The 72,089-nt window shown below is 33.3% G+C and overlaps 1 protein-coding gene across 2 annotated transcripts; it reads right to left on the bottom strand.

Moving 5' to 3' along the window:
- Positions 1 to 19,681: 19,681 nt before the first annotated feature.
- ATSPO22 (Tetratricopeptide repeat (TPR)-like superfamily protein) lies at positions 19,682 to 24,771 on the bottom strand. 2 transcript variants are annotated; one of them, XM_089820542.1, is made up of 5 exons: positions 23,114 to 24,771; positions 22,268 to 22,457; positions 22,122 to 22,154; positions 21,430 to 22,032; positions 19,682 to 20,672 (listed from the first exon to the last, which is right to left on the bottom strand). In XM_089820542.1, exons 1-5 carry the CDS (start codon positions 24,421 to 24,423, stop codon positions 20,046 to 20,048), a joined length of 2,763 nt encoding a protein of 920 aa, XP_089676668.1. In that variant the 5' UTR covers positions 24,424 to 24,771; the 3' UTR covers positions 19,682 to 20,045. The 2 variants fall into 2 exon arrangements, with proteins under 2 accessions (XP_089676668.1, XP_089676669.1); XM_089820543.1 differs by having other exon boundaries at positions 19,682 to 20,663.
- Positions 24,772 to 72,089: the final 47,318 nt, after the last annotated feature.

Here is a 72,089-nt window from a genome sequence, read left to right as displayed (position 1 = left end):
ATATGTTCTAGCTCTTGGATTAGTAGAAAATATCTCTCTTTGACAACAATGTGAAAGCCATATGTCAAAAACTTGCCATCTTAAACATGTATATATAGGTTTTTGCAATTTCTTTAATTTCTCCCTCTATCACCTTGCTTGTGATTGATTTGAAGTTTCAATTATGTGATTACTTCAGGCAACTCCTAAAGTAAGATCCTCTGCATCAATGTGTAACATATGAACATCAACCTGTTTGATGTAGGGCACTCCTCTTGTTACTTAGATAGCCTTTGATAGGGGTATCATCCCTAATTTACCTCTTAGATACTCATGAGCATCCTTAGGTAATGGTTTGTGAAGATATCAACAATTTTCTCCTTTGTGTTAACATATTCCATCTTCATCTCTTTATCTTGAACTAACTCTCTCAAGTACAATACTTAATTACAATGTGCTCTTTCTTTATGTGTATCACTAGATTCTTTGATATATTGATAGCACTTGTATTATCACAATAAAGTATCACTGGTTCTGTGATTTCTTCCTTCACTCTTTTGAGTAGTTGTTTGATCCATACAATGTTTGTGCAATTTACAATAGCAACAACATATTTAGCTTCAACAGTATATTGTGAAGTACAACTTTGTTTCTTGCTAGTCCATGTAACTAGTCTCTTGTTTAAGAAAAATGCTCCTCCACTAGTGATCTTTCTGTCATCTATGTTTCCAACCCAATCAACATCAGTGTAGGCTCCCAATTCAAACCTTTCATTCTTCTTGTAGTATAGATCAAACTCTTTTGTTCCTTCCAAATATCTTATTATTCTCTTCACAACCATTAAATGATTCTCCCTAGGATTAGCAGAGAATGTTTCAACTGTCCCTACAAATAATGCAATGTCAGGTCTGCTATGTACTACATATTTCAATTTTCCAATCATAGACCTATATAATGTTTGATTCACCTTAGCAAAATCATCATTCTTTGACAACTTGTGTCCTGTCACCATAGGTGTACTTACTAGTTTGGAATCCTCTAATCTAAAAGTCTTCAATATTTCTTTAATATATGTTGATTGAGTGATGTATATACCATACTTCATCTAATAGACTTGCAAACCCACAAAAAAATTGATCTCTCCAAACATAGACATTTCAAATTCTTGCTTCATCTGATTTGCAAAATCCTTAATTAAAGCATCTTGTCCTCCAAATATGATATCATCAACAAATATTTCAAACAAAAAAATACCTTTTCCTTTCTCTATATCTTTATGTACAGATTGTTATTATCATCAGTCCTTTCAAATCCAATCTTCACAAGATAAGTATGAAGTCTCACATACCATGCTCTTGGTGCTTGTTTCAAGCCATATAGAGCTTTGTGTAGCCTACACACCATGTTCTTATTGTTAACATCAACAAAACCTTCTAGTTGTTCTATGTAAACTTCTTCCTCTAATATGTCTTTCAAAAATGTAGATTTAACATCCATCTAATAAACTTTGAAACCTTTGTATGTAGCATAAGAAAGTAGAGTTCTAACTCCTTCCATTCTAGCAACAGGAGCAAATGTCTCCCCATAGTTATTTCCTCCTTCTTGTGCATATCCCTTGCAAACTAATCTTGCTTTGTTTCTTATGACTTCACCATTCTCATCTAGCTTGTTTTTTAATACCCACTTAGTGCCAATCACATACCTATCTTTTGGTCTAGGAACTAGACTCCATGTTTTTTTCTTCTCTATTTGTTCAATCTCTTCTTCCATGGCTTTATACCAGTCAACATCTTCTAATGCATCTTTCACTATTTTGGGTTCCTTATTCGCAGCAAACATGATACACTTCTCAATCTATTTCTTGTCATTTTCCTAGCATCTTTATCTCTGATGATTTGATCAATAGGATGATGTCTTTTGACATATTTGAATAATCTTCACTCAGCTCTTATTTCTTCATTTTGTCTTCCAGCTTCAAAATCACTATGTACATCTCTGTCAGGTATCTTAGCATCTCATTCATGTGTACTAATTTTAGAATCAGAATGTGCACCCACTTTATTCTGTAACTCAACATTTGAATGTAGCTTGGTTCTTGAATGCAACTCAACATTCACAGAATGTGACTTGGCAATCACTGAAACTTGCTATTGGTTTGTAACTTGATTTGCAACATCTTCTTTAGTAGGCATACCTTCATAAAAGTATACAAATTATTTGTATTCTTCTAGATTTTTTATAGGTTTAGCCTCATGTACTTTTGTATATTCATCAAAGTTCACATTTGCACTTTCCACAATTTTGTTAGTGTTAGTATTCAAACACTTATAGACTTTACTTCTTGTGGAGTATCCAAGGAATATACCTTATTCACTTTTTACATCAAGCTTTCCATTCCTAACATCTTTAAGAATGTAATATTTACTTCCAAATACCTTAAAGTATTTTACATTGGGTGGATATCCATACCATAGTTCAAAAGGTGTTGAATGAGAACCTTTCTTGATTTTCACATGATTCAAGGTATATATAGTAGTACTTATAACTTCTCTCCAATATTTCAGAGCAACACTTTTCTCCATCATGAGTGTTCTACCACAATGCATTATAGATTTGTTTTTCCTTTCAGATATTCCATTTTGTAGAGGGGTCCTAGGGGTAGATGTCTATCTCTTTATTCCTCTTTCATTGCAAAACATCTCGAATTCATTTGATGTGAATTCTCCTTCTCTATCTGATCTCAAAAATTTTAGACTCTTACCTATTTCTTTCTCAACTCTTGCCAAATACCACTGAAACATTTGAAGAGCATCAAATTTCCATTTCAAAAATATAACTGTCATCATCCTAGAATAATCATCAACAAATAACATTATGTACTTATCTCCCTTGTAGCTTTGCACCTCAATTGGTCCACACAAGTCAGTATGAACAATCTCTAGTATTTTTTTAGAGGTTTAAGCTTTACTCTTAAAGCTTGACTTTGTCATTTTGCCTAACTGACATTTTTTGCACATTGTATTGTCAGGGTTCTTTAACTTAAGCAAACCTCTAACTTTCTTCATGTTACTAATGCTAACCAAGTTATCAAAATTAACATGACATAATCTTTTGTGCCAAAGCCATGCATTATCACATTTTGCAACAAGACAAGTAGTATCCTCTATATCAAATAGAATATATTACTTTTAGTTTGATCACCTTTTCCAATCACTTTTCTATTTGTGTCATATATCTTAGCAGTCTTGTTTCCAAATTCAACCTTGCATCCCAAATTATTCAATTGTGACACACTCAACAAGTTATAGTTTAGTCCTTCAACATAGTAAGCATTGTCACATGAAATCTTATCTGTGAGTTTGATAGAACCTTTTCCTTTTATCAAACATGGTGCATCATTACCAAATCTTACACTATTTTCTTCATAAAAATTTAAGGTAATGAACTTACTTTTGTCTCCAATCATGTGATGTGAGCATCCACTATCAAAGATCAATCTATCATTTTTGTTCACACAAGTAACAAGTGCAATTGCCTTATCTTCATCAAATTCACCCTTCATTGCAACATACACCACTTCATCATCATGTTCATCAGAATCATCCCTTGTTTCCTCTTCATCAATATAACATTACTTCTTGCCTTTATCTTTGTACTCTTTGTTGTCATCTTCTCTTCTGATCTTGTACTTGTCACCACCTCTATATTTTTTCTTCTGTGCACATCTTGCATCAATAGGACCAACCTCATTGCAATTAAAACAAATAATCGGTGACTTACCTTTGACCTTGTCTTTACCTCTGTGAAATCTTTTTGCTAGTAGTGCTTCCAATTGTTCAACATCTTCGTCATGTATATCACTATCACTAGATACATATTTTATCTTTCTCTTCTTCTTCTTCTTCTTCTTCTTCTTCTTCTTCTACTTCACCTCATAAGAGTCCTTCAATAATAGCTTAGATTTGAAAGTAGATTCAAGACTCTCAGGTTTGTAATTATCAAAGTTAGATAGTTCAAAAGCAATGAGTCTACCTACCAGACCTTCAAGAGTTAGAACATTTCCTAGAATACATGTTAGTTCTTGAATTGTAGAAACTCTAATGGCATAAATAGGAAATAGTGTTCTCAAGACTTTACTTAGTACAATATCATCATCTATATGACTAGTAGCTCCTTTTATTGTACTAACAACTTCTTTTATCCTAGCAACATATTGAGCAATGTTTTCACCTTCTTCCATTCTCATATCATCAAACTTACCTCTGAGACTCTCATATTTAACTCTTTGAATATTTTTGTCTCCTCCATAAATGGTGGCTAGGGCATCCCATATTTTCTTTGCACTATCAAGACCTTTGATATCATCAAATTTGGCATAGCTTAGTGTAGAGGCAATCTCCAACATTGCCTAATTGTGTTCCTTCTTCTCCTTCATATCTTCAATAGTTACGGCTCCAACTGGATCAACATGTTCCACTGAAATGGTAGATTGTGCATGATCTCCAAGTCCTCCAAGGTGTAGCTTCATCTAACTTTTCCATGCAGGAAAGTTATCTCTATTGAGCTTGGGTACTTTTGTTTTAGACATCTCAATCTTTATGCTTCTAGTACCTTAAAACTAATCCTCTTAAGTAGATGGCTTTGATACCAATTGTCCGAATACTCTTAGAATAACTGAGAGGGGGGGTGAATACGTTATCTAAGGTCCAGATGTATAAATAAAAGTTTTCACAGCTTAGTGAACCCATAAAAAATTCATACCCATGCATGCATCCTACTGGATTATGCAACCACTAACTTGTATGTTACTATCAAATCAACTTGCAGAAATGTAAAACATGAAACACAATAGATTCATCAATACACTTGACACAATGATTTATGTGGAAACCCAATTTGGAAAAAACCACTAGTAAAATGCTACTCCTTTTCACTCTTCTAAAGTGATGCCCTGTGAAAGGCCAACCTTGTTAAAGGTTACAATACTCATTGTTATATGTGACCTAGTTAAGGGATTTCAATCACCTTGTTAGAAGTGAGCCTTGTTAGAGGAATTTAGGCCAATCACTTGGAATGCCACTCAGTTAAAGGATTTACAAATGATTGTTAGGTCAACCTTAATCCAAAGCATTTACACTAGACTGATACAATTGTTAGAGAGTAATAGTAGAGCTTTGATCTAATACAACTTACAACTTCTCTTGCAGATTACAGATCTCTATTTAGTCCTCAATTTTTCTTAGCCTTCATACTTCACAGCTCTAATAGCTTGTTCATTCTTCAAGCTCTCCTTAAGCCTTCTTATTCAACATGCCATTGTAGACTTCTCCTCTTAGGTCACTTGATGAAGAAAAACCCTTAACTCCTTCTATTCCTTAAGTTCTCACACATGACATCTTTGCTTCATGACCAGACATTCCTATAAATAGGAAATTAGGATATTTTTGTTGCTCATTTTCCATTGTCCAATTTAGGGTTCAAATGAATTAGGTAGGATACAATGTATCTAATATTTCTTCTAGAAATTTCTCCTAGAATCCACTTTGAATTCACCTAAAAATGGTTTACCTCAAATTTTGTGCCACCAACTCATCATCCTTATCTTCCTTCTGGTTCACAAGTTTGAAGAAAATAAACTTGTTGGCTCAGATTCAATGAATCTTTGATCTTTAAAATAATGTAGCAGCCTGGCATTATCAACCTTTTGATGCTTGGCACATACTACGTTGTTTGGCATCCATTGTGAAATTACTCGGCATCAACTAAAATTTACTGATGCTTGACATCAACTAAACTTTACTCAGCATCAACTATCTTGCTCGACATCCACTAGAATTTGCTTTTGCTTGGCTCCAACTAACTTTCTACTTGGTTTGCACTGACTTTGCTCGGCACCTACTATCCACTCAATCAAGCTTGGCAAACAAACTTTGTGTAACTTGTTCTTCTAAACTTTCTTGGTGTAGCCAACATTTGTAACCTTAAGTAGATTATCAATACATCATATCATCACTACCTTAACTAATCCTTGTACTTCATTACATAATCATAACTCAACCTTTCCTCTAGGTGCTTTTGCTACATTTTATTGATCAAATCCTCTTCATAAATCAACTAAGTGATAGTACTTGAATCTTATAAGTAGTTGTCTTACCAACAAATAATAGGTTTGACATCAGTAAAAAAATAATGATTAAAACACATAGTCTTATTCAACAATCTTCCTCTTTCAATAATCTCTCTTCAACAATGATCTTTTCAATCATATCTCAATAGAAAGGCTCTATGAAAAGTGCAGGTTGTGCATGTGTTTTACATGTTGATTTTTTGATGTGTATGTTCCTTCCATATTCAGTTTTGCATTTTTTAATCATTAGATAGCTACTACAGAGCATTGCCCATCCATTATAGTTCAAAAAAGGTTATGTTAGCAGGTAGGGCCATATTTTCAAATAATTGTGATAATATCTTCCAACTAAGATCTTGTTATCACCCTAACTATTACTATGAAATTTACATTAAACATAATTGTGGTCTAGTAATCAAACATGAAGTTTCCTGTATGAAAACACCACTTTTTGATACACATTTTTGGTTACACAAATCTTCACTGAACATCTAAGGTCACAATCTACATGAGTCTCCAACTTAGCCTCTTTACTAAAAGGGCACTAAATCTTACACCATGGACACCTCTATTCAATTCTTGAAACATCACCTAGTTGAGAAGGGAAAAAAATTTCACCTCCTTTTTTTTTCTATATATCACTTGATAGTTCTTTAACATCTAAACCTCTTGAGAAACCCTTTTGAATAGTTTAATTCATAGAGCACATGCCATTTCCTTTGGTTTACTAAGATCCAATAGGACTACAAAAATTGTGGCAATGATAGTGTTCACTTGCATTGTATGTATTACTAGGTCATGTCCAAAAATCAACCTTTCTAATACAATTCTCCAAAATTACCCCTAAGAAAAGCATTTTTTTGGTCTTATATGAGTAATCCTAATCAACATATCCATATGATGGCACCTTAAGTGTAGAGTGTCACTACTGGAATGGAAAGGAAAATTAATATTTCTACCTCACCCATGATATGTATAACCTTCACTATATTACAATAATGATTAAATTGCTTTCTATAGTCCCATTATTAATTTGCAAGGTACTGATCAACTTGGTGAGCCACTTGGGATTATTAAAATTTAGCCTTACAAAAATGATAATTCACTTCTCATGGGGTAAATTTTTTAATTTATTTTATAAAGCCATGTTTTCCATAACAATAAACAAAATGAAATTGTCATTTCCATCTTTACATTACCAATGCATACTACCCTTCCACTTTTGGATATGGCCACTAAGGGAAATAAAATGTCATAATACTTCCCTCTTCCATTTAGTGGTATCACCATATTAACTCCACTTTTGAGTAATGATATTGATCACCATCTAGATTTCTAAGATGGTATGTTGTGCTTTCTTAGTCCATGGTATCTACATGATTGGTCTTAACCATTTTCTAGAACAATAATTATGTGTGATATTATATTACATAGAATTAGCAATGATAAGGGAATCTCATTTAAGATGCACAGACTTAGCATTAAGGAAAATGTTGCATTTTAACCCCAAAAGAGTAGCCCCAATCATAATGCTAATCCTAAATCTTATATTTTGTGCCTCAATCATAATGGTAATTACTCTACCCTAATTGTAAATGGATAACCCTAAATGCTAACCCAAACCAAAATCTTATGTATATGTTCAATCCTAATTGTTTTGATACTGAACCTTAATGGTACAAATTTTCTAAGGCATAATCATAAACATATTTATATAAGATATTTTAAGACATTTAAGTTGATTTATTAATATGGTTTTTTGGAGTATTATTTTATGATTAGGCTTACATTTGGTAGAATGTTCACTTAGCCTTAACATTAAAGTTTACTTAATTGTTTAACTTTATTTATTTAATTGATATGGTTTTAAAGATCTGTGCATTTAGATAATTGATATTGTAGATTTATTTTATTAAATAGTAATTTTGTGATTTTTTATGTTGTTTAAACATTTATGCAAATTATATTTGAAGGACCCACCCCCACCCCCTCCTTTTCCCCCTCCATCTCCACCTCCACCGCCATGACCACCTAGTCCTCCTCCAACACCTACCGTAGAGGATCTAGGGAAGAGCATAAGGTGTAACCTTCGTAACCTGATGTGCCATGTTGAGACCATTAAGCGTGAGGCCCACTCCCCCTCACCTACTTTTCCTTGCAGATAGTATGCAAGGCATTGTTCACTCTATCAAGCATTTGGATTGTGATATCAATAGCTTTAGATTATGGAGGCAAAACATATGTGCCTTTTATTCTAATGGCCTATCCTATAGGGATGTCTATAAGCTCAAAATAAATAAACAACATTTTACAAGATATTTTATGAACCCTAAGATGGGTCTTGGGATTAGTGAGTGGAAGCCTTGCATTTCTATTAGATGGTGCATGCATCCACGTATGTCAACACACTTTTGGGAGTGGTGGTGGATGGTATTTGACCATCCACCACACGTAAATCAAGAGTTGCTTGTGTACTTCCTTAGGAAACTATGGGCTGAATTTGAATTGGGTTTGAAACTAAATTATTTTGATATTAGATCATTTTAGGGGGTGGTGGAGGCATGCCTCAAGATAGGCCTGGGGCAAAGCTAAGTGATAATACGAGAAATTGTATATGGCCTCAGCCTCTTGTACCTCTTCCTACACCAATTCTCTCAGTGCCACACTATTATCGAGTAGTGTCATTTGCTCTTAACTAATTGAGTGCCCTTTTAGTCAATTTAGTAGAGCAGTGGATGTAGGTGAGAGATATTCATCCACTTGGACACATTTGTACTAGTTGTGGAGATATATGCAGAGGCCCCCGAAGCAATTTTGATGCAGCACATGATGACCATTATGCTGAGTGCACTAATTTTGATGATGACACATATGCTACCCATGGTGATGGTAGTGATGATATTGATGTGACATCATTTGTTGACCTTCTATAGGGATAGCCCAAAGATAGTCAAGAGTAGCAGGTAAATTTTTTATTAAAATTTAAATAAAGTACATAATTATTTACTTTCTACATACATTTGTAATTGTATTAACCATACTAATATATGTTGATTTTGAAATAATAGAGGATGGATGATACTGTTCCTCCTAGGAGGCAGTATAGTCTTTTTTGGAGACCTACAAATGTTGGCATCCCTCATACAGTATGCACTTTGAATTGAACTATAAATAATGTACATTCAAACTTGAATTTAATAACATGTGCTCATATGTTCTTTTCATCTAATTTTGTAGGGATTGTTATTTGCTACACAGTTTGATGTTTGTATGGGTCCTGATCCATTGACCACTGAGGCATAGCCTCAAATACCTATGGTATGAACTTTTGACTCAAGACACATAATTTGTACTATTTTTATGTACACATTGTTATTAACTTATAATCTTCAACTTTGATTCATGTATAATTTTATATGTTTTGGTTTTACGAACAGGAAATGGATTGTACTTGTCCATATAGGCCTCAGTATAGTTTATTTTTGACTCCATCTTTTGACCATTTGAGACATGCTGATGATCATTGTGGTAGCATATCTTTAGACACATCTGTGACATTGGCTACTACTTTGGTATAATACACACACACACACACACATGTTTTTATAGTTTATAAAAAATATAGTGTAAATTATGTACTTTTTAGTTTACATACTTTGTAAGTCATGTATATATAATTTTGACTCAACATTTATGTATCCATAATTTTAGGACTATGTCGCCATGAGTGTTGCTAAGAGTATGAGACTAATCTAGATGGAGGTACCTACATCATCCTTTGGGGTTAGTATTGTGATTTATGTACATATATAGTTCATTATGCTCTTTATCAAAATTTAAAAATATATGTATTGTAAATTATAGGACCTCACCACTACCACATTTGGTAGCTTTCATAGTGCACCTCCTCCCATTATAGAGGGACACCCATCTCATGTGGTATCATTTTTATTATGTAGTGAATATTTAATTTATTTTCAAGCTAGATTTTGAAACCCATTTCAATCAATCATGCACTTGACAAGACACCTCATGTTACACAGGATGATCTATTCGCCTCATGGGGTGTCCCACATGATGAGATAACTCATGTTACATAGGATGATCTATCTGCCTCACAGGGTGTCCCACATGATGAGAAACCTCATATTACACAGGATGATCCATCTGAGTCATCTTCACGTGGACTAAAGAGGACTACAAATTAGGTAGATTAGGTCTTTTTGGCACCTTTAGATTGTGTTTTTATGATACATATTATTTATTTTGATACAACTTGTATTAGGAAAATTAACTGTATTATGTATATTTTTTGACTTCATAGATCATGTTATGACATGTTAGACCATGTACTATTTTTTTATGACTTCTTATCATGCTAGTGTATGTAGTATAGATTATTATGTTGTCATGTTGTAAGTATGAACCATTTTCTTTATTGTAACATATTTTATTCATGTTATGACACATTTTGTAAGTATATAGTACATGAACAATAATTTTGGTAATTTTAATTATTTATATAGAAACATTAATTTAAACATGTTTGAATTTAAAAGTAATGGAAAAAATAGGTCATTACTTGAATTGACAATTAATTTATAATATCAAGTGTACACCTTTAGCTTTCAAATAGAAGTAAACTCCTTTATTTAAAAGTTTACAACATGTTTCGCAATATATATGTAAGACAATGTCAATGACATAAATAGACGTGAACTCAAAATATAAAATTGGTTCAACACATTTCTTCAAATGAGGTCCTGCAAAATAAAATTGTAAAACAAAAACATTTGTAAATAAAAGTATAAATTAATATGAGCTACCTGAACTATGTAAATATGTGTAATTTGTATGTACTCACTATGTGTAATTGCACAAGATGTTGATGTTTGATCCACCTTAACATTTAAACTTGCATAAATTGTAATTGAGGCCTGAATAAGAGATGTATGTATATATGTGTGTGTGTGTGTGTGTGTGTGTGTTTGATTTAAATGTAGTCATCCCACTGTACCATCTACATCCTCTCTCTTTTGCAATGCATGATCTATGATTGTCTCATGCTTGTCCATTGAATTTTTTCATAATACCTTATTGGCAGGTCTCCCTTTGTATCTTTCTAATTTTATATTCATTGCCACAACCAAATGAGAATAGTGTAAAATCTTTTGTTCAGGTTGGTATTCTTCAAATGCTAGTAAACTATTCCTTCTTGTTAGGTATGTACATAGCCAAGTGTCAACTACAACGACAAACCCAACTAGATACTCAAAACCATCATCATCTACTTGATGACATATCAATTTTTTCTTAGGTTCCACACATCTAGCTAGCCAATACCCAGTTTGTTCATCATTACCATTAGGTGCAATAATAGCATAACCATGTCCTACAAGATAAGATAAATTACATAAACACTTTAATCACATGTGTACATATATAAATAATATATTAAAGACATGTACTTGAATTATATTAATGACATGTACATAAATAAATAATATATTTTGAAGCATGATCACAACAAAATTTGATTGTGCATACCAAGTTGTATGATGTCTAAAATATGACCATAGTCTTCTGATGCAAAAGTAACATTCTGGCCTTCATTTACTATATCATCTTGAAAATGTGTGTCAGTAGGTGCTAATGATTTTTATTGCCAATATTCAACCCATTTTATATTCTTGCATTCTTCTCATTTACTTGCAAGACAAAACTGACAAGAATAAGAAATCTCCCTAGTCCATATAGTCCAAGTGTTAGAATTTGAACTCCTAAATGAATGTCATTTAGCTAACTCACTAATTGTATCACAATCATATCTTGAAAGGATGCTCTTCTCTTTAACTAGGTAGAAGAAACATTTGATTGTAGAGTTCTGACTTGATCTTGTGTATAAATATTTGTTACATCATTCGACAATCTCATGTGCATTTTTGAATTTGGATTTTTTCTCAAATTTTAATTTCTCTCTACTAAGGGCTCTCTTCACACATGCACCAGCACCATCATGTTCTCCTTTACCATGTCCAGCATTAAAAAAATTCCACATATGTTGAATATTATTTTTTCTATGTGTCCTACTCAACTAATAGAACATTCTAGCATTCTTGAATTTTCATGTACAATAATTTGACCATATTCGATGTTGTGTCATTTGAATTTGTCTCTCTTTTAAATTATCATAAAAGACCTTGAAACAATATTGGACAAACTCAAATGAATAAAATTTATTATCATTCATATAGAAATGGTACTCTTAATATTTTTTTATCCTCTTCTGTATTATCAGGTGCATGCTTATAAACTATATGAATATAAATTGTTACTTGTACTAGATTGTAATATTGTGGTTGTACCTCATCTTGTGGTGCAAGTGTGTAGTTCTCTCCAAAGTCAAAAATTGAAAGTATAGTACCAATTGGAAATGTATTCTTACATATGCAAAATTGTCCATCAAACCATCTAGCATATTGAGAGTGTTTAACATATTTTGCTATGATCACACTCATAAACTCAACCATAAATGTATAACAACTAACTATATCTATAACTAGATCACACCTTCTTCCAATCTTCCCATCCTTCAATGGATATTCAATAGTTTTGAATCTTTTTACATCAACTAATTGTTGTCCAAAAGTAGTCAAAGAATTTTCATGCAAATATTCATCTAACAAAGAAAGATTGTCACACATATCATATGTACCAGAAAGACATGCATTGAAAAGAAAGTATTGATCATTAGGTGGCTTACAAAACAAACCAAATATGAAATCTTTTATAGTTTGAGGTGGTATTTTTATACCACATTCCTACAACATTTCTTTACTATGCATGGTACCACATATAGATCAAAGTACATCAAAATGGTAATGAAATTGAACATGAGTTTTACAAAAACATGTGATTATTTCTTTGTTAATCCTTACATACTATGGTTTAAACTTTTCAAAAGATCTTTGACTAATGGTAATAGTTAACACCTTACCATTTACAAATTTTCTAAACAATTTAGTTTGAGTCATGTCGAAAAGGTGCTTATGATGTGGATCATGTATTTTTGAAACAACTCTCAATTTAAGAAGATCTCTTGAATTAGGTGATACTCTTGAATTATCATGCCAAAAATTTGCAACCAAACTTTTGACTTCACTAGTAAGTTTCATATCACATCTCAAGAGTCTACCACTAGAAGTCCACAAAATATTTGCTAGATCACATTCAAAGTTAATCCTTCTCCTTACAACTCTTTCTAAAGTCTTACAATTCACACTAAGATATACACTTATTTTACTAATCAATCTTTTGTCAGTTGTTGATTTGTTAACTAAAGCTATTGTTATTGCTCGTCATGCTGCACTATTATCTTTAGAACGATTTCTCTTTCTAATAACATTAAAGACACTAGCAACAATGGATACAAATTGTTTTAAAGACTCATTTTTATTCTTAGGTTTTGCATACATTCCTATCCTTTTCATTACTTTTTTCATTTTAGATATTTTAATTAGTTGCAACATCAACTAACATTGAAACCCAAATTTCTTATTATAAAAAAAATGTCTATATAATCTATTAGCATATGTCCTAATTTGTCTCCATGAAAAAAATCCCTCAAGATTATCTAGCACATCATTAGAGAAATGAAAATTATGTTTAGGCACTCTAGTATCATTCTAACATGTTTCTTTAGTAATTGGTGTTTGCATGTGTACATTCATACAATTGTTATTTACAATTGGCATTTCATTTTCACTATTATTTGGAATTTAATCTCATTTTCATTTTTTCTTGGTATTTCTTTCAAGGCATGCATTTCCATTGGAGTTTGTTGTGCATGATCATCTGGCAATCTATTCTCATCAAAAAAATCTAAATTGTTTAAATCATAACCTGCTTCTAAAAAATTACCAATTTCATCATGAGAAAAAACTCGAGGGTTTGGAGACACACCTGTATTAAATGTTTGATTAGAATGTGCACCTGAATCTCCTTGTATTAGGTTCTCTTCTTTAGCCTCTTCATCCATCATGGTATCCTCAATGTCTTTCTCTTTTGAAATATTCCTCAACTTTCTAATTCTCTGTCTTCTCTCTCGTTGACGTTGTGCTTCATTCTCTTTATTTTTTGCAATCTCCTCATTTGTTAGAAATTCTATTTTCTTATTTCGTCATTGTTTTGATCCCATGTTTGCACTAGTTTTGAATTTGAATCAACAGCTTGCAAATTGTAGAAGAAGACAAGAAAATAGAATAACTATGATAGAAATTTGTTGTTGCAATTTGAAACTATCATTCAATCATTGTAAACATTGAAAAATGGTCTGTGGGTCATCTTTTGGGGCCCAATGGGTAGATTAGATATGGGTACCCAATTATTTAAAAATTTAGTGCCCAATTTGGTTATCAACTAAATCCAAATTGGGTACCTGATTTTTTAATTGCAAATTGGGTGCCCGATTCTAGTGACATGGGTGGAAATTTGGCGTGGTCACAAATTTGCATGGGGTTTTGCCTTGGGGAAAGGCATGGCATAGGCTTGGTCCCACCAAGCCTATGCCTTTATGAACCAATTTTTTACTAAGGCATTTAATTGACAATTTTAAGAATTGTCATAATTATTACATGGTTGTCCCCATTGATTTTTTTTGACAAAACAAAAACCTATTATAGGTCTTACTGTTCTGATTCCAAAAATATAAATTTTATAGTGTTATGAATTCATCTATTTTTTTTTTCCATTATTTATTAATCAAAAGTATCTCTTAAATGTTAAATAGTGACGTTCAAGAAAACATTAATAAATTTTTAACTTTTTCATATTTTGTAAATTAATTTACATTTCATCAATCCTCACACAATTCTTTTCAAGTTTTTAAAAAATCCAAAAAAAATAAATTTAATTTAAATTATGGCATTCGTACATGAGAGGTTTTGGAAATTAGCTTAATTATCAATTAAAAATTAAAAATAATAAAAATATTCATTAAAAAATTCAAGAAAATTATTCTCATCAATCTTTGGTGTGGCAGGTAACTTCATTTAAAAAGATTCACAAAAAAATATTTAGTTGTGTCAAATTATGGTGTTTGTACACAAGTGTGGTATGGTCTTGAAATAGGCATTTTGAAAAAGTGGGTTTTAAAGATCCATACCAAAAAAATAATCTATCATATGGGTATACAAATAAATTACATATTCAAAAGCAAGATCCTAGGCACTACAATTTTTTTTTTTTTTTTTTTTTTTTAATATTTAATCTCTAAATAGCTCAAATTTGGGCATCAATTGACAATATATTTTTAAAATAGGAAAAACACTTCCACTTTTTGGCCAAAAGTGAGACCCAACTTCTTGCACTGACCCTAATACTATTATACACTTGATTATATACAAATTTTTAAAAAAAGTTTTGATTTTCAATTATTTTGATGCAAGTTATGCTACGAATAGGTAGAACAATTTTAGGATGTAGTCTGTTCAATAATTCATAACAAAAATAAATTCCTAATCAAAAAATTACAAAAAAAAAAAATACAACTTCTGGATATGACTCTTAACTATCATCCTACCAAAGGAATATAAAAAATACTAAATATAACTATGTCTTTTGTGCTACACACGAAAACAAATATGTTATGTTTTCTTAAAAAATTAGGAACTATTTTTCGTGTGTGTAGGTTTTGACCCACCTAATCTTATCCACTCTATAAAAACTATAGTATTTTAGAAAGTAGATTCAGAGATACAATTTATATTTTTTACACATCTTGTCAATTTTAGTAGATGACCCTCAAATGTCTCATCCAAGTTCAAGTTTACTTGACTTCAGAAAAAAGGTATCCACTTATACCCCCCTTTTTGTACACCATCTTGGTGCACTCACCCATCATATATACATCACATAGCCTTCACATAAGTTAGCATATCATATTAAGAATATTTTCATACTACTCACATTGCCACACTACTTCGCATAATTCGATCTTTTACTTATACTTTTACTTTTTACAAAACTTTCCCCATCAACATTCAAGCATTCACATGCTTGGTATAATACAAAATTAATTCTTGCTAACATAGGATTAACATCTAGGATGAAATCCCTAATTGGTTAAGTACTTATTTTTTAACCAAAATAAATCTTTAAGCTTTAATTCACCTTTTACTATTGTGCTCTATTCTATTCTATTTACTACATTTACTAATAAAACTAATTTATATGATGTCATACTGACTGTACCATATTGTGCACTTAGCCATGTCATCAAGACACTCTATACTACATGTCCTTAACTTTGGGCGTGCCAAAATATAGTCTATCATATGTACTTTGCAAAACTATTCCTATGCTACTAGTGAAATTGTCTAACACTTAGACAATTTTTTGCATCCAACTATGGGATATTTATCTGTACATTATACCTTCTCATCCTAAGATATATGTTTCCATATAAATGAAAACCCTAACTTTTCCTACTTAGCCATATTGCCAATAAATGCTTCCCTTTTTTGCCTCTTCATCTAATTGGTTGAGCATTGGTCATAGGGATCTATGATCCATGTCATAAAATGTGTAATAGCCTCTGTAACAACCTCTACAATTATTAAATGACTTGTCCATGTCGTCCCAAAATAGTTTTTGAATCGTTCCTGAATTGAATGTCAATTCTTCATTGCTTGACACCTACTATTGCTTATACTTGGCATTCATTGTACATGTTTATATTGCTCAGTCTCTACTATGATGGATGCCTTCTATGTGACTTAACTTTAATGTGTTCTAACTTCTTGACAATCATTAGACTTGGCTTATACTAAAAATATTTGGTGACCAAAGATTTGTTCGGCTCCTCTAGAGCTTGACATATACATGCTTATTTACAAGTCTTTATGTGACTCGACCTATATAGAGTAGCTCACTCACAATTATGATCGTCTGACTCTGCCTAATATATGATTGAGTTTTTGAGACTAATAGACAACAATAGTTAGGGATTTCAGCAATCTCACTATTTTTACTAGATTGGTGATAAAAAATTCTATTAAGGTGATACTATTTTGGTCTATATCATTTTTCATTGTACATCATGGTGTGAGACTCTTGTATATGTTTTATGGATATACAAAGAACTTATAATTGAGGTTTTAATTTATAATACCCTTTGCACATGAATTTTAAAATTCTTTGTGTTGGATTGTATAGAAACAAAATATATGTTATTGAAATACCTTCCATTCCTCCTTTGTTGATTATTTATTTCTGTGACTCTTAGATATTAGTTTTGGATGTCAGGAGATAATATATTGCACATTGTAGGCTTTTTGGAGGTCCATGTGGTGAAGTGATCTTTCTTAGTTGATTTTCTTTACCAACTCTATCACATACATATTTTGATATGCTTGTTTGGATTTTGGACCAGCATGTTTTAGATTATGGTAAAAGCAGGTTTTGAAGGGCCCCTGAAACCCTTTAACAAAAAAACATAAAGATAAAGCAATACATCCCAACCAGGAAAAAACCTGCAACAAACTGAAGAACAGTATCAAAATCAGGTTTTATAGGGACCTGAAACCACTAGAAAAGATTTTGCACCAGCATGTTTTTATGGTGTACATATTTTGATTTCCTTCTACAAGGCTTGGAGATTGAGTTCTTGGTTAGTAGATCATCTATTACACATTTCATCCAATTAGGCCAGCCTACTTGATATAATTTAATGTTGCAACATTTGTGTGTATGTGTGTTTTAATCATTTTGTGGATAGGATAAGTTGGTCAAGTGAATGTGTATGGTGTACAATGTAAGTATGAAGGTTTACAAGTGCAGATGAGAAGTGAATATTGTGAAAAGTCATGATGAAGTTAGTTTATTATATATGAGGAAGAGAATTGAAATCAAAATCTAAAAGGATGCATTTTGCACTCTGTTTCATTAAATACATTTTATTTTAATTGTATTGAATATTCTTTCCTTGAAGAAGTCATATTTTGTCGCCAAGTCACTTGTATCTTTCCTAAGGTTATATGTCTTAGCCCATAAGTCAAATCAAGAGTAGTGAGATTCCTTAGCCAAGAACTTATACCTATTGTAATAAATTTTTATATAGTGCGTTGGATTTGACTATGATTTTTCCCATATTGGATTTTCCATGTAAAACTCTAGGTATTCTTGTGTGTTGCATTGTTTTTTTCACTTTTGTTTATTTCTACAAATGCATTGAGTGGAATAAATAAGTAAGTTGATTTCTTTAGTTTGTATAATATCTTGGTTCACACCCCTTCCCTTAAATCCATAACTGTCCAATATTTACTTCACACCTTTGAATTTGTTATGCTTCCGCAATTGACTTGTTAATTGTCAAGACAAATGAATTTCATGTGGAGTTAGCCAATCATAACAATTTCTTAAAATAGTTCTTGATAGAGCTAAATAAAAATAGCATATAGATCACACACTCTAGAGAATGAAATATAAAATAAGAGTCAATTAATTCCTAAGAAAGAAAGAATTAGAGAAATGTAGAAGAAAATAGAGAAAATCAAAGTAAAAATACAAAACATTAGTTATAACAAGGTCATGATCATTGACTCCTTGTATAACATAAAATCTCTTTACAAAAAATTCGGGGACTCTCAAAGGCAATGTTTGAAGGGCACTTCAACTTGCATCGAGGTGGTGAAAAATATGAGTTCACTATCAGTTTCAAGAATTTTAGTTCTGATCTACAAGCTTTTCTTACTAAATGAGAAGATATGATAATTTTGAATGATCTCTAATTATTTAATCGATTATTTACTTCTTTATATTTTTCTTAATCTGATATAATTTTTTTATCATTTTATTAATTTTAAACTATAATATTTATATTATATTTCTATAACTTCATAAAATATCTTTATTTGTCTTTTGATTTTTGTTGTAAAAGAATTACACCCCATCTAAAATATCCTCTTTACTCCTAATTCAAAAAAACTACTATTAATTAAATGGTTTGATATAACCTAAGCTAGAGTATGGATATGGATAAGTATGGCCTTTCATGAATGATACCAAAACAATGGTTTACATGGATATGGATAAGCATGTCCTTTCGGCCTCGTTTGGTTGCTGGAATATGAGTGGAATAGGAAAACAAAATTAGAATATGTTTTATATTCGTTGTTTGGTAAGCTCAATCAGAATTGGGAATAGGAAGACATATTCCAATTTTGCCCCTAAAATGAGCATGTCTATGCCAAAAAATATTTGTTATTGGAATAGGCCATTTCCATTCCCATTCTGATTTTCCATTTTTTTTTTTTAAATATTATTTTTTTTAAATTTTATTTTTAATTTTTTAATTTTTTTCAAATTTTTTAATTTTATTTTATTTAAAAAAAAAAAAATTGGATTTTTTTTTTGAATTTTGAATTTTTCTTTTTACTTTTTCTTTTTGAATTTTTTTTGTTTTTTTTTTTTTGAATTTTTTTTATAACATTATTTTAAATTATATCTATTTGTTTAAAAAAATGAAAATGAATTAACCAAAAAAATAATAAATTAAAAAAAAAATTAGGAAAAATGTTTTAGAAATACAAAACTTAACCTTATTCCTATTCCATTTTTGTACAACTAAACAATGGATTAACATATTCTCAGTCAAATTCCAAGTGCACCAAACATGATTGGAATTGCCATTTCTATTCCCATTCCCCATTCCCATTCCATTTTTCTTTTCTAATTTTCTATTCCTATACCAGCAACCAAACAGGGCAGCAGAACAATAACGAGTACAAACATAGTTTCTTGAAATGAAATCAAGAATCAGCTTTGGCAACCGTGAATCAGTTGACGTTCCTGTGAAAGATGAAAATCTTGGTTTCGTGAGAAGATCATCTAAATATATTTCCAATGTTACAAAACGAGCAAGCAAGAACAAACTGAGGTCTCAAGTACTTGGGTTGATAAGTTTGGCAAGGGTGTCAGCCATGGTGGCAGCAAAACGTTGGTGCATGAAAGGAACGTGTTTAACCAGATCCAAGCCCATCCTCATCCATTTCTCTGCTTCATACAGACGATTGAATCTCACGTGAAGGCCGGATCTATTCCAGGCAGTTGACGCCAACCATTTGGCTTCTTCCGTTGGGTATTCCCCACTCTTCATTCCAATTATTATCTGGTGCGCCTGTTTATACAAGCCCAAGCATTCTTCTTCCTCACACTTTGCATCTGCAATTCCAATGAGCTTTCGAATAACTAAACTCACCATTTTGTAATCTGGAAAGGGGCTGCTGAGCTCCATATGGAGACATGCGTTTAATGCTGTGCTGGCTACATCCAGGTGGCCATACTCACCGGGGGTTCCAGCTTCACTTTGGCATGCATGAAAGCCCATTTTCAATAAAAATTCTGGCTTGCATCCTTTCATTGTTGTGCACTGCTTCAGAATTTGAAGCTGTAGCTTGTGTTCTCTCATGCATCCCCTTATTTCGAATTCTAGAACTGCACTATACATTTGCAAACTCTCGTCTGGTTTCTCGTTCTTACTTGCAAGGCTTGCCTGAACCTGTGTCAACTTTTAGATCTGTCAATTTTCACAATCTATAACTTATTTATATTTGAAATTGCGTTTTAGTTTTTAGTTATGTTTTGGATCAGACTTTGTCATCTATTATCAAAATGTAAATGGCAAGTAAATGAGTGCCAGTTGGCTATCTTCAAACATTTATCTATTATCAAAATGTAAATTGTAAGTAAATGAGTGTCAGTTAGCTATCTTTAAACATTACATATTATGATTAAATTTGAAAAAAATGATTATTTAACACTTTTAACCTAGAAATCAAACCTTGCTGTGTCAGGTTTAAGCTCTTCCAAAATGATCAAATATGTCTACCATTCTTATATTTCATTTGTATTTGACAATAAATCATAAAATGTAATTCAAAATATGAATATAAAACTAAAATAGATTAATTTGTTATTATGTATTTTGAATTTTAAGCTCACTATTCATATCCACGTCAGAATGCGAAGAGTGCCAGAAGTTTCCTAATGTGTTTACAATTCTTGACCTTCATTTACATTCTGATATTAAATAACAAAATATAATTCAAAATATCAATGTAAAACTAAAATACAAGTAAATATGTATAAAGCATTAATAGATTAATATATTCCTATAATCCATCAGACTGTAAATGATTGTCAAAGAGTTGATGTTTGTCTACGACTCTGGGCCCTCATTTACATTCTGAAGTTAGATCACAGAATGATTAATTTGCTCCTAAACATTTTGAATTTGAAGCTCGAGGAAATACTAGAATTCTTACCTTTCGGGCTTTATCCAAATGCACAACCGCCTCTGTTAAATGATTCTTCGTGTCTTTCTTCTGAGAAGTAAGCATTGAAGCAATTGACATTATCAAAGATTTCGACAGCATTTTCAGATTTTCTACTGAATCTTCAAGTGCGCCGTAAAATTCCGCTGCGCAGGCGAATAAATCTGCAGCGAGGTCGAATTTATTTGATTTGCTCGCCTTGAGACCGCTGTTCCATGCACTTCCGGCAAACCAGTTTATTTCCTTCTCCGCTGTAATTCCGGTGCCGAAAAATTGTTCTACTCCGAACTCCTGCATGCGCTTCTTTGCATAATTGAAGTATTTTAGGACTTCCGAGAGAGCGTTCGGATCGTCCAGATGAAGAAGTATTATGTTCCGCACCACAACCACTTCCTTTGTTGAAAGTAGTTTTCCTGAAGAGCATAATTTCAGCAAATTCGTCAGTGCCGAAGTCGCTACGCTGATGGATTTGCAAGCTATGGCTTCGTGTGAAGCTAATGTTAGATATTCGGCATCGAAATCTGTACAGCGAATCATTCTATCTAACTCTTTTATTGCGCCAGCTTCGTCCTTCAGTTGCAGACAGATTTTGAACTAAAATGGAGAAAAACAGGACCAAAGTCAGATCTTGTTTCGAAGCGCACATGAGATGCTAAATAAAAGGCGTGAATTTGGGAATTCACCTTAAGAAAAAGGCAGATTACAGTCGCTTCGATCTGCAAAAGGTGTTGCAAACATGAGAAATAATATCCATTAACTGTTTTGCTTGCAGACTGGGCGATCTTTACATGAAACGAGTCGGTTTATAGGGACGACAATCATTACGAACCTTTTCTGCTTCCATGATGAATTCGTTTGCACGGTCGTATTGTGAGAGACCGAGGTGACAAAGGCAAAGCACGCGTAGGGATTTCGCCCTGTAAGCACTGCTCTCTGCATCTAAGGGAAGATAGAGCATGGATCCTTCAAATAGGAGAATGCTCGTGTCATAAACCTTTGCCCTGAAGAACTCAGATCCACTGCCGCACAACGCTATATTTGTTTGAGAACGCAAAATTCTATGTTTGGAACTATCGAAATAAAAATGCAAAGCTACTTCAACGTTTGAAAGAAAATGTATTTAAATTCGGAGACAATGCTGCTTAAAGTCTGAAAGAAAATGTGTATTTATCAAGAATCTTCAATTTTAGTGGCAAGCATTTGAATGGAGAATAAAATCGTACAAATTATTTAAGGAAAGCAAGATTTTATTGAAGTTCAACAAATCGAATTGATTTGATGAAATTAGTTCGCTGGCTAGCACTTAAATGGAGAGTAAAAGCCACGCAAATTGTTTAAGGTTTCAAGCAAGTTTTAATTAATTTTCATCAAATCAGATTAAACTCATTAAATTTGTTTGAACTTCGACAAGAAAACTTTGTAATTTCTAAGAAAGCTACACTTTACATGGAAATAATTCACTGAACTGTGAATTGAATTTGAATTTTAAAAAGAAAATATTATCTCAGTGAACAATCCCTAACATACCATGCCAAAACAGGGCGAAGAGGTAAAAGAAAATCTGTTATTCGTTGAGAAAGCAGATATTTACGAAGAGATTTGATGCAATTTAATTTGTACATGAAGGATCAGAGTTAAAAACTTTCAGAAAAAGAAGTCAAGAATAATGCCTTGCCTGTTCCAAAGAATAGCGTGTATGCAACGTCGTTTTTCAGCAGATCCTTCGTCTTCTGAATCTGCAAACAACCTGACGATTTTGTCATCACACGCAATCTGAAGCGCCAAAGCTACTTTAGCCTTGTAACTCTGATCTACCGCAGACACATTTCGCAGAATCTTATCCAAAACCCTGAGAGGAAGCTCCTTGCTGGATGGAAAGCGATCAACAAGTCGGAAAAATGCGGAACGAGCAGTCTCCAGACCGCCACTTCCCGACTGAATGACGATTTCGACGGCGGAAATGCAAATGTCGACAGGCGCACCTGCATGGAGGAGAAGAACATTCAGCTCCTTCTCAGCCGCTTCTCGCATTCCCAATCCAACGTACGCCTTTAAAGACAAAAAAGGCGTTGTCGGATGATCCGATTCCTCTCTAAGAACAGCCACACATTTGAGAACGCTTTCAAAACTTTCAGCCTGAAGGTGAGCCGCGGCTAGATATCGAAGCGTCTTAAGCTTCAAATTTTTCGCCAGAGCTCTTTCTTCTGGCTTTCCTATTCCCTTGAAAAGCGCTTCCGAGCATATCTCAAAAGCTTGGTTCAAAAACTTCACATAATCGCTCTGGTCACTGCTGCTGCCAGTGCCTTCTTCCGACTTAGCAAGCATACATTTTCCATAATGCAAATACTGTTCCGCGAGCTCACGGTACCTATCGGCGGCGTCGAACAAGAAACCTTTTGCCCTGCCTAGCAGCGTGCACGTTAGCGTCCTCTGCTTCATTTCCCACGCAGTTTTAGCCCTGGCAACGAGCAGCTCAAACGAAAACTTACGCTCTTCTTCACTTTCACAACCAGAACCCTCACCTTCTGAAACGAGCTCAGTAGCCTTCTCAAAGCACGAAGCTGCAACCTCGTATTTCTGAATCTTATGCCAAATTACTCCCGTTCTATGAAAGAAAGTCGCAATCTTCAGCAAACAGGAAGGAATTCCATCGATCTTTCCTGCAACCAGAAGTAAATCACTGGCTACCTGACGGATTTTGGCGTGTTCTTCATGAAAATGCTGGCCGGCGTGCATCGCATTGGCCATGTCCACGCAAGAATTCCACAGCCGGTAACTCAATTTCCATAGCAATAACTTCTGGTCTTCCGTAATTAAGCTTTTGCAAGATGCAAGGCGCATCAAAAAATCTCTCAATTTCAGAGTATTTTCAGGACTTACCATGGGAAGCAATTGCTCTACTTGAGCAACTTGCATCTCCATCTTCTCCATAATGCTGGCTGCTGTGCCGCCTGCATCTTGGCTCAAAATCTCCGCTATATACATTCTTCAATCAGGCAAAAACCTACAACGAAATCTTCAAAATAATCTTCTGAAATTTTTTCAAATGAACAGGAGATTTTGTGAGAAATTTCAGCATGAAACGAGACGCGAGGGAAAAAATCTCGATTATTGCGACGAATTTTGCAGCGAAGGCGAAGAAGGTTTGGACGGAGTGGTGGTTGGGTGCGTGATAATCATATGGAGTATGGAATGGTAGATACGTAATGCGGGACATTTATGCTTAGAATCAAGGGCCAAGACAAAATCTTAACGGTCTATTACGCTTACAATCAAGGGTCAAGACAAAATCTTTGTTTCCTCAACTTCCATGCCAGCGGTGGTGATTGTGATAAGTGCACAACAGTTACTCTTTCCCTTTTAACCTCTTTCAAGAGATAAAAATGATTTCTTTTCTATTTTAACAAAATAAAAATATTTACAAGAAGAAGTGGAGTAGTTGTTATAGCTAGTAGGATTTGATAATTTATTTTGTTGTCTTACAAGTTAGCTATTTTAAAAATATTATTTTCGCTTTAGAACTTATTAAATATCTAAGGGCTAAAAAGTCGATATTTCAAAGTGTCAATTGATATTCACTTAGAGATGTCTCCATAGTCACACATTCAAAACTATCAATACTTATGATCAAATGTCTTAGGAGTCATGTGCAAGTGCCTTTGTAGTGGTGCACCAATAGGCCAATTATGAACCAAGAAAGCTCACAAATGATCGTCTACCGATACATGTGAAACCAATTTAATGAACATATCGTTATAATTTTCTCGACTCCATGAAAATTAGTAATATGAAAGTAGGGTGCACAAAGAATACATGACTATTGGACGACAATGAACTATTCGTACTCTTCCTCTATCCATGTTTATATTTATTTCCTTTCAAATGATTAAAAAAATACTATGTTGTTATCTATGTAGTGTATAATACAATAGTCACAATAAATCAAAGTTTCACATGTCTCAAAATAAAATGTACAAAAATAAAAGTTAATTATAAAATTAAATAACTTAGGGATAGAAATGCTCACTCTTTTATAGGTAAGAGAATAATTTTATTATGTTGCAAATTGTACTTAATGACTTGTTTTGGTAATTAGTAAAAAGATTTATATCAATTATTGTAAAAAAAATGTTAAATTTGATTATTTTCTAAGCAAGTAAATTATCATATTCTTTTATACTTGATTTATGTGTATATTCAATTTAAATATGGTGTATGCAAAATTTAACCTAGTGTGTGTTCTTTTAATAAATGCATTAATAGTCACCTACAATAATTAGGACTAGAGATGTTAAAAATTATGGCATAGTTTGTTATGGTGGGAAGAAAAAGTGACTAGCTTCCTACACCGTGCTTTACTCGAGCTCTAAAGGACCAATTAAATAATTTTTGAAATGATTGAATACATACTGAAAATACTTTTGTATTTATACTTATAAAGAAAATGTACTAGAATCACACTCAAACTAGTCTAGACAATCAGACTCAAAATGGTTTGGAGATGATAATGTGATGTGTCTTCTCTATACATAGACAAATAAATGGTCTAGAGCCTTGTGAATTTATATAACCTAGGATCCAAAATTAAATATTTCACACTTAATTTGATGCATACCTACTTGTTGATAATAAGTTAGCTTAGAACAATGATACCATTATTTTTTAAAGTAGCTCAAGAATTTAGATTTGCGATCCTAAAATGAGTATTCAATGCCAAAATTATAAGATCAACCTAAAGAAAGAGAATACAAATCTAATATAGAAATCTAGTTCTTGAAGAGATGAGGATTCAAGTTCAACTTAATTTTTTGGATGAATATCACCTTTTCCATATAAATAAACTTCTTGAGCACTAGAATAAATGGTCAAATAGTGCCCAAAATTGGTGATGAAAAAATCTCAATTTTTAGGATGAATGCCACATTTTTCATACAAATAAACTTCTTGAGCACTAGTATAAATGGTCAAAGAGTGCCCAAAATGTGTTATGGAAAAATATCAATTTGTAGGATGAATTTGTTAGAAAGAAAATTCCACCAAGATAACTGAGATGGATGGGGAGGTGAATCAGTTATCTAATTATTAAAAAACTTATTAACCTTATTAATTTTTGATCATGTGAACACTATAATCAGCAACCATAAGAAGATATACATATACACATTAACACCATATATGTTAACTAGGGAAAACCTTGATCAGAGGGGAAACCCCAGTGGGGATTGTACCCACAAAATGACCTACTAATATAAAAGTTCATTGTAAGAGGATGAACTTTGTTAGGAGCCAATGAAATACATTTAGTACATATCAATTCCTATTAGGAGACTTTGAATCCCTATTAGGAGATTCCAACCCTATTAGGAGTTGTGCCAAACCTACTAGGTGTTGTAGAAGGCAGATGGACCCAGTGTCCAAACAGCTTCAGGGACAAGACTACAAAACTCACTCTCCAACTGGTCACTATATTATTCCTTGCAGAATAATAGAAATGAATAACCTTAGCTCCTTCTTTGTCCTCTTGGATAGACCACATCTCTTCTAACCATAATACCATATCACCAAATTTGCATCCAAATAATCCCTTGGATCACTTACTCACATTTACCTTTGCATATATAACTTGTACAATTCATACTTCACACATCAATCACACTTTACCAAAATGAAAATAAGCTTCCTATATACCATACCATCAAAATAATCCCTTGAGTCAGCCTTGAGGCTTTCCCAATGAATTATAATAGGACCTCATTAAGATATTAAAAAAAATTACATCTTTTTGTAATTACAAATCAATATCAGCTCACAGTCTTTAGACGTGTGACTCCTGACATTACGCACTCATTGATGTCATCATCAAGCTGTCTACTCTCACTATCTAACTATGCACATCATAACTCTATCCCAATAAAAAGATATAAATCAATCATTAGAAACCACTTATCAAGTACTCTATTTGCTTACTGTCTTCTATAATTTATGAATATCTTCTACATGTCTTTGACTCTTTGTGCACACACGTATCCACTTCACTAGGACACAATGTAGAATACATGCTTGATTGTGCTTGATCTCATCATCAACACATAGTCCGTATGACCTTATTCTCTATCATCTACTTCGCTAGTCTTCACAAAAACAATGCTATGTTGACATTAATGACAAAATCACGAATGCAACATGTCAATCATGTTATGCATCTATCCAATGCTTAGGATACTCCCCCAAAGGAATAACATCAAAATTCATGCTAAAAATCTCCCCCTTTGGCATTGATGACAATATAGATGAAAAACATCTAAGCTCCAAGAATACCAAATCAAATTTTGTTGTTGCTACTATTGTTCTGTTATTTTCAAATCCTCTTCATCAATCAAATATGAAACTCATAGGAACACTTCTCTTTCTGTTAGGGTATAATTTAGTGGCTAATATTCATAAATTGGCTAATTTTAGAATTTTTTGGCTAGTAATTTGGCTAATAATTTAAGATTTGATACAACTTAAATCACCACAGTTTTATAAAATTTAGTTCTAGAATATTTAAAATCGCTCAATAATTTATTTTATTGAAAAATTTAAACTCAAATATTTGCCACAATATTCATTACATGAATAGATTTGAGTTACCTAAATATAATATATTATTGGAGAAATTAAATTGAACTGACCAATAATTATCATAATTATTAGTTAAGTTAGGGATATATCACCAATATTTATTATTCACTATTGATTTAAAGTATATGTAACGATTCTCATAACATTCCACAAGGTAAAAAAAGATTCAATTTTGATTTGTAATATTCCATGGTGATTAATGAACTTCCTATTATTATTGAGATTCGTCAATATTTTATAATAAAAAAATTTTGATTCAAAAATAATCGCCAAAATTAATCATATTTAGAATAAAAAATTGAGAGTTTTGCCAATATAAATAATTTTTTTTTTTCAAAATAATGAAAGATTCGCCAATATTTTATATCTTTTTTTGGAGGCGGCTTTCTTAAAGTTTACCCTACTTTCTGTGCTTTCTCATTCTTAGGATCAATATCAGTTGTTCACACTCTAGCTCATAGGAAAAACTCTCCATTCTTATCTATCTTACATGGATGGTCATCATTTTTTACACTTCTCCCTCATTGATATATATCTCCCTCATACATGCAATCTCTCTTATACACACATCTCCTATATAGTATCAAAAGATGTTATCATATACTCTCTCTCCCCTATTGTGTTAGAGGATGTCTTTCATGAATACTTCTTCCTCATTGACATCAATGACAAAGGCTTCATTATGTCAATCATCGGCTCCAATTTTTTAACTAGTTCAAGTGTCCAAAGACATTGTTCTATACCAACTATCAAGAGTCCTTGATGACTGCTCATCATACATACTCCCCTGTACATGAAGCATCAACATTCAGTCTAGATAAACAATAGTGCTCTGTACCACTAGAATGATGCATTCTTTGCATCATTTACTCAAAAGTAGGCAAGGGCATAACCCCAAGTATACCTCACAAATATTCAAATGTATCTTTAGGAAAGGGTTTTGTAAAGATATTTGCAATCTTCTCTTTTGTACTCACATACTCTAATATGATCTCTTTCTCTATAAATTTCTCTCAACCCATGATACTTAATAGACATATGCTTATTCTTTAGAATGCAACAAAAGATTCTTAGACATACTTACTATACTTTTGTTATCACAATGTATGATAATAGGTTCTAAAAATTCTATCCCATCCTTCATCATCTACTTCATCCACATGATCTGATTGCAATTGTTTGTTGCTGCTACATACTCTACTTATGATATATAGTCTTGTTTCTTGCTTAGCCAAGAAACCAATCTTCCTCCAAGAAAAAAATGCTCCACCATTGGTGATCTTTCCATCATCCATATTGCTTGCCCAATGCACATTAGTATATGCACACAAAGTAAGTATTAGCATGAATGTTGAATTTACTACATTTGGGGAGTATCCTAAGCATTGGAGAGTATTGACTTGTTGCATTCATGTCTATGTTTTTAATTTATATAAACATAGTATGGTTTCTGTAAAGATTGGCTAAGTGGAAAACATAGATTTTAGTCGTACAGACGATGATTTGATTGTCTAGTGATGTACGGTTATGCACATGTTTAGTACAATGTCCTAATGATGTGGTTCATTGTGCAGAGTCTAACTCAAAGACGTGTGAAATTTGTATCTGATTTACAAAGAAAATTTCAAAGACAAAGTATTGGGAAAACAGTTCCTAATGTTTGTTCTCTATCTTAAATCTGAGATGAAATAAGAAGATGTGTAGTCAGGAAGTAAAAGGACAGTCTATTGGTAATGTTAGCAAGTGCACAAGCCCTAGTATCATGTGTGTGAAGTTTCATATATACTATGAGTTGACAATGCTATTGTAATTATAATTAATTAATTATTTTATTATAATTAATTGGGAAAGCCTCAAGGTTGACTTAAGGAATTATTTTGAAGATATGGTATAAAGGAAATATTTTTTCCTTGTTTGTAAAGTATCCATTGAAGAGCGAAGTGCAAAAAGGAGTAGACCATTTGGTAAATGTGAGTAAGCAATCCAAGGGATTATTGGATGTGATTTTTTGTGATCTAGTTACAAGATCAGAAGGAACAGAGGTTTGGTTGATAGGACAAAAGAAGAGAAAGGAATTACAGTTCATCTCTATTATTCTACAAGGAATAATACTGAGATCATTTGGATATTGGGTTCATTGGTCTTGCCCTTGATGCTATTTGGGAAGTAGGTCTAGTTGTCTTTCACAACTCCTAATAGGGTTGGAATCTCCTAATAGGGATAAAGTCTCCTAACAGGGACTCATATGTACTAAATGTATTCATAGACTCTTAACAAGGTCCATCCTCTAACAAGGAATATTTATATTAGTACATCATCTTGTGGGTACCATCCTCACTAGGGTTTTTCCTCTGATCAAGGGTTTCCCTAGCTAACATGTTTGGTGTTATTGTGTAAGAGTATCTTGTTGTGGTTTTTGATTACATTGCTCATATGGTTACAGTTTAATAAGGTTGATAATTGCTATATTAGTTGAATAACTGATTCAGCCCCACCCCCACCCCCCGCCCAACTCTCTTAGTTATCTTGGTGGACTATATATTCTAATAATTGGTATCAGAGCATTAGGTCCTTGAAGGATAAGATTAACTACTTTGGGAGATCAATGGCGAATATTTTTAGAAAGGATAGTCCTAGATTTGATGGGGCCAACTATGATAGTTGGAAAGAGAAGATGAAGACTCAGCTATTGTGAATGTGTCTAGGTTATTGGATCTTGACAAAGAGTGGGAAGATGATTGTGGAAGAAGAACAACTTGAACAATGCACTGAAGTAGAGAGAGATTTGTTCATGTGAAATATGAGAGCTATAGAAGCTCTACTATTAGCTCTTCCAAAAAATGAAAATAGTTAGGTAAAGTCACTTCAGACATCTCATGAAATTTGGAAAGCATTAGAATATACTTTTGAAAGTGATACACATGCAAAAATAATGAGATTGTAGAATTGGATATGTGCATTTCAAGATGTTAAGATGATGGAAGATGAATTTGTAAGAATTTATAGTGGTAAAATATTGGAAATTGTTGTAGGAATTCTGTCTCTTGGTGGAACTAAGAAAGAAGATGAAGTAGTATGGCAAATCTTGAAAATTTTGATGCCACCATTCAAGCAAGTAGCTCATATGATTCAATAATTAATGCCTTGCACTAATGATTTCACCAAGAAAATGTTTTTTGGCATATTAGAATCTACAAAAGTAGATTTGAGACAGTTTGGAGATCTAGCTAGAGTCAAAAAAACCTTCAATGCCCTAAACATTTGACCTAATCTGACAAGGAGTGCTAGCACACGTGGAGATTTTTCTAGTAGCAATAGATTTGATGAAGATAGGAAGATTGAGAAAGGTATGACCCTTCTTGTGAGAAGAGAAAAATATGGTAAGAAAATCTTTAAATGTTAGACTTGTAATGAATTCGGTCATTATGCATCTAAATATCTTAAAAGAGAGAAAAAATATAAGGGAAAGTTTAAGCCTAGAAGAGATAGAAATTATTTGTATGCAAATGAAGATGAAGAATTAGATGAGAAAGGTCATAGTGAAAGTGATGACTATCAAGGAAGATTATCTTGATAGAGAAATTAAAGAAGAAAGAGCTCTATTTTCCCAAGTAGAAAAGAAATCCGATTAGATAATTGATAGTGGTTGTTCACACCACATGACTAGTGGTATGAATAAGTTTGTTAAGTTTAGGAATCATGATGGAGGCATTGTTAGAGTTGGTAACAATGCAACCTATCATATAACAGGAATTGGATCCATTACTCTTGATGGTAAAACTAACACTGACGATGTTTATTTTGTTGATGTATTGAAGAATAATTTTTAAAGTGTTGGATAGTTGGTGGACAAGGGTTATCAATTGCAAGTTATTGAGAAGACCTGCATTATCAAAGACAAAGATGGTAAGATGATTGGAAAAAACACAAGATCTAGAGGTAATGTATTTTAGTTTAATCCTACTAAAATGATAAATTTGGTACCTAAAGTGGACAACTATTGGTTGTGTCATAGAAGATTCTATCACATAAAATTTGATAGTATTATAAAGGTTAGCAGTACATTTGCAATCACAAACTTGCCTAAGATTATAAATCCTAGTAATGTTGTTTGCAAAGAATGTATTTTGGCTAAATAGAAGAAAATATCATTTTCTAGTAAGAATTTCACAACCATGGGAGAAGCTAAAGATTGTTCACATAGATTTGAGTGGTCCTTCAAGAACAAGAGGATTCTATGGTGAAAGGTACTTTATGATTTTCATTGATAATTTCACTAGAATGATGTGGGTAGCATTTCTTAAAGATAAATATGAAGCTTTTGAGAAGTTTAAGATATTTTAAAATAGAGTTGAGAATGAATATGTTGTTAAGATAAAGTGGTTGAGGTTAGATAGAGGAGGAAAATTCACCTCTAGAGAGATTAACATATTTTGTGAAGAAAATGGAATTAAAAGGAAGCTATCCTCACCTAGAACACCTAAGAAGAATGGGATTGCTAAAAGTAAAAATAAATCAGTAGTAGAGGTAACAATAGTGATATTGTTTTAGAATGATGTTTCTAAGACATTTTGGAGAGAAGCAATCAATACAATAGTATGCACTGTAAATAGAGTATATATTAGAAAAGGTATGAGCAAGAAACCTTATGAACTATGGTTTGGTCATTCACCATCAATTAAATATTTTAGAATATTTGGGAGAAAATGTTAGATTAAGAGAGATGATGACATTGGTAAGTTTGATCCAAGAAGTGATGCAAGTATGTTTCTTGGCTATTCATTGAAAAGCAAGGCATATAGATGTTTTAACTTTATAAATAAGACAATAGTTCAATACGCACATTTAAAGATTGATGAAAAGTTTGTAACTAAGGAAAAGATGGTATATTATATTTTAGATGAAGAAGAAGATAATTCTAGAATTGTTAGACAAAATGCAGAAGTTTTCTTTAAGACTAAAAATGATCTACAGAATCATGTGTTAATTGTTGATCAAAGGGGAGACCAGAGATATGAACCTAGAGATGAGATAAGAGTTGAGATGTCAACTCCTACCCCTAATAGGAATATGACAAAGAATCACCCTCTTGAGCAGATAATTGCAAGAATTTAAGATAAAGATGTGATGACAAGAAATAGAGTAATGAGGAGATATTTTTGATATCTCAGGTTGAACCTAAGAGCACAAATAAAGCATGTAAATATGATCATTAGATTCAAGCAATGAAGGAAGAATTAGATCAACTTGTGAAGAATGATACATGGGAGTTAGTTCCTAGACCGAAAGACAAGAATGTGATAGGAACCAAATGAGTATTCAGAAACAAGATGAATGAGCAAGGCAAAGTTGTGAGAAAAAAGGCTAGACTTGTATACAAGGGATATATGTAGCAAGAAGGCATAGACTATGAGGAGACATATGCACTTGTAGTTAGAATGAAATCAATAAGGATGTTCTTGGTATATGCAAAAAAATATGAAGTTCAAGGTTTATCAGATGGGTGTTAAATCAACCTTCCTGAATGAAGAACTTGAAGAAGAGGTATGTATTGAGCAGCCTAAAGGTTTTCCTTTGACAGAAGAAAAAGAAATGGTATGTAGACTAAAGAAAGCCCTATATTGTCTGAAGCAAGCACCTAGAACCTGTTATGCATGGTTGGACAGTTATTTGGCAAAGCTTGGATTTGCTAAAGGTATGACAAACAATAACTTATATATGAAAGAAATTGAAAATGGTTTGCTGATAATAGTAATATTTGTTGATGACATCATATTTGGAGGTAATGATGAAGCAAGTGATAAGTTTTCTAAAGAAATGAAGAATGAGTTTGAAATGAGCATGATAGGGCAAATGAAGTTTTTCCTAGGATTGAAAATTATGCAAAATAGTGATGGTATTTTCATTTCACAAGCTAAGTACCAGGAAGACTTGTTAAAAAGGTTTGGTTTAGAAAGTTGCAAATGTGTTGATACACCTATGATAACTAGTCATAGGTTATCCAGCAAAGATGAGACACCTGCAGTAGAGCAGAAGTATTGTAGATCCATGATTAGAGGTTTGCAATAACTGACTCACAGTAGACTAGATATAGAAAATGCAGTTGGGATTGTAGCTAGATTTCAAGATGATCCTAAGGAGTATCACTTTATAGCAATAAAGAGAATATTCAGATATTTGAATGGAACATCTAACTATAGAATTTGGTATGATAGGTCAAGTGATTTCATTCCATGTGCATAATTGATGTAGATTGGGTAGGCAATATGAATGACATAAAGAGCACCAATAGTGGAGCATTCTTTCTTGGAGGAATATTAGTTTATTGGTTAAGAAAGAAGGAAGATTGTATTTCATATAGTACAGTTGAGGCAAAGTATGTTGCAGCAAAAAAATAACTATAATGAAGTTATTTGGATGAAGAAAATGTTTAAGGATATCATAATTGAGTTTGAAGAACCTATTATCATTCATTGTGATAATACAAGTAGAGTGAGTATGTCTAAGAATCCTATATTGCATTCTAAGACTAAGCATATATCTATTAAGTATCATGTGTTGAGAGAGAAAGTAGCAGAAAAAGAGATTAGATTGGAGTATGTGAGTACTAAATATCAAATTGCAGATATATTTAGGAAGCCTTTACCTAAAGATACATTTGAGTACTTGAGAAGTATGCTTGGAGTTATGCCCCTGCCTACTTTTGAGTAGATAATGTAGTAAGTGCATCAGTCTAGTGGTATAGAGCACTATTTTTAGACTAGACTAAATGTAGTATCTGTGATGAGCTGAGTCATTGAGGACTCTTGGTATTTGGTTTTAAATAGTGCTTTTGGACACTTGAGCTAGTTTAAGACTTAGAGAAACATGGTAATAATTGGTATTCAACAATTGGTATCTTTTAATATTGAGGCCTTTGACATTGATGTCAATGGGGGAGAGAATATGCATGACAAACATCTCCTAAGAAATTGGGAGAAGAACTTCTAAGTATGAATGGGGGAGAGATATCTCTTTAAGGAGATTTAGAAAGATTCATGTAAGGAAGAAAGAATATGCACTTGATGTATTATGAGTTGTTTAGTGCAAAGTAAACAACTGTTGTCAATCCTAAAGAAGAAGAAGAACATAGCAGTTCATGAAAGGAAGCATAGATATGCACCTGTTGTGTTGAGAATTATTTAGTGTGTGAATGACTGATGTTGGTTAGCAATAGCAACAAAACATTATTTTGGTATTCTTGAAACTTAGATGCTTTTTCATCTATGTTTCCATCAATGCCAAAGGGGGATATTGTTAGCATGAATTCTGATGATACTACTTTGAGGGAGTATTCTAAGCATTGGAGAGAATTGACATGTTGCATTCATGACTATATTTGTTATTGGTGTCAAAATAGTATGGTTTCTATAAAGACTAGCTAAGTGGCAGACAAATATCTTAGTCCTATGGACAATGGTTTGATGTTATGGTGATGCATGACTATACACATGTTCATTACAATGTCTTGATGATTTGGTTCTATGCATAGAGTCTAAATCAAAGATGTATGGAAGTTGTACCTAATTTATAGAGAGCAGTTCAGAGACAGAGTATTAGGAAAGCAATTCTTGATGTTTGTTCACTATCTTACATCTGAGATGTAGTAAGAAGATGTGTAGTTAGGAAGTGACAAAGGATAGTCTGTTAGTAATGTCAAAAAGTGTGCAAGCCCTAGTATCACACATGTGAAGTTTTATATAGACTATGAGCTAACTGTGCTATTGTAATTGTAATTAATTAATTATCTTATTATATTAATTAGGAAAGCCTCAAGGAATTATTTGGAAGATATGTTATAATGGAAAGATATTTTCCTTGTTTTTAAATTATCCATTTAAGTGTGAAGTGTGAAAAGGAGCTAAGTGTTTGGGAAATGTGAGTCAATGATCCAAGGGATTATTAGATGTTAGTTTTGTGATCTAGTTACAAGATCAGAAGGAGAAAAGGTCCAATTGATGTGATAGAAGAAGAGGAAGTATATTTCATTTCTATTATTCTACAAGGAATAATACAAAGATCATTTGGATAGTGGGTTCATTGGTCTTTCCCTTGAAGCTATTTGGGTAGTGGGTCTAGTTGTCTTCCACAACTCCTAACAAGGTTGGAATCTCTTAATAGGGATTCAAAGTCTCCTAGGGGCTCATATGTTCTGAATGTATTCATAGACTCCTGATAGGGTCCATCCTCTAATAAAGAATAGCTATATTAGTACATCATCTTGTGGATACCATTTCCACCGAGGTTTTCCCTCTAATCAAGGGTTTCCCTAGTTAACATATCTGGTGTTTTTTTGTATGAGTATCTTATTGTGATTTATGATTATATTTCTCATATGGTTAAAGTTTAATAAGGTTGATAATTGTGATATTAGTTGGATAACTGATTCATGCACTCCCCCTCTCAGTTAGTGGACTATATATTCTAATGGTAAAATCACTTGATTTGTCATACCAAAATAAAAAATTAGGTGTACCCTTCAAATATTTGAATATTCTCTTTACTTTTTCATAATGTGATTCATTAGGATCATCTTGAAATCTTTCTACTATCACAACTACAATTTCTATATCTGATCTGGTGTGAGTCTGATATTGCAAACTTTTAATCATAAATCTATACTTCTTTTTCTCAATCATAGGTGTCTCATCTTAGCTAGATGAATTGTGACCAGTTATCACAGGTGTACTAATAGACTTACAACTTTCCAAACCAAATATTTCCAACAAGTCTTTCAAATATTTAGATTGTGATAAGAAAATACCATCACTATTCTGTATAATTTTATAGACTCAAGAAAACTTTCATTTCACCAATCATACTCATCTCAAATTTATCACTTGCTCTATCATTACCTCCAAAGATTATGTCATCCACAAATATTACAATAATCAACAATCCATTCTCAATTTCTTTCAAATACAAATTGTTATACGCCATACTTTTAGCAAATCCCAAATTTGCCAAATATTTGTCTAATTTTGCATACCAGGTTCTAGGTGCTTCCTTTAGACTGTGCAATGGTTTCTTCAATTTGCATATCATGTATTTTTCTTTTGTCAAAGAAAATCCTTTAGGTTTCTCAATGTAAACTTCTTCAAATTCTTCATTCATGACTTTACATCCATCTAATATACTTTAAAATTCTTACTTTTTGCATAAGCCAAGAACATTCTTACTGCTTCAAGTCTGAAAATAGGGGCAAATGTTTCTTCATAGTCTATGTCTTCTTGTTGTGAATATCCTTTGCATATTGTTGTGTTTCCACAACACATGCCCCATTTTTGAATTTGGAAATGGGGACCTCTTTTCTTTGGCTCACAAAAGCTCATTCCTCAGAATAGGTTATCTTCCAAGGTGACTCAAGGAGTGGAAATTTTGTAATTCAGGTTTAGGGTTCTAGTCAATTAGCATCTTTTTTAACCCCTAACACCAATATAGCACAAAAAATTACCATGGTATTGCATGTGCATATTCAACATAGGCGACTTGGGATTTCATATAGAAGAAGTAAGAGTTCAAGTCTAAAAATGTTAGACTATAAAGTGGGCATAAATCATCAAAAATATTAGGAATAAGTACACTAGATTGTTCTTAGACCCCATTTGACAAAAACCCACAAACCATTTTCAAAATTGAGAACGTTGATTTTTGAATGAATTGAGCACCTTGCACTTTTCAAAGGTGCACATTTTGTAAGGTGCACTTTTTGCAAGGTGCACTTTTTGCAGGTGCACATTTTGAAGGTGTTATTTTTGAAAGGTGCACTTTTTGAAGGTGCACTTTTGACAAGGTGTGCATTGTAATTTTTAAATATGCATAAGTTGAATGACTCCATAAGTTGTGCAGGTGCAAAGGTGTGCATGGGTCAAGGTGAGGAGGTTCACAATTTTAAAGGCTTGAAGATGCCCAAAGTCCCAAAGATGCTAAGGTGCCCAAGTGTACAATTTTACAATGTTTTGAATAACAAAGTGTATAGGTGCGCAAATGGGCCTAAATCATCAAAAAGATAAAACTAAGTATACAAGAGTGGGCCTAGACCTCATTTGAGAAAAACCCCATAAATCATTTTTAAAAATGAGAACTTTGATTTTTGGGTGAATTGAGCACCTTGCGCACTTCCCTAAAGGTGTGTAGGTGTGAAGGTGCATATGTGCACAATTTGAAGATTTGGTGAATGAATTGTCTCTAAAGTTGCACAAGTGTGCATATCCATAACATCTAGAGGCCCCTAAGGTTCTCAACAATACCATGGCTTCATTATTTTTTGCAGTAGCTAAGGTCACACTCAAACCCATGACTTTCAAGTTCCAAGGAATGCCTAAGAAGTCACACTTCATGATTTCCACGAGGAAGTGAGGGTAAAGTATGAAGCTTCAAACTTGTTAAATCCTCAATAAATCATCTTCGCCATCCAAAATTTCAAAAGGGAACATCTACACATAATCGAGATGATGGAAACTAGAAATTGTGGAGTTAGAAAAATTCTGACTTTGAAAAATTGTTGAGTTAGAAAAATTCTCACTATCGAAAATTGTGGAGTTAGAAAAATTCTCAATTTGACAAATTGTGGAATTAGAAAAATTCTCACTCTTTGAAAAATTGTGGATTTAGAAAATTTGTCACTTTGGAAAATTGTGGAGTTAGAAAAATTTTCACTTTTTGTCAATTTGGTCCTGTCATCAAGGTGCACTTTTCATAGGTGCATTTTTCAAAGGTGTGTCAAATCAAAAGGTGCACCAGCAATTTTAAAGAAGAATTAGTGTGCTGACAGTTAATTGTCAATTGCTATTTTTGAGCATTTCATCCATTAGAAATGCATTTTAATGGTAGTTTAACTCCCATAAACACCTAGGAAAGGCCAAGATTGCATTTTTAGAAGTCTCAATGACTCTTAGATCATCTCATGACTTCTCTCTTCTTATCTTCTCTTTATTTTATTTTTTAAGTCATGTAAAGGCTCATGTACCCATTAATTGATATAAAAAAGGGTGGAGACCTACATAGCACCATTTAGAGAGTCAATTTTTATGTAATTAGCTTTATTTTATTAGTTTTTAAGCATGTGTATGCATTAGAAGAGCTCTCACTCTTAACACAAAAGGAGGAGAGGTTTTCTTTTAAATACATGAATGTAAAATGTACTTTAGGTTGATACTTTGATGTAAGAATAAATGCTATTAGTACTCTCATTCTGAGCGTAATAAATCTTGTCGGGGTGTGTTATTTTTGTGAATACATGTTCATGAATAATAATGGAGCTAATGGTTTTATTGCATTGTTATAATCATGTGATCTTTTAATTCTAGTTTTTTCCTTATGTTAACAAATTTTGTTATTGTGAAAAATTGGAGAAAGGATCAGTTTTTTTCTTACATAGTGTTTTGTCTTGTGTGATTGCACTTTCTATGGCCTCACAATTTGATGAAACATGAAATATCTTTTAGTTTTTGTTGAAGTTCCCGTCAACAATTGCATCAATAGAGTTGAGGAAGTGTTGCTCCTAATTTCATTAGTTTCCTACTAGATCCTTTTGATAATTTAATTCACAGATTTGTTTTTACTTTGGCTTATGTCCCTTATAAATTTCCCTTTCAGTAATTTTCTTTAATCTCTTTAATCTCTTGTTACTCTACCTTTTTACTTTGCTTTTTAAACACTTGGTTAAAATAGGAATTCATATATTTTTATTGATAAATTATATTCATCATAAAATAGAAAATACGATTATTTCTTTTGTTTTGTTACATTTCAACAAAGTTGTGCATAATTGGTAAGTACCAGCAAAGGCTTCCTTGTGAACATTAACATTTAACTTCAATTGAGTTATGCAATAGGTTGAAAAATAACCATACAAAACCTTGGAGTTGGTCATTGAACAACTTTTCAAGAGAGAGATTCAAAAGGATTTATGTCATTAAGCATTATTCAAATCAACTACTCAATAGAAGTGGTGCTAGAAGGATGACCATAAAACCATTCCACCCAAAAAACCAAGTTGTTGTTTGACTATTCTACAATTTTGGAAGTTCTATAATTTTTGAAGACTGTTATGTTAAAAGGTGTGCTTTTAGAAGGTGCACTTTTGAAAGCGCACCTTTGGAAGGTTACATTTTTGGAAGGTGCAATTTTTGGAGTTGCACTTTTTGGTTTAAACACAAACTGGAAGATCCTGACCCACTGTCTCCATTTCAATGAGCTTTAAGGTCTTCACCTAGTGGACATGAGTTTCTAAAACATAATTACTTTTGCAAGCCTTGTAGTGATAAGGCAATACCAAGAATCCGACCACTCCCATTTCAAATTGCATCATCTTCATCTATTCCACACTTGAAATTACCTCCACCCACCATCCCACCTAACCCTTTATCCATGGCTTTCTTCAATGCCCAAAGTTCACCTTTGAACCTAACTAGTCCATTATATGACTTGCCCAAAAATCGTAATTTTTTTCGTATGGTTTATCTATTGAGAATCATGAACAACAAAAGATCATATTACTTTTTTTAAGAAAATCTGTAATGAAAACCAAATTTAGCATATGGACTTGGTCTACCAACTTTTCCATCACACTTTGGGGGAAATGACATTCAAGTGGTACCTCAATCTACCACCAACATCAATAAGAGATTGGAACTCTTTTGAGAGAAAGTTTCTGGCACAATGCAAGGTCTACATTGATCGAACTATCCTACATCATCAGTTCATCTCAATTAAGAGGGATCCCCATGAGACTATTTCACAGTTTAATCATCGCTTCTATAAGATGTATCAAAGAATGGTGTTTCCTTACACAGTAGCACAAGAGGCTTCCATTAGGATCTATTTGGGAATAATGGATTCATTAACTTCTATTTTTATAAGAAGGCTCCTAGCTAGAGACATTGATAACATTAAAAAGGTCTTTAGAGAGGTTTTCATATTCATGAAGCAGGTAGATCCCCATGGTGGATGGAAATTTGTGTCTTCCTTCACTTTGAATAATACAATAGCCATAGCACCATTCCAAGTAGGAGCATCTACTATTAACAATAAAATGCCCCTGTTGAATCATGTACCTTTACTACAACAAGTTACTATTGCTCCAATGTCAACAATTGCATATTCAAGTTATGAGCCCCAAAAGACCATATTCTTTGAGAAAAAAAAACTTCTCCACCTGCTAAACTTGAGAACAATATGGCTAGTGAGTTTGAGGCCAGGAAGAAGATGATGTCTCTTTTATCCAATGAACTCATCAAAATAAAATTGAATTCCTCAAGAAACCAAGACAATTATCCAAGAAAACTTGCTACCAAAAATAATTATTCTCAAAATTAGAGCAGAAATTATGGCCCCTACGATAACATCAACAATGAAAATAATGATATTATAGGTATGAGTCCAAGCAAAAATGGTTATGGGTACAATGATGTTTTAGATCAGCCACCCCAAATCATGGAGAAACAACCTTTGGAGCTTAGTGCAACAATGGTGTTTCAATCATATAATAAATCCATAGGAGGAAAAAATAATGAAAATGATCAAGAGGAGTTTGTGTTCCCATTCAATGAAGAAATAGAGCATGGACACTCTAGAATACACGTTTATTGCAGCAATAATATGATCACACAAAGTTTGAAAAGTAGAGAAGAATCTCTAATAGATTATGTCTCTCTGTGGTTACATCCTACTCCTCCAAACATGTAGGTCTACAACACTCCAATGCATTATGAGGCTCCAACCAACATTATCCCAACAATTTAAAAGAAATTACATATAAAGGATGAGGTTTTGAAAGGTTTAATTGATAACATAACAAGAAATTTGGAGTATCTTAGAGAAAATCAGAATCCAAACATCATTTTTCTTCTTAACTTTATTTGCCTCCTTCAAAGGATTCATTTAGAGTTGGAATGTGCTAGTTGCCAAGATACAGTATCTTATGTGTTAGCACAGATAGATCAACCTGTTGAAATTTTTGGAATTAAAGAAAATGTTTCAAGTTTTGATGTTCTAATAAGTATGGATAACCTAGGAAATTTTGAGGATGCACAAAATTTTGAAGTCCCAAAAATCCATGGAGTTGTAAAAAATCATGGAAATGTAGAAGATCTTGAGGTTGTTGAGATTTCTAAATTAGGAAGTCAGCAAGATGAAGATACCAATGCTTTCTACTGTGATATTGATTCCCCATGGATAATGAAAAGATACCTCCATCAAAACAAGATATGTCATTAGATGAGAGGGATAGGGTGTTTAATTTGGTCTCAAGCTTGACTAAGAAAATGTCTATTTATGGATATTCTATGCATATAGAATACTATGCAATAACAAATTCATGCAGAGTTCATCCCTTTGGGTTCCATTTAGAAGTAAGTTGTCCTGATTTCTTGTTAGCTTGGGAGATTGTAATGGAAGGTAAGTCTAATTGTGAACATGTGTCTTTAAGATATGAGGGAGAAAACACCTTGATTAATGATATTAATGAACCCTATAATTTGAAAGGAAGGCTTATGATTGATTTTTCTAGTCTCAAGGAGCCTGAAGGTGACAATATATAGTTTAAGGCTAATGATGGTGATAATAAGGACCATAAACATAGTGTTTTATCTTGTGGGTCTTATTTTGATAACTATATTACATCATTGATGCTAATGTTTCCATGTGTGCATGGATTTGTGTACTATGAGATAATACCGCTAGAAGGAGAAATTACAATGTGTGAGTGTACCCCTATGGTGGGGGACTCACTAGATCAGGTGATATATTTCCATTATCCCTCTTAGTTTGATGATTTTCAATTTGAATATGATGCTAGAGGTAAGAAAACTTGTTTTTGGATCAATCATAACCATGGAGAGTTACCATAACTTCTAATCTTGTGTTATTTGTACTTGATTTAAACCAAGATTACCCAAATTTTATTTTTCTAAGTACAAAGACAAGTCCACATTTTTTAGAGCTATATGGGTTGGCTTATTATTATTGTACAAAATGATAAATCTACTGACAACCACCCTACATTTTTATTATTCATGGTTTTCTATATATAAGTTTTTTTTTTTAGTCTTTTAGTTAGGTGTTAGTTTTCTTTGTGTTTAGTCTATTTTATTTGAGTTTTTTGCATCTTTTTGCTTCCTTTTTTTTTCTTTGAGCTAGAGAGTCATTGTATTTTGTTAGCATTGTTCCCAACATGTGGTCCATCCCAACTAGTCTCAATTTCTAGAAGAGGTGTTTCTTCATCAAAGCATTTGGATAACTTTGGTTCTTGTATGGAATAAGTACAAATGGTGCTCATAGGTAAAGATAACTTTTGACCTTAAAATTAGATCCTAGATTGATCACTCTCAACACTTTACAAATTTAAAGATTGGTCATCTAGGCTTCTTTCAACCTAGGTGGACACTGACTAAGGGATAGTCTAGAAATTTCTAGTTAGAATAGAGGATTTCCCTAGGGGCTTATCAAAATCACTTGTTGGCATGTGAGTTTCCCAAAGTTCATTAAAAGAGGAACGCATAAGTCATTAGATTGGAAAAGGTCCATAAGAAAGGAACATCAACACCTTGACCACACAATCTAATCATTGTCAAGAGAATTTTTTTTTTTAAAAATGGTGTCATCAAATAGGACTCCAAAACTTGGTATGAACCAAAATAAGGTGATCAACATGAGCTAGCACAATGTAATAATTGGTTCACTTCAAACAAACAGAAGTTTCAAGGAAGAATCAAGTGGAAATATACGAGCTCCATGAACTTGACAAATGGATCACCAAAAATACAAAAGATAAGTGATTGATGACGCATTAAGAGCCCTCTAAATGGCTTCTCACATCTAGTCATATAGTGATTGAAACTTTGTTGATGGGGATTTCTCAAACTCTTACTAGTTGGCAAAATATTTTTTCTATGTTGTTTCACACATGTGGTGGATGACACTTGCATCAAGGGGATTAAGAGATTGAACATACATTGAGCATAAAAATTGAAAAGTTTGAGTTTTTTGTTTGAAGTTCTCAAAAGCTACTAGTGACATCTAGAATCAAGTTACACACTTAATACAAGTTCAAAACTTTCTTACTGATAAATAAATATCTTTGTCATTTCTTTCTTTTGTAGGGGATATTTGTTTTGGTTTGACAACACATGCCCCATTTTGGACTTCGAAAATGGGGACTCCTTTTTTTTGGCTCACAGAAGCTTGTTCCTTAGAAATGGTTAGGAATAAGTACACTAGAGGGCTCCTAGATCCCATTTGAGAAAAACCCCAAAATCATTTTGAAAACTAAGAACTTTGATTTTTGGGTGAATTGAGCACCTTGCAATAGTTTAAGGTGTGCTTTTCACAAGTGTGCTTTATGAAGGTGCACATTTTGAAGGCGCACTTTTTGCAAGGTGCACTATTTGAAAGTGCATTTTTTAAAGGTGTGCTTTTTACAAGGTGCACTTTTTGAAAGTGCAATTTTTGAAGGTACCATTTTCACAAGGTGCACTTTTGGCAAGGTGCACTTTTTGGAAGTGCTCATTTTGAAGGTGTACTTTTCACAAGGTGCAAACTATAATTTTGAAATATGTATAAGTTGAAGGACTCTAGAAGGTGTGCAAGTGCACAATTCTAAATTCTTGAAGATGTCCAAAGTCCCAAAGATGCTACAATGCACAAGTGTGCAATTTTACAAAGTTTTAAAGAATAAAGTGCATAGGTGCACAAGGTGTGAAAAGGGCCTAAATAATCAAAAACAACAAAATGAGTATACAAAAGTGGTCCTAGACCTCATTTGAGCAAAACCTAGAAATTATTTTCAAAACTAAGAACTTTGATTTTTGGGTGAATTAAGTGCCTTGTGCACTTCCCCGAAGGTGTGCAGGTGCGAAGGTGTGCAGGTCTGCAATTTGAAGATTTGGTTAATGAATTATCTTTAAAAGTGTACAAGTTTTCATATCTAAAACATCCAGAGGCCCCTAAGGTACCCAACATTACCATGGCTTGATTTTTTTTGCAGTAGCTAAGATCACACTCAAACCCATGACTTTCAATTTCCAAGGAATGCTCAAGAAGTCACACTTTGTGATTTCCATAGGGAAGTGAGGGTAAATTATGAAGCTTAAAACTTGTTAAATCCTCAAGAAATCACCTCCACCATAAAAAATTTCAAAGGGGTACATCCACACATAAGTTTGGTTAAAGGTCAACAAGACCTAGATGATGGAAACTAAAAATTGTGGAGTTAAAAAAATTCTCACTTTGAAAAATTGTGGAGTTAGAAAAATTATCACTTTGGAAAATTGTGGAGTTAGAAAAATTCTCACTCTTTAAAAAATTGTGGAGTTAGAAAAATTTCTCACTTTGAAAAATTGTGGAGTTGAAAAATTCACTCTTTGAAAGATTGTGGAGTTAGAAAAATTCTCACTTTGGAAAATTGTGGAGTTAGAAAATCCTTACTTTTTATCAATTTGGGTCCTATCATCAAGGTGTACTTTTCATAGGTGCACTCTCTAAAGGTTCTCTTTCCAGAGGTGTGCCAAATCAAGAGGTGCACCGACAAGTTTGAAGAAGAAGCAATGCACTGACAATTAATTGCTAGTTGCTATTTTTGAGCATTCCATGCATTGAAAACACATTTTCATGGCAATTTAACTCCCAAAAACACCTAGTGAAGGGTAATCTTACATTTTTAGAAGTCTCAGTGACTCTTATATCATCTCATGGCTTGTCTCTTCTTTTGTTCTTCTTCTTTTATTGTTTTAAGTCATTTAAAGGCTCATGCGCCAATTAATTTATATAAATAAAGGTGGAGACCTACATACCACTATTTAGAGAGTCATTTTGTATGTGATTATTTTTGTTTTATTAGTTTTTTAGCATGAGTTTGCATTAGAAGAGCTCTCACTCCTAATACAAAAGGATGAGAGGATTTATTTTAAATACATTGATGTAAAATGTACCCCAAGTCGATATTTTTGATGCAATAATAAATGCTATTGGTGTTCTCATTTTGAGTATAGTAAATCTTGTCAGAGTGTGTTAATTTTGTGAGTGAATGTTCATGAATAATAATAGACCTAATGGTTTTATTGTGTTGTTATAATTATACAATTTTTTTTTTTTGGTGTTCTCCTTATGTTAACAAATTTTTCTTTTGTGATGAATTGGAGAAAGGATCACTTTTGTTCTTACATTGTGTTTTGTCTTGTGCGAGCGCACTTTCCATGGCCTCATGATTTGATGAAACATGAAACATCTTTCATTTTGTATTGTAGTTCCCATCAACAATTGCATTAGTGGAGTTGAGGAAGCACTGCTCTTAATTTCATTGGTTTCCTATGAGATCCTTTTGATAATTTAATTCGTAGATGTGTTGTTACTATGGTTTATATCTATTAAAAATTTCCCTTTCAGTAATTTTCTTTAATCTCTTATTACTCTACCATTTTTATTTTATTTTCCAATAGTCGGTTAAAATAAGAATTCATATAGTTGCATTGATAAATTTCATTCATCATAAAATAGAAAATCCAAAAATACATATTTTTTTCTAGTTACATTTCAGAAAAGTTGTGCAAATTTGGTAAGTACCAACAAAGGCCTCCTTGTGAACATTCACCTTTATCTTTAATTGAGTTACCTAGGAGGTTGAAAAATAGCCATCCAGAACCTTGGAGTTGGTCATTGATAAGTTTTTGAAGAGAGAGATTCAAAAGGATTTAGGTCATTAAGCATCATGCAAAATGACTGCTCAATACATACCAATCAAATCATCTCTATAGGGTTCAATTCAAACACATTACTTTAGGATCTTGTACCAGTTCCAATCAACTTACTATCTTTATCCTTGATAATGCATGTCTTCTCCGTGAATTACAAATGATAACCTTTATCAACCAACTATTAAACACTCAATATGTTTTTCTTTAATCCATCATCAAAATAGATATCATCAGTGTTAGTCTTTCCATCAAGAGTATTAGATTCTATTCCCTTGATATGACAAGTGACATTGTTCCCAACTTTGACAATTCCTCCACCATGATTACTAAACTTTAAAAAATTATTCATGTCTCTAGTCATATGATGTAGGCATCCACTATCTATAATCCAATCATATTTATTTTCAACTTGTGAAACTAGGCCTTTTTCTTCTCTAGTTTCTTTTTTGAGATTTAAAAAAAAAATTACAGTTACAAATCTTCATTCACCACCACTTTCACTTTAAACTCTTTCTTCAAACTCATTATCTTCATTTGCATATAAACAATCTCTAGGTCTTCTAGTCTTGAGATTCTTCTTATATTTTTTCTCTCTGTTAGGACACTTAGAATCATAATGACCAAATTCATTACAACTCCAACATTTAAAAATTAATTTACCATTTGGTTCTCTTCTTACAAGAAGGGTGATTCCTTCTTCAATTCTTCCATCCTCCTAAGATTTGGATCTATTGCTACTAGCATAGTCTCCATTGGTGCTTGCACTACTTGATAAAGAAGGATGAAAAATCAATGCACTAGAAATTGTTTCCATTATGGGAAATTTTTACGATTTCTTTAGGCTCACTTCCACTGGTTTCAATCTTCCAATTCAATTCTCTCTAGTAAACTTCTAAGTACAAGGTATCACTTGTTCAATCATCTGAGCTATTTTTTTGAATGGTGGTGTCAAAGTTTTCAAGATCTTCCATACAATCTCATCTTCATCTCTAGATCCTTGACAAGACTTAATTCCTATAACAATTTTTGATATTCTACCAATATCGCTTCTCACAAATTCATCTTCCATTATTTTAGCTTCTTGAAACAAACATATCCAACTCTATAGTTTTATTCTTTTGGCATGCTTATCACCCTCAAAAGTATATTCTAAGGATTTCCAAATTTCATTAGATGTTTCTAGGGATTTTAGCTGACTTTATTTGATCTTAGGAAGAGCTAATGATAATTATTCTCTTGCAAGCATATTATACAACCAGATCTCTTTTAGCTTCACTCCACTCCTCAAGTTTTCTTTCATCCGCAATCTTCTTTTCATTCTTTGTCATCAACCAATATCCTGGACCCATACATATAAAGTGATTCTCCATCTTCTCCTTCTAGCTATCATAGTTAACTCCATAAAATTTAGAACTTTCTTTTCTAGAATGTCCCACCATTGATCTTCTTAAGTTGTTAAGATTTTTCTTCAAGGACCTAAGGCTCTGATACCAATTGTTAGAAAGTAAAGTCCACCAAGGTAACTGAGAGTCGGGGAGGGTGACTCAGTTATCCAACTAATAAAATACTTATTAACCTTATTAATTCTTAAGCATATGAACATTATAATCAGCAACCATAAGAAGATATACATACACAATAACACCAGATATGTTAACTAGGGAAACCCTTGATCAGAGGGAAAACCACGGTGGGGATGGTACACACAAAATGATGTACTAATATAAAAGTTCCTTGTAAGATGATGGACTCATTTAAGATCTAATGAAATACATTTAGTACATATCAGTCCATGTTAGGATACTTTGAATCCTTATTAGGATATTCCAACCCTGTTAGGAGTTGTAGAAGCCAATTGGACCAACTGTCCAAATAGCTTCAAGGGCAAGCCCACTGAACTCATTATCCAACTAGTCTTTGTATTATTCCTTGCAGAATAATAGAAATGAATAACCTCAACTCCTTCTCTATCCTCTTGACTAAACCAAACCTCTTCTGATCTCAATACTGGATCACTGACTTTGCATCTAAATAATATGTTGGGTCAATTACTGAAATTTACCAACTTCACATATCACTTGTACAATTCACACTTCATAAATCAATCACACTTTACCACAACAAAAATAACCTTCCTTTATAACATATCCTAAAAATACTTATCGGAGTTAGCCTTGAGCCTTTCCCAATTAATTATAATAGGACCTCATTAAGATATTACAAAACATTACATCTTTTTGTAACTACAAGTCAGTGTCAGATCACAATCTTTAAAACTTCTCCCACATGTGAATGCTAACATTGAGCACTCACTAATGTCATCATCAATCTATCTACTCTCACTCTCTAACTATGCATATCATGATTCTATCCCATTTAAAAGATACAAATCAATCATTAGAAACCACTTATCAGGTACTTTCTCTTCTTACTATCTTCTGTAGTTTATGAATATCCTTTGCATGTCTTCATCTCTCTATACACAAACTTATTCACTTCATTAGGATACAATGTAGAATACATCCTTAACTATTTTGATCTCATCATCAACAAACAGTCCATACAACCTCGTTCTATGTTTGCTACTCTGTCAATCTTCACAAAAATAATGTTATGTTGACATTAATGACAAACATAGACATGTATGCAACATGTCAATCACGTTATCCATCTATCCAATGCTTATGATACTCTCCCAAAGGAATTCCATCAACATTCATGCTAATAGAATGTCACATTTTCTATAGAAATAAATTTCTTGAGCACTACTATAAATGGTCAAAGAGTGACCAAAAGGAGCATATTCGGTTCAGAGTTGATGTAGGAACATCTAGAGGTATAAGGGCAATCCTATGTCACCCAAAAAAAATGTACTTAGACTTAGTTTTTGTTTTAGGTGTTTTCATTTCTGGATACCCATTTGGGTCAAATAAAGGTTCCAACTCTCACAGTTCCACTATCAGTGTTCTAGGATAGAGTTTTTAATCACCTTGGGATATGTGTAAATGCCAAAAAAATAGGGGTATGTAATTGAGCCATCATTTTGGTGAACTAGAAGGTATAAATTGGTCAAAAGATTGTCATTATAATTTAGAGCATTCCAAAAAAAGAATTAGGTCAAAAGGCCCCACAGTTTGAAAGTTATCGCAGTTTTTCGATTTCTAGAGACATCCTAAGAATGCTTCGAAGTCAGGTTAGGGGCATTAAATGACCTCAAATAGGGCTGAAAATGGGGGTGAGAAAAGCTCATCCATAGGGCTATAGAGTGCTTTGAGAGATTTTCAAAAAATGTAAACGGTTCGTCAATCAGAGCTACGGTTCAAAAGTTATGCCTCCTGGAAGTTCGGTTACTGTTTCTGGATTCTTCTAATTTTGCACTGACTTCTAATGTGACTTCTAGAGCCTTCTATTTGGTCGATGGATGCCTACTAGCACTTTCTAGAATGTATTCCTAATCCTTAACCCTCCGGGGTCTATTTAAGAACATTTTTGGCATTGTAAAAGGCAGTTCGAAGTGGAGTTTGAGAGGAGGTATTGAAAGGAGAAATTATCTCCATATTTATACTATTGTAAGCCCTTAGGGCATGTTTTGAAGTCTATTTCTCTGTACTGAATGTATTAGCATTTTCTCACAGTTAATAAAATTTTCCCTTTCCTGTTGTGTCCATTCTGTGCTTGGGTTGTGTCCCCATCAAGAGTAGTCTTGCATCAACCAATAAATATTTTGTTTTCATTATTGTTAGTTTTATAATTTATTTCATCCTATTGATCATTTCAATAGTTCTTGTTTCGATTAAGTTACAATACTTGCAATGTTCAAAGTAGAATCTAGACCTAGTCTAGTTCTTATTACTAGGTTAACATGATCTCATTTGGATCCTTATTACATTTGAGTTGTGATTTATATCCTCTTGGGTTTTTATCTACATCCATAGATCTTATATGACACATTTATAAATATTCTTGGATTATGTGAGGACCCAAATTAGGAACCATATGCTTTTAAATGGTTTATATAATTTTTCCTTATGATTTCCAATCAGACCTATTTGGTTGTAATACATTTCCTATTCTTGGGGAATGCTTTGGATCTTAAGGCCAACCCTAATGTCACAATGCCTATATGTTGTAATGTAATGTATCTAAAGTGGATCATCACCTAGTCATTAGAAAAAATTTGTCATTGATATTGAATCTAAGGTCTTTGGTCGAATATTGTAAGAAAGAAAACATGTATGATGCTAAGATGTAAGAAGGCCAATTCCTGAACCTTTGTACACCTCATTTCTATGAATAAATGTTTATATAACCTGGTTCTATTGATATTATTATTGTTATTGTGTTTACTCTTGTTGCACAATTGGACCAATCTCTTTGAATTGTGTCCAACTAAAGACTGCACTGTATATCTACATTAAAGTCCTAAGAAACATGCTTGGAGAAAGTTATTAATAGAAACTAATATTGAATTAAATCAAAATTTTGAATACATCGATTCACCCACCACTCTCTCTAGACAGATTATGCTCCCTACAATGTATTCATCTATCTACTTCCTTACATTGAATTAGTTGTTCAAATCATTGATTGCAAGACTAGGTATAACTAAATCCTCATTCCCTCTTCCTGGAAGTAGCATATTTATTCATTTCTACTTGCATGGATTTGATTATGGATTTAGTTATGGTGTCAACTTTGGCTAATATGTGTGTCAAACCTTTCTTTTTTCCTTGTTCAAATTGGAAAGTTGTTTGAAAGTTTAATTGCATTGGTAAATTATTAATGTGGTCTCATGTAAGTTGAAAGAATATTTCAATCTTTTCCATCTTTAGGTTCCACAACAACTTATTATAGTTTTATTCTCTAGTAAGGAATGTTTTGGGTTCTAACACAAGTCATGAAAACTTCTAATATAGTCTTCCTCTTGAGAGGTATTTCTTGGTTTAGTTCTCTACATCTTCATTTTCCATGTTTAGAATTTGTTTAGCTTCTTCGACATTTGGTTTTGTACAAGTTCATATTTTGTTGTTTATTAATTAACTTGGATGTATGCCTATTTCTTTTTTTGGTTCAATGATGTAGTTATTTTGGCCATTGTCACCCAATGGTGCATATCAAGTTATTTTTTGCTCTATAAATTTGGTTTTGGTTAATACAATTTTTAGGTTGCTTGTTCACCTTTTATTTTTGTAAAGTACTATTGTAGTTTGGGCAAACTTTGAACAATATTATACTCAAACTTTGTCTCCCACACCTTTCTTTGAGTAGCCTATAACTTTATACTTTGTGGTCATGTCATGATTTTATAAAGGTGTGCTCTAAATGGGCACTTTATGTGTTTTAAGTGAATCTTTAATTGAAAACAAATGCATTGATAGGGCTAATATCCATCATGAGCAAAAATAGAAAATCGATATTTAAGGCTTTATCCATATGACTATACATAGAACAATTAGAAGTCCATGCATTGACACAAGAACTAATTTAAGTAGTATTTTTGGTGTTATACCATAGAGAATTAATAGTTGATAATGGAAGCTGGGATGTGGCTATTATCCACAGAGTTAAGCACCATCATATTGATTGGTACAAAACTCAAATATACATTGCCATGATAGATTTCTACATTATTTTCACTTGTACTTCATAAGCCACCTCCATAATGTTATTAAAAAACTATGAAAATAAATTATGCTATGACTGATTTGTAATGTTGAAATCATTTAATTTTGTATAAAAAAAAGGAATGAAAACTTAGACACCTACATGAGAGTAACACCTAGAGATAAACCTCATTCATCACATGTGCATGATATTGATAAATGATATGACCGTATGACCCAACCACCTCTAAGTTTAGCCAAACAAATCAAGACACGGCAATATCCACAAGAACATGAGACTTGAACATGCACTGGACTTATACATGTGAGATTTGCTCTATCATGCCATAAATAAAAGACTTCAATAGTGTTGCAGACCCAATTAATCAATACAACACTACCTCGTGTCCACTAAGGATAATAATAAGAAAGCAAACTATAATCTTTCGGGCCCCATAATCTTTTGACGTGCACTAAATTTAGAGGGTCCATTTAGCTGTCACATTTGATGACTTTAATTGGAGTTGAACGACGTCCAATTCAACATATATCTGACCCACCAATCAACTACAGTCCATGCTCTAAACGCTATCTTCAGTCCAGATTTAATATAAGCTATGATATGTCAGTCCTATCGTGTCAAATACCGGAGATATAATATATAATATAATATAGCTATGTGGTATTGACTGGGGGCACATATAATATAGCTAGTGCCCAATTCTTGTTAGCCTTCCATTGAAGTTTAAATCAAAATAACAATTAATGTATGTATTTTTTTATGTCCTTACAAAAATAGTATATCAAAATAGTTCGGGTATGAAACATTTTTTTAATGTTCAAATCAATATAACACCATTAGTGAAAGCATCTTCCAAGCTGCGTTTAGAAAAGATTTTGTGTTAAAACAATTAGATTATGATCAGAGAGAATTGTTTAAGCCTAAATCAAAGTAACAATTAATGTAAGCATTTTTTAAGATGCATTTAGGAAAGATCAAATGTAAGCTTTTTAAGATGTATTTAGGAAAGATCTAATGTTAAAACAATTGAGTTATGATCATAAAGAGAATTATTTTAAGTTTAAATCAAAATAACAAATAATGTAACCATTTCTTAAGATGCATTGAGGAAAAAACTTATTTCAAGATCATTAGGTTATGATCATAGAGGGAATTATTTGAACCACAAATCAGAAAATGATTAATTGAAGTATTTTCTAAGATGAATTTAAGAAAATAACTTATGTCAAAACAATTGAATTGGAACATAAAAGCAATTATTTAAAGTCCAAATCAAAAAATGCTAATTAATGCAAGCATTTCTCAAGATGTACTTAGCAAAGATCTTATATCAAAACAATTGAGATTTAATCATGGCTGTAATTTTTTTAAGCACAAAGAAAAATAATAATTAATAAAAGCATATACTATGATGAATTTGGGAAAGATATTATGTCAAAACAATTCGGTTATGATCATAAAAGCAATTCTCTTAAGCTCAAATCAAAATAATAGTTGATGTAAGCTTTTCTTAAGATACATTTTGGAAAGATCTTGTGTCAAAACAATTGGATTACGATCATCTAAGTAATTTTTTAAATTCCAAATCAAAATAGCAATTGATGCAAGTATTCCCTAAAACACATTTAGCAAAGAATTCATGTCCTAGCAATTGTATTGCAATCTTAGGAGTATAGGATGCAATATGCATTTACTCTCAAGATCTCACTAGAAATTTTAGCCATGCAAACATTTACGACTTTTGTTTTATTTAGTTAGTTGTCATGGTAATGCTCATAGAATTGTGTGAAATCAAGATGTGCAACAAATCAAGGTGGTTTGAAAATATGTTTTTTTAGCCAAAAGAATCAAAATGTGGATTTTTTATGAAAACTTTATAATTCCTAGTAATACATGTATGATTGAGAACTAGTTGCCAGTTAGTACACAATAATGTATGCCTTATATAAGAATAATTATATAAATTCAAAAACTCTAAAAAAAGTGCAACTTAAAATTAACTTCAAAAGATTGGGAATGACAATATAAAAGGTAGATTTGTAAGCATAATGAGTATATCTACATGAATGGTCTCAACATCCATTGTATGATGTTTTTTAATTAAAATTAATACCATACCAAGGGTGTTAACCTAGTTATACAACCACATCCTAAAGGCATCAATAGAGATCAACAACACTCTAATAAAAAGGGTGTTGGCATTTACAATAATGTACAAGCAAAACATAGAAAGAAGGATAGCATGCCAACTTAAAAGTGGACAAGCAACTCACCCATAGGATATAGATAAGGAGGTGAGGTTGATAAGTAGGAGGTTGAGGTGACGTTTACAAATGAGTCTTCCTAAACCATTAGAAAATTATCTAGGTGATTTTATTTTTAGGATCTCTACTACAAGCAGAAACTAGTGACTCTATTTGAAAAACTATCAAAACAAGGGGCCAAGTGCTAATAAAGGTGTAAATTATTAGTTACAAATTGGAGAAGAGTATAACCAATAGTCAAAGCAAGGTTGATATGGATAAAATGGTCTACACTAGTAGTATCATGAGGAGTAGTATCCATAGGGAATGACAAGGTTTAATTTATAATGGGAGCAACATGTTAATTCACAGTAGGAGATTCATCTACATTTATAGTAGGAGCTTTAGCCTTTTCATCTACCTATAATTCTTTGTCAAATGAATACAATTAGAATCCAAGAAACTCATATGTCCATCATTAGCATATTTCCACCAATTAACAACAACCTTATGCCACAAAAGCGAGTGTTGACATTTGATGCAAATACTATATGTATAGATCATATAATAGTATTATTGTATTTTCATTGTTGGCAACATATTTTTATTCATGTATTTAGATCACTTGTACTCATGAATTTGAATATTCAAATCAAAAAATTATCAAAGTGTCAAGGAAACTAGTGAATAGCCAATATCTCGGTATAGTGAGTAAAATTTGACTATGGAGATAAAGTTAAGGTTTGTAATCATAGATATATCATCTATATAGTTGTATCTATGTGTTTCTATGACCATGTAGGTTAAGGTGAATATTTGCATGAGTTATTTAATATTCTAGTGATGTTGCCAAGATGAACATGAGATAGGATGAACAATTATGTTTGATTAGTTTTTATGGCTAACATTATTTTAACTTTTTATTGTTATGTTTATAGCCAACCTTATAGATTTTACTTTTGGTTTTCAGTGTAGTCAATGTAAAGATTTAATTGGTAAGTTGACTTGATTTAAGGTGGTGAAAAAACATGTTACTATACCCACTAAACTTGTTATAAATTAAGGATAAAATAAATATTTTTCGTGGTTCGCTAAGTCATGGTTGCTAAGTAAGTTTTTTTGGTGTAGAACATGAAGTGTGATCAATACTAAAGTTTGTCTATAAGACACAAAGTGTCATGATCACATCATTTAATCTTGGCTCCATCTTAAGGAAAACTCTAATAAGTTTACAAGTCAATTCCTATAATGTGGTCACTTTTAACAAGGTGAGAAGGATCTATAATAGGATCTAGAGATTAAACTATCTAACTAGGTTTCTCTTAGAAGGATTTTGAAATCCCTTTGTAGGTTGTTCTTAATAGAACTTTATTACTAGCTTTTAACTAGGCTAATGATATTCTTAACTAGGTATACCTTATATAAGGGTGTTATAATTACTCTTAATAAGGCAGATTTTGGGGGAAATATGAAATCCCTCTACTAGGGTTTTGCATGTAGTATGACTTTTCTTTCAAATTCATCTATATGTATTGCACCTATCACACTACATTTATTGTGAGAGCATTAGCATTTTTTTTAAATAATTGATTCGACCAACTTTAGCCTAGTTGATACTAGTGCTAGAGTTGGTATGGTAGATACTCATGGATCCTTTACTAAAAAAACACCCTCACAAATTTGTTCTAAAAGTTTTCATGAGGTAATGCCCCCCTGATATTATTCTTAACATTCAAGATTTTGATAATTCTTGTGACTGGTTAGAGAATCATACTTTGGTAGGATATTTTGTGGATAGAACCCCTCCTGAAAGAATGCTTAAAGAATGGGTTGCCAAATCCTAGGCTCCTCATGGGATCTGGCTTGAATTCATTCAAATCCTCACAAAGGGTTTTTTAAAATCTCGGTTCGCAAACCCTTCCCACTTCAATGCAGTTTTTAACCATGGGCCTTGGAGAGTTAGGTCTTGGTTGCTTGTTTTCTAGCATTGATCTGAAGACTTATCAATCTTAGATGAAAAGAAACTAAATATCCTTATGTGGGTTGATTTCTTAGTTCTCCATGAGCCCTCTTGGTCATTTATGCATGTCATTGCATAAACCCTTGGGTAAGGTGATGTGGAACTAGACAAGTTTTTCAATGTTCATCTTCAAAGGAGGGTTTGCATTGAAGTCAACCATTCCCATGACCTCAAAGAAACTATTGACATATAGGTTGGGTCTCATATATTCACCCAAAAGGTTCTCTATCTGAACCTACTAAAAACATGTTATTAGTGTCAATAGGTTCAGCATAAGATTAAGGATTGTGTGTTGGTTGTGCCTTGTACACTAGCTCCTAGCAAGGATATGTAGACCAAGCCTATTGAGAATGGTAAAAAAGATGAATGGACAACCATTGCGAAAGGGTAAAACTTCCTTTCCTTCTAAATAACTAGTATCTTAGTCCACCCATCCTTCATTAGAGATTGTTCTGGTGACTTCTACAGCCACTCTAGTTACATTGGTGGTGCCTCTTCAATCTTGAACCATTTGAAACCTTGTTGGATAGGGAACAGTGGTGTATGCAATTGTCTCTCAGCTTGCTTGGGTCTACACTCCATAAGTAACTTCCATGATTTCTTCTTAGCCTTCACAAAAATATTACATCCCAGATGGTCATGGAGAATATTATAATGGTTCTTCTAATAAGAAAAGAATCATCTATAGTGGAGATGCTTCTCCTAACTTCACTAGTTTAGTTCTTTCTTTAACTACTATTTTTCCTCTTTGGGGAATGAAGATGGCATGCAAGAATTTTTATCATGAATTTCCTCTCATGAAATGTGTGGGGTCTTATAAACATTCCTCACAAGTACTATGTGCAAGACAATAGATGTTTGCTTGGTTTCCTAGATATTTGTCTTCAAGAAGTAAAAATTTTAAGGTGTTTGTGCATTGCTTCTTGCTTAGTTATTTTGCTAGAAAACATAGTTTTTTCTTCCCAACATGAAGTTGATTGAGGTGGTTTGGTTACTCTCCTTTCCCCTTGTTTAAATTATTCAATTATTTCTCATGGTTTTGAGCCCATGCAATGAATTGTTTAGATTTTTCTATCCTTCAATAATCATTGCTTTGGTATAGTTAATGTTTATGTTCTCAATGATGTTGTTGAAAGATCACAACTATGGTGTTGGATGATGAATTCTCTACCAACTTCCAATTGGGTAGTATGTGAGGAGTTCAATATGGTTGATTTGGCCTTTGACAAAGATGGAATTTTACCTTTTTGATGGCTAGTTGGGGAAAGAGAAGACTAGTACTACATGTGCAACAAATTAGGTTTTTTTGATCCCAATGCTCATTGCTTCCACCATAGTGGGATTTGGTGTACTTGGTCTAATTCTAGAGCTAGTTCTAACAAGATTTTTTAGAGGTTTGATCGTGCGAGGATATCTGCACAATCTTTTTTCTCTTTTTTCTAAAGATAGAGAATTACCTATCATTCATCTACATGATGTGACTTTTTTTAGACCACTTTCCCATCCTATTTACTATCACTTGGGGAATATATTAGAGGTATCCTTGTAAGATACAATTTTTCCTCAACACATCACTACTAAGTCATAATACCACTATGGCTCACATTTTGCGTGTTTGGAATTTACAATCTTAGCCCCACACCCACATTGGATGGACTCAATGGTGGAATGATGCTATTTCCCATACAAAAAAATTTCTCTGCATCTATAACAAGAAACTTTTTATGTACCACAAGCGGTCTTATGATGCCACCACTAAAGATTTTTGAGTGGTTTATGAGGTCCTAGTCTTGAATCTATTTGATTTAGGCTTAAAAATTGAGCTTGCAAATATCCAACACCAAAAAAAACTTTCTTGATAGTTATGGTGCCACGGGTGCTTAGATCAAGGCTTGTCTCCATTGGCTTGAAGTCAAAAGCCAAGTGTCTAAGGAATTACTCCAAGATATTAAAGCTCATCATACCTTTGTGGGGATTAAAATAATTAAGGAAGGCCATTAGATTTTTTGAGCTTCCTAAAATTCTTTAATCTTTTGTCTAACACTATGAGAAGGTGTTCACAGCACAAGAAAATCCAGTTTGTTAGAATTCTTTAGAATAACTGAGAGGGGGAGGGGGGTGTGAATCAGTTATTCAAGGTCCAATAATGTCCAATCAAACTTAATAAAATGAGAGTGAATCAGAGGTACTATCCTTTTTTACTTTCTTGTCATGCATGCAATTAAACATTAAACAATCATGAAAAGTAAACATGCATCACATCATAACACAATGGATTTTGGTAACCTAGAAACCCTCCAGGAATAAGAAGGTAAAACTGGGGAGGGGATGACACCCACAAAATAATTGCACAATTGATTTCAACCACTTCTAATGGTTTCCCTATTAAAGGCTACAACACACTATTAAATGTGACCTTGTTAAAGGATTTCTACACCCTATTAGGAGTGTGCCCTGTTAGAGGACTTAAGAACATTTAACTTAGAATGTCACCTTATTAAAGGATTTACATAGAGCTGTTAGGCTCACCCAAGTCCATGGGATTTATAGTCACCTTCTCAAAAGAATCTTTTATACCTCTCTAAAGATCTCCTATCCCCCTCCTAAGGATCTCCTATCCTTCTCCTAAGTATCTCTTTATCCTTGTCTTGAGGATCTCTTTATCCTTCTCCTGGGGATCTTCTATCCTTTTCCTGAGGCTTATAAAGATTGCAACCCTATCCTTGCAGATTTCATATCACTCTTTAGTTCTTTTCTTTGCTTGGCTTTTCTTCCTTGCAGTGTTGACAACTTGTTCACCCCTCAAGATCTATCTCCTTGTGTTCTGCCACTCATTATGGCAATGAACTCTATGGTCACTTGATCAACTCAGAGTCTTGATGCTCTATTCTTTACTCCTCACTATGTCCTCTTCTTGATACTTCACACTAGCTTTCTCTTGGCTCCTTTGCACGACCACTCTTCTGATCAACTCCCTCTTTCACTCATGCTTGATCTCTGACCTATAACTCCTTATAAAGAAGTTATGTTCTTCATTTTCTGCTCAAATCTTAATTTGATCTTGAGAAAATGGTATTGTTTTCCCTCCAAATTACTTCTTCTAGAAACTTCATGATAAATCCATTAGCATTCACCTTGAATTGGTTTGCATGGTTCACATGAAATACTGTGACATCTACTCATCATCCTTATCATCCAACTAATTCACAAAATTTGATGTAAAAAACTTATCATCACTAATATCACGAATCTTTGACTTAACAAATAATGTAGCAACTTGGCATTATTGATTTATTGATGCTCGACACCTTTTGTGTTACTCGGCTCCTGTTGTTTTACTGATGCTTGTTACCTATAGCATTTTTTCTTTGTCAGCACTTGAAGACTTACTCGACATCCATTACCTTTTTTTGATGTTCGACACCTGAACAATTCTATGTTACTCGGCACCTGAAGGATTGCTCGGCTCACACTTAAGTTGAACTTGCTTGACTTTACAAATGACTTAGTGTGTCCATTCTCTATGTCTTAGAGTATATCATCAATACACTATTTCATCAATGGCTTAGCTGATCCTTATACTTCATTACAACATCATAACTTCAACCTTTCTCTAGGTGCTCTAGTTACATCTTATTGATTGCCTCATCCTTGTCAATCAACCAATTGATAGTATTTAGATCACTTAAGCAATTTTCATTCTTGCAAGTAGCAAGTTTGACATCAATAAAAAAAAAATGATTGAAAACATTCTTTACCCATTCTATTATTCTTCATTCATGATCCTTTCAATCATTTCCAACAATCTCCCTCTTTGGCATTGATGGAAAACCAAACTGATCAATTGATTAAGCTAATCAACTTAGTTACCACCAAAATTAGATACATTTTTTGTTCCCTCTTTTGCTAATACAAATTGAATCCTTTGTTCTGCTTCTCCCTCTTGACTGCTACATCCTTACTAATGATCTCATGAATCTCCATATCTTTACCTTTCATTGATCAATTTCTCATAAATCTCCCTCTTTGACATAAATGCCAAAGATGTAGCATCTTCAACATGCTAATTATAAGCTTTGCATCTTCATGTTTTCTCCCTTTGTCACCATGCTTGTGACTGATCTGGAATTTCTATTCATGTTGTCATCCTCTGCATCATTCTAATGATCTACTCCTATTGATGTAGGGCGGTGTCTTTGTTGCTTTAGACTACTTGAGTTAGGGGTATTACCCCCAACTTGCCTCTAAGATATTCATAAGGATCCCTGGGCAATGGTTTGGTGAAGATATCTACAATTTGTTCCTTTGTTTGAATGTACTCCATCTTCACTTATTTGTCTTCCACCAATTCTCTGACATATGATACTTGATTGCAATATGCTTGGTTTTTGCATGCATTACTGGATTCTTGGATATGTTTATAGCACGTCTATTATCACGATACAGTATCACAGGTTTGGTTACCTCTTCTTTCATTCCTTTCAATAGATGTTTAAGCCATAAAATGTTTGTGCAATTGACCGTTGTAGCCACATATTCTACTTCTACAGTGCACTGAGATGTTCATGTTTGTTTCTTGCTAGTCCAAGTAACTAGCCTTTTACCTAAGAATAATGCTCCTCCACTTGTGCTTTTCTTGTCATCAATATTGCCTCCCCAATCTGTGTTTGTGTATGGATTGAGCTCAAACTTTTCATTCTTTTTTTAATATAGACCAAAATCATCAGTTCCTTTGAGATATCTCATTATCCTTTTTACTGCCATGAGATGATTTTCTCTAGGATTAGTAGAGAATCTAGCCACTATTCCAACTGCTAGTGCTATGTCTAGTCTACTATGTACAACATATTGTAGTTTTCCAATCATGGATCTGTACATTATTTGATTGACTTCAGCTGATTCATCATTTTTGGATAGCTTATGTCCTGTTGCCATTGGTGTGCTTACAGGTTTGGAGTCTTCCAATCCAAACATCTTGAATATCTCTTTGATTTACTTTGATTGTGTCATGAATATACCATGTTTTAGTTGATGTAATTGCAATCCAACAAAGAACTTGATTTCTCCAAACATAGACATTTCAAACTCATGTTTCATTTTGTCAGTAAAAATTTTGCAAAGTGCTTCCTTTCCTCCAAAAACTATGTCATCCACAAAGATTTCAGATACAAGAATATCCTTACCTTCTTCTAATTTGATGTACATGTTGTTGTTATCATTAGTTCTTTCAAATCCTATTTGCACTAGATACTTGTGAAGTCTCTCATACCAAGCTCTAGGGGCTTGCTTTAATCCATATAGAGCCTTGTGTAATTTGTATACCTTGTTTTTATTCTTTTCATCAACAAAACCTTCTGGTTCCTCTATGTAGACTTCCTCTTCAAGTATACCATTCAAAAATGTAGACTTAACATCCATTTGATAGACTTTAAATCCTTTGAAGGATGCATATGCCAGTAAGGTCCTTACTCCTTCCATTTTGAAAACTGGAGCAAAAAGTTTCTTCACAGTCTAGTCCTTCTTCTTATGCATATCCCTTACAGACTAGTCTTGCCTTGTTCCTTTTGATTTCACCATTTTCATGTAACTTGTTTCTAAACACCCACTTGGTTCCAATTACATTCTTGTTAGCTGGTCTTGAGACTAAGGTCCATGTCTTGTCCTTCTCAATTTGTTCTATTTCTTCTTTCATAGAATTGTACTAGTCATCATCTTTTATGGCTTCACTTACTATTTTTGGTTCCATTTTGCTGAGCAGACATGTCTCACTTCTGAGTCTATTCCTTGTTATTGGTCCTGACTCTTTGTTTCCAATAATTTGATCTATAGGATGATGTCTTCTTACATACTTTTCCAATACTGATTCTTTCCTTGTTAGCATGTTGTCTCTTTCAGAATCTGAACCTTCATGTTTATTTTCATTAGATATTTCTTCATTTTCTTCTTGTTGATAGTTTTCAGAATTTGAATGAATATTCTTTGTATTCTATAGCTCGGCTTCTGAATGTGTCTGCTACTCGACATTCACTGTCTATGATTTGGCAGATGCTGAATTTTATTGTTGATTGTCATTCTGAGTTGCAACTTCACCATTATTAGGTATACCTTCATACAAGTATACAAAGGTCTTGTATTCTTCTTCTTTCTTGGTGTTTTCAACACTTTGAACTTCTACAAGCTCATCAAATTTCACATTTGTGCTTTCTACTACTTTGTTAGTGTTAACATTCAAACACTTATAAGCTTTGCTTCTAGTAGAATAACCAAGAAATGTGCCTTCCTCACTTTTTGCATCAAACTTTCCATTTCTAGACTCTTTATATATATAGCATTTGCATCCAAATATTTTGAAATGTTTTACATTAGGAGAATGCCCATACCATAATTCAAAGGGTGTTGCATTTGTACCTTTCTTGACTTGAACTCTATTGAGTGTGTAGATTATAGTACTTACAGCTTCTCTCCAGTACTTAAGTGCAACATTTTTCTCCATTATTAAGGTCTTGGCACAATCAATAACTGATCTATTCCTTCTTTCTACTATACCGTTCTGAGGTGGAGTCCTAGGTGCTGATGTCTGCCTTTTGATTCCTCTTTCATTGCAAAACTCTTCAAATTCTCTTTATGTGAATTCACCTCCTCTATCAGATCTGAGACATTTTAGACTCTTCCCAGTCTCTTTCTCAACTCTGGCCAAGTACCATTTGAACATTTGGAATGCATCTAATTTTTGTTTTAGGAACATGACTATTATCATCCTTGAATAGTCATCTACAAATAACATTATGTATCTGTCACCTTTGTAGCTTTGCACTTCAATAGGACCACACAAGTTAGTATGAACTAGCTCTAATACTTCATTAGAAGTATAATTTTTTCTTTTGAAAGTTGACTTGGTCATCTTCCGTAGTTGGCATTGTTTGCACATGGTTTTATCAAGCTTCTTCAACTTTGGTAGACCTCTGACTTTCTTCATTTTGTTGATGCTTATCAGATTGTCAAAATTTACATGACATAGCCTCTTGTTCCATAACCATACATCATCAGTTTGAACAATGAGACAAGAGGCATCTTCCATGTCTAGGTAAAACAAATTACTCCTAGTCTGATCACCTTTCCTATTAGAATTCCTTGAGAGTCATAGATCTTAGTAACTCTATTTTCAAATTCAGCCTTGCATCCTATGTTGCCTAACTATGAGATGCTTAACAAGTTATAATTCAAGCCTTCAACATAGTATGCATTATCACATGTTATCTTTTTAGTAAGCTTGATACTACCTTTCCCTTTGATCTGACATGGTGCATTGTTACCAAATCAAACACTATTTCCTTCATATTAAGTAAAGGAAATGAACTTACTTTTATCTCCAGTCATGTGATGAGAGCATCCACTATCTATGATCCATTTGTTATTCTTGTTCATGCAGGTTACTAGGGTAGTTGCTTCATCTTTGTCTGATTCATCTTTCATAGCCACATAGACTACTTCATCATCATTCTCATCAGAGTCTTCTTCAACAATGTAGCATCTTTTGCCTTTACCTTTGTAGTCCTTGTTGTCCTCCTTTTATTTCTTGAAGTTGCCTCCATCTTTGTAATTTTTCTTTTGTGTGCATCTGGCTACAATGTGACCAACTTCATTACAATTGAAACAAATGATTGGCAACTTACCCTTGAATTTTCCTCTTCCTCTGTGAAATCTTCTTGCTAGTAATGCCTCTGATTGGTCTACATCATCTTCATTAATGCTGCTGTCACTAGATACATACTTTCCTTTTCCACTCTTTTTCTTTGTTTGCACCCCCTCATTTTATTTTATTGTCATCTTGGCTTTGAATGCAAATTCAAAGTTTTCTGGCTTGTAATTGTCAAAGTTGGATAGCTCAAAGGCAATGAGTCTTCTAATTATTCCTTCAAATGACAATGTGTTTCCTAGTACACACCTTAGCTCTTGGATGGCTGATACTCTTATAGCATAGATAGGAAGCAAAGATATTGTTTCTTCTACTAACTGTCCTCCTAGGCTTCTTATGGCACTTACCACTTCCTTCATCCTTGCACCATATTGAGCAGCATTCTCTCCTTCTTCCATTTTCATGTCATCAAACTTTCCTCTTAGGCTCTCTCTTTTGGCTCTCTTGAAATTATCATCTCCTCCATAGATTCTTGATAATGTTTCCTACATTTGATGTTCAGTACCACATTCTTTGATGTTATCATACTTGGCATAGCTTAGTGCTGAAGCAATATCTAACATCACTTGATTGTGCTTCTTCTTCTTGCTCATGTCATCTATAGTGAGGGGTCCTGTAGGGTCTACATGATCAACTGTGATTGAGGTTTGTGCATAGTCACCTATTGATCCAAGGTGTAGCGTCATCAGACTTTGCCATGCAACAAAGTTGTCTTTGTTTAGCTTGGGAACTTCTCTTTTGGACATCTTGATCTTCCTGCTACTAGTACCTTGAAACAAATCAGCAGTGGGCTATGATAACAATTGTTAGAATTTTTTAGAATAACTAAGAGGGGGGTGAATCAGTTATTCAAGGTCCAATAATGTCCAATAAAATTTAATAAAATGAAAGTGAATCAGAGGTACTATCCTTTTTACTTTCTTGTCATGCATGCAATTAAACATTAAACAATCATGAAAAGTAAACATGCATCACATCATAACACAATGGATTTTGGTAACCCAAAAACCCTCAAGGAATAAGAAGGTAAAACTAGGGTGGGGATGAGACCCACAAAATAACTACACAATTGATTTCAACCACTTCTAATGGTCTACCCTATTAAAGGCATTCCCTATTAAAGGCTACATCACATTGTTAAATGTGACCCTATTATAGGATTTCTACACCCTATTAGGAGTGTGCCCTATTAGAGGACTTAAGAAAATTCAACTTAGAATGTCACCTTGTTAAAGGATTTACATAGAGCTATTAGGCTCACCCAAGTCTATGGGATTTATAGTCACCTTTTCAAAAGATTATTGTATCCCTCTCTAAGGATCTCCTATCCTCCTCCTAAGGATCTCCTATCCTTCTCCTAAGGATCTCTTTATCCTTCTCCTGGGGATCTTCTATCCTTTTCCTAAGCCTTATCCACCTAGCTATTAAGCTAACCTAGCAATGTAGGATTTCAATATCTAATACCATGGTAAGAAAGTATTAGAAGGGTTTTGACCTGATAAAGATTGCAACCCTATCCTTGCAGATTTCAGATCACTCTTCAGTTCTTTTCTTTGCTTGGCTTTTCTTCCTTGCAGTTTTGACAGCTTGTTCACCCTTCAAGATCTATCTCCTTGTGTTGTTTCACTTGTTATGCCAATGCACTATATGGTCACTTGATCAACTCAGAGTCTTGATGCTCTGTTCTTTACTTATCACTATGTCCTCTTCTTGACACTTCACACTAGCCTTCTCTTGGCTCCTTTGCATGACCACTCTTCTGATCAACTCCCTCTTTCAATCACACTTGATCTCTGACCTATAACTCCTTATAAAGAAGTTTTTTCATCATTTCCCGCTCAAATCTTAATTTGATCTTGAGAAAATGGTATTGTTTTCCCTCCAAATTACTTCTTCTAGAAACTTCATGATAAATCCATTAGAATTCACCTTGAATTGGTTTGCATGGTTCACATGAAATTATATGACATCTACTCATCATCCTTATCATCCAACTAATTCACAAAATTCAATGTAACAAACTTATCATCACTGATCTAGCCAATCTTTGACTTAACAAATAATGTAGCAACTCAATATTATTGGTTTACTGATGCTTGGCACCTTTTGTGTTACTCAGCTCCTTTTGTTGTTTTACTAGCACTCGACACCTATAGCATTTCTACTTTGTCAGCACTTGAAGACTTACTCAACATCCATTACCTTTTTTTGATGTTCGACAGCTAAACAATTATGTGTTACTCGACACCTGAAGGATTGCTTGGTTCACACTGAAGTTGAACTTGCTCAACTTTACAAATGACTTAGTGTGTCCATTCTCTATGTCTTAGAGTATGTCATCAATACACTATTTCATCAATGGCTTAGCTAATCCTTATACTTCATTACAACATCATAACTTCAACCTTTCTCTAGGTGCTCTAGTTACATCTTATTGATTGCCTCCTCCTTGTCAATCAACTAATTGATAGTATTTAAATCACTTAAGCAATTGCCATTCCTACAAGTAGCAAGCTTGACATCAATGAAAAAACAATGATTGAAAACATTCTTTACCCATACTATTATTCTTCATTCATGACCCTTTCAATCATTTCCAACATAGTTGACATGGACCAAGCCTTGAATGAATGCACTGATGTGGCTCCAAATCAGCTTACAGTTGAGAAACATTTTTTTTTACCAAATGATTATCCTTAGTGACCTCAAGGAAGACATCTCATCTATGGTATGTGAAAAGGCCCCTTAGTGTGATGGCTTCCCCTAACAATTCTAAAGGTTTTTGGGATTCCATTGGGCTAGATTTTTACAAAGTCTATCTTGAAACCTTTCATTCCAAATCCCTTAGCAACATTACTAAGAGAAGAAATATTAAATTCACACATAAACCTAGAGATCTAGAAGATATTTACAACTAGATATTCATTACCTTATTGAATGTCTCCTACACGATCATAGCTAATTCCTTGGATCTCAAGATTTTCCAACCTTTTTCCTTTGATTGCACACCCAAAGAAAATTGGATTCATCAAATCTAGATATATTCTTGACAATAGAATTGATGTGTGTTGATCATTTTTTCCTCCCCACGAAAGTTACCATATTTGAATTCAAACCCAATTAACATTCATAATATTCAAATATGGGGCACGAAAATACTTTATATTAAACTTAGGTTATCACCTTTTTTCCTTAGTGTTTGCATGATTTAATATTTTTGTTGGCCTGTATTTCACCCACTGCTAGATCTTTTTGTGATCCATGGGCATTGCTTTGTCACTTTGTAGAAGTTCTCATTCTTTATTTCATGCAACAAAGTGACATCATGCTGTGTGTATGTGTGGGTTCAATTTTTTTGGTGGGCCACAATGTTTCAAGGTGATGAGTCAAACTAAGCTGGCATATAGTGGGCATTTCATTGGCCAAGTCTTTGACATGGTCAATTTGGTGGGCCACATGTTCTTAGTTTATGCTTTTACTATCAGATGATGATGGATCAATATCTCTCATTATGTCACTATAGGAAAATGATCAATCATTAGTTATAGTGACATAACAAGGATTTTCCACATGTCTCGATGGGCCCAGTATGATAGCCATAGTTAGGTTGATATTGCAGTAAAAATTAACAATATTGTAAGTCATCATGGTCAAGTTTTAAAGGGTGCCACAGTTAGTTAAATAATGTGGTCAAATCATGAAGACTCCATGAGGTGGCACAAATAAATAATATGGTTGGTCCATGTGGAGGTTTCTAGTTTCTTGATCTAGTTGACCTACTAACTTTGCTAATTCATAAGCCAAAAATGAAGGGAATTGGGTTTTCTTGCATGATTTGATCTTCTTTATCAATCCCAACCACTTCCAAATAAAGGCAAGGCCAAAAATTGCATGAAGGACACTTCTCATATTATTTGATTGCCTATTTTGGGGCTTCATGCATTGAATGGCATCATTTCTATCATTTCTAAGGTCCTTCTAGTGGAAACTTTAGGCTTTTAATGCTTATACTACATTTGGGGTTGCTCCATGATCATATTTCTTCTAGATCTGTAGTAATTGCTCAGTGTAGTGGTTGAGTTTGGTTTAGTGTAGAAAATATTTCAGTTATGCCTGAGCTATAAAGGCAAATTTTGTAATTTTTGTAAAAGGTTGATCTTTCTCTGATTCTCTAGTATTGCTTCTATGCATACTGCTATAATTTTTCATGCCTCTAAGCCATTGTAATCCTCTACTGAGTCTCTTTTAGCCATTAACACACTGTGTAAGATTTCTTTGCCTCTAGTTAATGTTCTTTTCTATATTCTATAATTTTCATGATTGTATCTATTTTGGCATTCGAATAATATTAAGTGAATTTTCTTCTTATAGCATTCTTTTGTTGTTTGATCATTAAGAAAAGTCAAAATCTATATCCTTTGAGGTTATAATTGGTTAATTGTGCATTTATGGCCAAAGATAATATCAAATACTCTATTTTGGTGCATCACCTCCTTAGATTAGATTAGGTAGTTTGCTTCTATGCATTCCTTCTCCCTTTTCCTCTTCAAAAGTAGTTAGGTGCATCCTGATAGCAAAAGAAGCCAGCCTTCTCTGGAGATTCAACCTCATAGTTCAAGTCCCATGGCTTGGAGGTTGTTTCCATGTTTCACAAGGTTTTCCTTAGGTAAAAACTTTGGATAGGGGTACAAGCTTTTGTGAAAATAGTTTTTGGCACACCCAATGGGACTATATTCAAAAGACTTCAAAGCCTATTAGAGTCAAAAGAGAGGAATTTCAAGTTAACACTGAGAAGATAATGTCACTCTTAGTATTCTAGGCCTTCGAGAGGTTCATTTCCAGAAAACACTTGGTGAGTCTACACCCTTCATATCTAGTTTTAGATCTAGTTGCAGTGATTCATGCCCAAAATTGAAATAAGGGCATCTTCTAGAGGTAAATTTTAGTATCAAGAGATTTCATTTTCAAATTCTAGAAGAGGAAAGACTAGATTATCTTTATCACTAGTTAGGAGTATAGAGGAAATACATACCGTTGCAAGATCAATCTCCACTCCTCCTATTGTGGTATCTCAACCTAGAAAGCCATCAGCTCATATTAATAGACCACTTGCTTATATGGATAGAGTTCATTCTTTTGCCACTTTTAATGGTGGAAGTCCTCTTTTATTAGACCAAAAACATGACATACCAATAGGTGCACTTAAAAGTATACCTAGATTTATTGATGATACTTCTATCTCTCCCTTATAACACATTCAAGAGGTTACAAATGTCTACAATATCCATGGCATTATAGAAGATTATGTGGCCATTAGACTCCTAGCTTCATCTTTATGAGGGAAAGCCCTACAATGGTACAGGGGCCTATCACATGTTTCTATAATGGATTGGGATGGGTTAGGAGCAGGACTATATAAACATTTTGAGGACAAAAGTGGTCATTTGTCACTTTTTGAACAATTGAAAACCATTAAAAGAGACCCCATGAATGTATGATTGATTTCAGCTATAGATTTCAAAAGACAAGGGATAAAATACCTACTTTAATGAAGCCTACCCTTGATAATGACTTCTTACATTACCTTACAAATTTTAATAGTGATATTTCCACTACAATGCAAACTGTGGGAGGAGATACTCTACCAAGTGCCTATCAAATTTCCATCAAGGCAAAGAATATCATCATATAGGGAGGAAAGTTAGCTCCAAGGCCTCCAAAGCCCTTCTTCCCCGATACACCAAATCATCAACCAATAATGGCCCTTATTCTGACACCTTCCACATGACAACCCATTTCTCTAGCCCCTCAAGCTTCCACATCTTAAAATGGAATGGATGAAATTAAAGATATGATGCAGTCTATGATGCAAAAAATAGATAAGAGATTACAAGGTCAAGAGAAGAAGCTAGAGGATGGTCTCTCAATGATGCAAAAAATTCACAATAAGGTGGTGAATTTGGAAAGGTATCAAGTTCAAAGTAATAAGGCTCCTCAAATACAATATCAGCCCCCTTCAAATGGTAGGCCTCCAAATCTTAATCATGGGAACATTTCTTTTGATCAAAGTAGGAAGAATAGTCATGCTTCTACCTCAAATGAAAATCAAAGTAGGGCCATAGTCCCTCAAAACAATATGGCTTAGGATCAAGATTTTTTTCCCCTCCTACAACTACTCCTATTCATATTGTATGTGTCAAAAGGTTGAATCCTATTTAGCTCTGACCACTCAAGATCCTACAACAAGACAGACATATAATGAGAGCTAACCCAAAGATGCTCCACATATGCAAAGACATGATGATTGCTCCTTCATGAATCATCAGGTGGAAGAATATTGTAATGTAAACTAGGATTCCATTTCTCACAACTCTAGGAGCAAAAGATGAGCTATTGAAGATGCTACCCCTCCTCCTTCCAAGTAGGCCTCAATGTCAAATTTAATACTTTGGGTGCAAGAAGCAAATGATCAACACAATTCTACTCAAAAAAGACAAAATAGTAATGGAGGAGATGTGAATAGTCCCCAAGTTATTCCATCTCAATCTCCCATACATACAGCTCCCAAAGCTTCTACCAAAACACCTAATGTCTCATTCAATGTGGTAGAGAAGATGAAGAAGACCAATGTTACCATTTCTATGTGGGATGATGTTGCTACTATACCTATGTAGAAGAGATTGCTGCAACAAGAATTAGAGAGAATTGAACTAAGGGATCAACCATCAAGAGAAGAAAGTTCCACAAGTCTAGTATAACCATCAAGTGAAATAGAAATAAGTAAAAAGGTTAGACCTCCTCCATTTTATGTTTCTTTGATTATAAGGGATAATCTAGTCCACAATTGCATGATTGATTTAGGGGCTAGCAATTCGGTGATGCCTAAGTGTGTTGCTGATGCTTTAGAAATGAAATATGAGCCCATTGTTAGGGATGTGTTATAGTTGGATGGTGGTACTATCAAGATTGTAGGGATCCTTAGGAATGTGGAAATGGCCCTACATGCATTCCCTAGTTGTACTATAGTTTAGGATATATTAGTTGTTGAGGTCAATCCACACTTTTTCATTTGCCTCTCAAGAGTTTTCACTACCAAAATAGGTGGCTACACATCCTCTGATTGGTCATATATTTTTTAGAACAATATATGGAACTAAGGCTTCAATCAGAGCAGAGCCTCTATCCCTCCATCATATTGAGCCCTATACCCCTAATCTCACCAATATGAATTGCACTATCCTAGGAATGAATGAGAATGACATAGTAAATGAGCCTGCCACTTCTTTAATAGAGATACCTAATTTTTTCTTAGATGAATGCATTAATGCATATCAATTTGATCCTATATCAGAAACCCTAGAGACAAGCCTTGGTACATATTACACATTAGAAGAGGATGTTCTTGTCCCCAACCTTATGAAGACCAAAGAAGATACAAGTGGGATATGGAGTATGTTTTTTTATGGATCAAGAAATAAAAATGGATCAGGAGTAGGTGTGATGTTGATTTCTTCTGCACAGGGTGCTACTTCCCCTTTAGGCTCCAATTTAGTTGTACCAATAATGTGGTTGAGTATGAATCCTTGATTTAGGGTCTCCTACTTGCTCAAAAAAGAGGAATTCAAGCCTTAAGTGTATATGAAGATAGTGAGTTGGTGGTTAATTAGGTAAGAGATAAAAATATCACTATGAATTGTTTGCTCAAGTATTAT

The sequence above is a fragment of the Cupressus sempervirens genome, chromosome 3, assembly GCF_028749045.1.
Source record: "Cupressus sempervirens isolate cs-2001-9-10 chromosome 3, ASM2874904v1, whole genome shotgun sequence".
NCBI classification, from domain to species: Eukaryota; Viridiplantae; Streptophyta; class Pinopsida; order Cupressales; family Cupressaceae; genus Cupressus; species Cupressus sempervirens.
Note: the sequence above shows the minus strand (reverse complement) of the source record. Positions and strands in the feature narration are given on the sequence as shown.

Bases quoted from the DNA above. Each gene is read 5' to 3' on its own strand.
- ATSPO22 (XM_089820542.1), bottom strand. From the start codon at position 24,423: ATGTATATAGCGGAGATTTTGAGCCAAGATGCAGGCGGCACAGCAGCC. The intron at 22,033-22,121 runs GTGAATTCCCAA...TCTCCATTTTAG, and splicing joins TAATCTGCCTTTTTCTTAAG to TTCAAAATCTGTCTGCAACT. The intron at 20,673-21,429 runs GTAAGAATTCTA...CAGATCTAAAAG, and splicing joins ATTTGGATAAAGCCCGAAAG to TTGACACAGGTTCAGGCAAG.